The sequence below is a fragment of the Zonotrichia leucophrys genome, chromosome 3, assembly GCF_028769735.1.
Source record: "Zonotrichia leucophrys gambelii isolate GWCS_2022_RI chromosome 3, RI_Zleu_2.0, whole genome shotgun sequence".
Classification (NCBI taxonomy): domain Eukaryota; kingdom Metazoa; phylum Chordata; class Aves; order Passeriformes; family Passerellidae; genus Zonotrichia; species Zonotrichia leucophrys.
The window spans coordinates 5,522,778-5,594,866 of NC_088172.1; positions in this window are offsets into that span (position 1 = coordinate 5,522,778).

A 72,089-nucleotide genomic window follows, 5' to 3' on the forward strand; every position below is an offset into this window, starting at 1 on the left:
GGAGAATAATTTCACAGGTGTTTATAGACCAAGAAATTAATACCTTCCTTTTAGTTACATGATTTGGGAATTTTTTAAAGGACTAAATCAATCTGGAATTTGGAATTCCTAACACTTTAGATGTCTAGCCCAGATATTACCCAAATGACACTGTAGAGGCTCACATCTAGAAAGGAGAAGGTCACTAACTAAAGAAATCAAAAAGAACCATCTGCAATCTTAGTAAGCAGAAGAAAGCAGATATATAAAATCTGAAGAGAAAAATACTGTTTAAATTCCCTCTTTTGCTTCAATGGCCTTGGAAGACAATCCAGCTGTGATAATTTATTCTAGATAAGTTCTCTAATTATTCTGCTTCAAATGCATGCTCTTTTTTTTCGGTTGTTTTGTTTTTGTGTTTTTTGGTTTTTTGGTGCGTTTTTTTTGTTTGTTTTGTTTTGTTTTGGTTTGGTTTTTTTTTGCTTACCTTAATAGAACAGGAAACAATCTGAAGGAGAAAAAAAGGCCACTATGTTCTTTTAGGTTTATACCTCTCTCCAAGCTAAGGATAATCTTGAAGTCAGGTTGTCTACCTCCTGAATTAATGGTTTAAGGTTTGACTGTGGTAAACTCCACAAGATATATTGGATTTAGTTTAGGTCCTGGGTAGATTTAATTTTTGAGTTTTCTTCAGAGCTTGTCATCTCAAATTGAATCACAATTACAATCAAGAAAGATTAATAGTACTGTGGATGTACTTCTATCCTCTACAGGTGATTAAATGTTGGGAATGTTAAAAGATGAATAAGGAATGGCTGAAAGGACACATTTAATTACCCAACAGATTAAGGAGAAAAATTCTGTAAAGAAGGTAAAGTGGATCAATGGATGGGACAGCAGTTTTTTAGCAGTCTGAATCAGATAGGAAAAGCTACAGGAAATAAAAAAAGGTTCATTTCTTCCAAGCATTACTCCACCCTGATGCTCTCAACATATTTTGCCAGTTGGTTGCATGGGTATTTCTGACAAAGCAGCTGTTTTTATTTAATCTTGTTGAGTTTTTCATATTGTGTAGATCACAGCTGAATTCAGCTGCCTGCACGAAGCAGAACAAAATAACACAGGCAAGTAGATGCTCAAGCTAAGTTCCATCTGGGAAGGTTTGAATGGAAAGGTTGGAGGCTAAGGTGCAGGGAAGGAGGGGGAGTTCCCCTGGCATTGCAAGTAAGAATTTTGAGAGGAAAAACCTGGCAATTTTCGAATATCATGTGGATTAGTAGTAGTTATGCAGGGACCATTGTATCTCTTTATAGCCATCAGTGAATGGAGTGTGTTAAGGTGGTGTTTCTATAGCAACTTCTTCCCGCTGCAGCCTACCAAAAGCTCCTAATGCATGTACACAAGGCAATTTTTAAAAACTTGTAACTGATCATTTAGGCACATTATTAGTGCCTCAAAGATTAAATGGTCAGAGACTTCAGACACTGAAGCAATTAAAGGGTGGGTGGTAGCTGAAATCAGATTTGCTCCAGTATTGCTTCTTGGTTCCCCTTAGTACATTTTATTGAGTTACTGTGGAATCCATTCAAGAAAGTGTTAGGTAATTTGGGTTCCATGTGAGAAAATTGTGGAAATTTAGAGAAGGGACCCCTGGACACTTTAACCTGGTGTCAGAAGTATTCCTGTGGCCTATTATAGGATGTTCAGCCAGAAAAAAGAGTTTAATTCAAGAGGATATTGAAACATGTATATGCTTTTCCAATGTTCATTTCTTTAACTTTTCGGATTTGTGGATGCATATTTACTATGAACTTTCTAGTGAATCCATTTTGATCCCCTTATGATGCTGGAGTAAATGAAATGGGAGTTTGGTGAATACACTGGTCCATATGTGAGGATATGGAAACTCATTTTACCTCAATCCATTTTCATTGTGAGTGAGAGATGAAGAGAAAAACTCTCTCTATATAGGATATGTTTAAAAGGATCCATTTTTTTCCATATTGGTTTCATTGTGTGCTCCTCTCCCATGCTTTGCATTGGCTGTCTGTCAAGGTCATATGAACTGAATTTCAAATATTACTCATATCCTTTCCTCAATGGCTCATTAGAGGATTTTAAATAAAAGCTTTTATTGCCACAAAGGCTGCAACAATGTCTCCAACTGTATGTGAGCAGGTGATCACTATTTCACAGAATTTAAGACAAGATATCACTATCATCTTTGTCAAGAGACCAAAACCCCTGGAAAATCAGATGAATACATTTAGAAATTTTCCTATGGGAAAGATTACAAATATATGTTAAATATTTCACTAGTAATACAAATGATGTAGCAAAAAATTATAATTTCCTTTATTCACAGGATAACTGTTAAAGTGGCACTGGGAGGCAAGTGAATACTTGCTTGAGATGAACAAGTTATTATTTGGAATTCTTCAGTTGATCTCGATGAAAATTGTTTATTATTCTGACTGTAAAATTGTCATGAGAATCCCAAGCTGGTGTTCTAAGTCACAGAACTTTATAAATCAAACAAGTTTTTTTACATCTTTATTTCCCCTCTGGGTCCTCTTCTGTAAACAGATATCCTACTTTTATTTAATAGAAGTAAGATCATGGCTATTATCTCAAGACTATCTTAAAGAGAACAAATAATTATTATTTTTTTCTGGGTGAATCTGCAGTAGTTTCATGTAGTCTCACATTTCAGTATTTCTCTGCTTAAAATATTAGCTGTATGCAGATCATATGAACAGTGAGAGACAGTGTGATTTATCCCTCACTTTCTGAGTAATAACTAGGACAGATAGAAATGAATTTTGCTTTTGTGTTTTGCATTCATTTTTAACATAGTTTTTTTTTTTGGTGGAGATTACCTAAATGGAAGATATACACAGCCCTATAGAGGAACAACTGAAAAATGGCTGTTCCCAGTGATTTTCAGCAGGTGTATGTAAAAGGAGACACAACTATTATTAATAAGTGACTATACTTTATAATCAGAATTTCATCCAAGGCCCTGTATAAAAATGCTGCAGTGCAGAATCCATTTGTCAATCCATTCTGATTTTCTGTTGCGATTTCTTTTTAAAAGGATGAGTACACTTTTCTGCATCTCACTTTCTTTGCTCTAGCATTCATAAAATGGAAACTCTGAAAGGTTCAAATTCTGTTTCAGTTTTTCTTCACATATAGGATCCAGAAATAGAATCTCAATGGGGACAGGACATAGGCATTTATGGAAATGAATTTTGTAATAATAAACCTGTGCATGCAAACATTTACATGTATGATTATATGCTTGATTAACCTTATAACTGGCTCCACTGAAACTATTGTTACCAATGCTCAATCAGTCAAATCTTCAATTCTGGTCTTGTACATGTCTGCAATATTAGGATCAGTACAGTTTATACCATGTAATAATTCCTGAAATATGCAATGTCCTTTTCTAAACTGAAATACTTCTTCAAGTGTTGGAAGTATATTTAAGGATCTAGATTCTAGGTCTAGCACTATTATATTTTGGTTTCATTTGAAATAAAGAGGTTGGAATCTAAACCTTCAGTGCTCAGAAGCCTATAGTTTATTTTTTCAAGAAATCCAATGAAGCAGAGATTAAATTACTGGAATGTGTTTCCATGGAATTAATCTAGCAGAGATTAGATGCTCCAGCAAACAGTGGAGCTGATTCTTTTAAAGTCAAAAAAGGGTTGGCAGCTGTGTCAGAAATGTGATTGTTTAGATGATCTTGAAGCTTTTGGAAACTTCCTGCACATTATATTCAATGGGAGATAATTTACTCTCTTTACAGGAAATAGAATGTTGATTTTTTTTCCATTTCACTGAAAACATTTCCTCTTATCTAGCATAAACATACATGATAAAAGTGCAGATGATATTTTAAATAATTTTTATAAATATTTAACTTTGCATCGATTATTGCTAAGCTTAAGGCCACATGCATTTACTAAGATGAAGGGAAATAAATGAAAAGTGGGAAGCTCAACTGGTGTTTTCTTCATGATTACAACTCTCCTAGATCTCATCTTTGCATGTAGGAAAAAATATGGAAACATGTACTCTCTGCCCCGGTGATTACAGAGATAAAACTTCCTTAGTTCAATGATTGATATGTTCATCTAAAAGTTATTTCTTTGTATGAAAGAATTGCTATCCTCTACACAAAAAAGTGTGAGAGACCCCTTGGCGCTCTTAAACCGTGGCATGTTCATGCAACAGCCCTCCTCCCCCTTGTGCAGATGTCTTACTAAGGATTTAGTCTTCATCTTTCCACTCAAGAAACACAGACCACCATCCAAATAGTGACTGTATTACAGCAGTGGATGATAACCACATCAGCATGGCTGCTGGCTCTCCTCCCAAGGAACATAAGTTTTCAAGAGAAGGACACACAAATTTAGTATAACAAGCTCTGCTCTTCCAGAGGTGAAGTCATGCCAGAGGCTAGATATCTGAGAAAACAAACAAATAAACAAGGTAGTGAACATCTTATCCAAGTAATCCTATACCCCAGTGGTATGCTTAGACTTTACCTTCACATTTTACTGCTTGCTTTCAATGCTGAGAAAACTATCTCTATGAGAAAACAATCAAGGTTCTTTTCCCTTGACAAACTCAAACTATGTCCAGCTGCACAGACAGAATTTAATTTCCCTGCCAAGATGCCCAAGAAAGTGTGTTTAATATTTCCAACAGAATTAAGAAGTGATCATAAGGGATAAGTAAGAAGACATTTGTTCTCTTTTGTGTTTCATCATTCCCAATGATGTATGCAAAATTAAATTTAGTAAATACTCCTTTCATAAATTTAGCTTCAGGTTTTTTCTCTGTACAAGTAAGCATTGCTAAGCTTGAAGTTTAGAGACTCAGTATCAATTCACCTTAGTCTGCAAAAGCTATTTGAATTTATTCCGACAAAAAGTGAATAAGTAAAAAACAATGTGATAGTCTTAAAATAAAGCAAAAATACAAAAATCTTCCTGAAATCAAACTAAAAAACAAAACCAGAAGAATATGACAGAAGTTCAAGACATTAATCAGGCTATGAGAAGCTCTTCATTCACTCCTCAGCTTCCCAACACATCTTCTTGAATATTGTCAATAATCTCCCTTCTGCAGTCCTGAACTATACAAAACAGATAACACTCGCATTTGCTCCATTACTTAAACCCTAATCTTCATGGTGCATGTACCACTCATACTGTGTGGTTGTACAATGCATAGCAAGCTGATCTGAGTGTGACATTCTAATCACATTTGTATCGTTTCATGTACTATAACATTTCTTTAGCTATGTTGCTGAGCTGCAAACAGCTACGTTTGCTTAAAAGCCAATGTTGTACACACCAATGAGCAAAGTTTCAGAAGCTGTTATCCAACTTAGGCATTTTAGTCTAGCATGCTGTTATTTAAGATTGTGTCAGCACTTCTCTTATCTTATTTTTCACCAATCCATAATTAGCTTGTACAAAATTCACTGGGGACTACATTTTAGAGTAGAAGATCTTTTATGCAAAATTGCTTACCAGCATGGAAATAAATAGCTTAGTTGAAGGTTTACTATAATGTAACACAAAATTCATTTGTGTTCTTATTTGTCCTTGTAAAATAGAGATCTTTTATTTAGCCCATCTCAGCGAAGAATGAGCAGATGACAAAGGGTACTGTCAGTCTCCGAATCCATCTCCTGTATTTTCTTCCCTTTCAAAATTCATTCCTTTTGTCTTGCATGCTGATTACCCTTTTGCCTTCTCTGGATAACGTTACAACTCTACAAAAGGATAATCAAAACCAGTTTACATTTTTTAGTCCTTACTGGTCTTCCAGTCTTACTTTCTTCAAGTTCTCTTCCTTAATTTTATGTCTTCTTGTAATTGCAATCTTTATCAAGGTCCTCACCTTGGTAAGGTTAAATTTTTCAAATGGCTTATCTTCCCACAAGGATGGAGTTCATGTTTCATAGATTAGGCACCTTCACACTCAATGAGCTTTTATTTTTCTCAGTAACCATTAGAAATAAATAGGTACCTCCAGAGGGTGACAGATTCCACTCATGGGCAATATTTTTCACTATTACTCCTTTCAAAAATATAATGGGTATTTTTACTTACTTGCATCCGTCTGTAAGAAGTATTAATAGACATCCTGCATTTCTTTCATGATGGGTACCACATGTTAAAGAAGCTATATAAATAATGGAGCAAGTATTATGTTATAGTTTGTTTGTTATCAAAGGACCATGACTTCCATGGATCACTCTGAAAATAATCTGGTTTGTACAGATCAGCTATTTAAGATTTTTACAAGCCCTTCAAGCCTTTCATATACTGGTTTGCCAGTGCCTGAACTGGCTTTTCATCCCACTTGGGAAATTGATCAAAACATTGCTACATACTAAAAACATACTTGTGGCATACATTCCCTAATTCTAGTAAATATGTGACAATGGGCTGTGATTGTAAAAGAAAAATGTTAACTTAACATAACAGTGAAATGTTCACATCACATTTTACTAATGGCCTGTCTCACCTGACATGATAATTCTGGTCAGTTAGTTTAGGGTCTAATCTGTTAAGCAATATTAGAAACTGTAAATGCATAGTTGCAGACTTAAATATTTGCTTATTATTCTGATCTAATACATACAACTAATACATAGAAATAGAGTGATGTCTCAATATGTCAACTTCATTAAAATAACACATTTGGAGAAAAACTAAGCAGTAAATTGCAAATGGAAATTTCCTTTAGGAAATGCTGTGAAAATGTGAAATAGTTTCTTCAGCACAGAGTTGATCGATGAGTCTTCATTTTCCCCCCTTTCCCTTAAAGTAAAATCTGCTTGTAGGAATTGTTTTGCCTTTATACTCAAGAATTAATGGACAAAATACAGGAATTTTGTCCAAAGGAAAACAAAAGTGAAGTTTTCAAATGTAAGAATCATAATGCTTTCCCAGTAATTCATTAATTCATGCTTTCATATTGGCCCAAGACATCTTCAAAATACCCAGTGTCAGAAAAAGCTGAATGCATTTTTCTTCCTAATTTCTCAAATTGCATGAATAGAACATCGTCTTGAGACAGAAAAAAAGAGAGTTTGAACTAAAAATTCCCTTTTTGAATTAGTAGTTTAAGTACACAGCTGACAGAAGGTGAGAAGAAGCAGCTCTATCAACATATCTGACTTTTAAAAAGACATTTGAAGATGTCAGTATTACCTAACACTTCTTCCTTCATCTTACACTTCGGTTCTGGAAAAAAGGCATTTTTAATATTTCTCCTGCCAGTAATCTGCACTGGGTATTATGTGGTGCTGTGTGCTGCTATATGGTTCTTGTAGCTCAGAGTGTCTTTCTGAGGTATTTCTTCTGCCATGAAGCACAAACAATTTGAACATTGACTCAGTCATAAGACTCCAGATGTAGCATAGCTGAAAAGTGAATCCTCATTCTATAATTTTTTTTTAGACTAGGGTAATCCATTCTCTGGAGATCTGGACAGTTGTGGTGGTGTTGCTTATAAAACTTGTAAGGACTTACAAGTGCTTACAGGTAAATTAAAAGTGAATTTCAAATTATTGATTGTAGTTAATGTAGCCAGCATGATAATCTCTGTAGTTTTTTTTATTTTTTTTCCAGTAGCAAAACAAACAAAACAACTTGCTAGTTTTACACTACATCTGTTTGTCTCAAATTAAGGTTTCAGTTGTAAAACAGCCTCCTCGCTCTCAGAGAGATTCCTGCTGTGGGCAGGAAGGAAAGAAAGCCTCAATGAGTTGAAGCCAAGTTGTTGTTAATTTGCTCAAAGATGCAGATAAACTGTGATTCAAACACTCAGGTTCTTTTCAAGTGAATATTTCATCACAAAATATATGACCTTTAAAAATACTATTGAAATATTGTCCCTTTATAAATAGAAATAATTATATGCTATGTTTATGTGATCATTAGTGCCTTTACCACACATTTCAAATGATTCAAGATGCTCTCATGCTGTTTACTTCATCTGTTCTGACAGTGGATGATATATGAGATTCCTAAAACCATAACTGGTGTAATTCTCTGATGTTTTTCCCCTGAAAGAAATGTGGTTTTATGGAACTATTATCCAAATTGATTCAACAAACATTAAATTTTATTTAAATTCCTTAACCAAATATAAGTTACAAGACTAAATCATGAGACTGTGTTTGTTTTCAGCATTAATACACCAAGGCAGGATTATAACCATGTCAGAAAAGGAGGAAAATTTCCAACTATGATAGATTTCACTGGTGCTTTGTGTCCCAGTCTTAATCATGTATACCACTAATATGGAAGTTCTAAATTTTTCCATCTTAGTACCTTAGGAGGGTTATTTCCCCAGGTTTCTCATGTCCAGATCTTTCTCAAAAACCCAAAATGTCCCAGGCATTATTCTTGAATTCTTGCTTCACGTCTTCCAGCACTTCAGACTTGCTGGATGTGCACAGGGCTGCTTTCTCGGAGGCACAGAGCTGGCTTGAAACACTCTGTGCCAGATCAGCTGTGTGGTGATAGTGCCTTGTGGAGTTAAAAATCAGAATGGACACTGGTGCACTTGCCTGCTCCATTGCACATGGTCCATGTATGGCTGTCTGAGCCCGTGCCTCAGGTGACACTGTCCCTGCCAATCCGTTGCTGTGACCGGATTGCATCACTTGTGGATTTGCTCATGGTCCTGGAGATACTTTAGTGTCTTGAATGGTTCTTCAGATAAATAAAATCATGCCCTGTATTTTAATTTCATAACATTTTGATAAAATTCTTCCTTTTTGTTTTTTTTTTTTTTAATGCTGACTTAGTGAAAAGAAACTGTGAAAATAAAAAGATAGTTATACAAGTACATGATCAGCTGTACTCAGTTTAACACAAGATGCCAATTTTGGTTTACCGATTAGTTAGATAAGTAAAATCAATAAGCTTTTTTCATTTAATTTTCAATGCTACATAAGTGGAATATTCTAGGCAGACTTACAGACTCTCAATTTATGTTTCAATTACTGATGAAAAGGATCTTACAAAGGTAAAGATCCCATAAACACATATATACTACATGAAAATAATTTTTAGATGTGAAAAATGATCATCTATTGTATAAATGCCAATTCTTTTCCAGAGTTTACCTGTAAACTGAGACCAAATCCAGCCAAAAAAAAAGGATGCAGAAAAATAATAGTATGGAGCAAAATAATCAAAAGCTGTATAGTACTTATACATCAAGGAAGCAAATTAGAGGTCCAACATTTAAAAATTATTGCATGTGTCAGATCTCTTATATGGTGATACATATTTATTTTGGCCATATACTATCTTGCATTATATTTGCATTGCTAGATTATTTCTGTGATTAGTATTTAGGGATAAAACTGGGGATCTTTAATTGACAGGATAAGTGAAGTATATATCTGCTTTAATATGAGACAAAATTCCTTTAGTGTTCATTATTTCTGGGGAAGAACCTGTGATTCTAAATAGTATTTGCTCACTATGATTATAAGTGTAAGCACAAACAGACTGAAAGCTTCAAAATGCTACAATAACAGAAGAAAAATATATTATCCACCATGAGAAAAGATCAATTAAACATATATTAGCTAATGTCTAAACAAGGTATGAAAAAAATTTTATAGTTAAGGACAGGAAAGGAGAAGGCCATATATCCTTTGAATCTTGCATACCCTGTTCCTATTTTTATACTAACCCTGACTAGCATTTTGTCCTGAGCTACAATTTATAAAATTACCATTTATTTCTGCCAATGTTCTTGACAAAGTAAAGAAATTCAAAATTTCCCCCTTTCAGGTTATCAGGGACAGTATGGCACTAAATCCTTCTGGCAGCAGTCCAGCAGGTCTTCCCACAAGACCTTCCCTTCTGGCTGACTCTATACTGCCACTGATTTGTGCAAAGAAAAAACCATGTCCTACTTTAATTTCTTGAATGTCATGCAATGAAAACATCTTTATACTGCTAGATATGGCAACTTTCCTGACTGACAAGAAGGGACCTACAACAAGGGACCTAAAATTACAGAGATGTTCAGTTTCAAAATGTGGAACAGTTTGGGTAGTTGAAATATAATTGCTCACCCTAATCTTCCATTAGCTAACTCATTCTTCCATGGAAGTGAATAAAGTAACTGTCTTGACATGGTATCTTATAATCAATTCATCAATTTTACAGCTGTGTGGTTCATGTGGGTGAGGCTTCACTTCAAGTACCTTTATATTAAATGTCTACTAACTCCATGTATGCATATAAGGAAGAATTTGGCTATATGATAAATTTCAACACCTGCTGTTTTGAAGGACAGCACCTCAGACAATAAGGAAGATCAAAATGAGCCTTGTGATAGGTAATAAGTGAGTCAAAGATAAGAAAATATTTCTTCTGAAAGAATTTCCTGAAATTTCCTTTGCTTTAAGTTTTTGTTGGCAGTGCAAACAGCTGGGTGAACCTTTCTAAGATTTTGTCAGTTTAAATGATATAGGGTGCTGCTCTGCAAACAAAGGAAATTTTAAGAATCCTTCTCTCTGCTCATGAGAAATCCAGTTGTCTTTCAGGAAGCATAAATTAGCAGAGACACAAAAGTTACTTAAAAATAATCTTCATTTCACTTGTATAACATAGTCAAAATCTTAGAGAAATTTTCCACCTTAGCACTCATAAAGCAAATCTACATTTGACTTGTACTTCACTATTTGCTGTAATTTTACAAGGTAGAATGTGATGTTTAAATATCCAAAGGCAATAAATGCATAATTATCATTATTTTCCTAGAGGATTACAGAAAAGAAGAGAGAGAAATAAGTCCTTTGTGATAACAAATGCACCTAATTGAAGGTAAGACAGAGCAAATTAAGCAAAGACTAATACAAGTGAAGAGTAAAACAGTTAGATGAAAGTAGTGATTGGTAAGTGCTTAGGCACCTAATAATACTAGAGAATGTATCTCCTGTAATTCAGCAACCTGATGTAATATCTACTTTTTCAAAATCTCAAGGAAAACTGGAGTATAAAATCATTCATCACTTTAATAACAATAAAGAAGAGCCAGAATACCTAGACTGATAATAAAAAGTTGTTCTTGAAAGTTTTATCTCAGAACCAGGAGGAGAGTATGACATAATGGCAAAATATGTGCATAACTAAGTTATTAAAAATGAGGAAAGAAAAGGAAAAAACTCAACACAATAAGATAAGAGAATGCACTTGGAAATCTGAACCACAATATCTCATCAGGAATGTATTATCATGAGCCCCCATGGAAAATATATAAACTAATAAAAGTGTAAAGACATCTGCTATAAGGTTTGTTAAAAATCTGATAGTGAAAAAGCAATTTTCTACAGAAGTACTGGGTTTGTGATTTTTTAATAAAAATATTTTTTAAAAAATATTCTTAGCATCACTAAAATAACACTGCTTTAATTTACTTTTTGTATTCAGGTCTAGTTTTTGGGTTTTTTTGTGTACTCTGTCTCCAAAAATACAATAGATATTGAGTTTACTTCTTGAAGAGCAGTTTTAAGTCTATTTCCCCACCAGTTTTCAGGATATTTTTAATGTTTCTAAACATTAAAAACCATAGGTCTGTTGAAAAAGCAAGTTTTCATCTGAGTCTTTACAGTGTACGGTTTACTCATTACCAAAATCTCATGCTTGTATAAAAACCCCAGTATCATTTTCTGACAGAACTAATCTGAGTTGTCTGAGACCAAGACCTCATCTAGTCCAGGATCCCAGATCAGGAGCTCCTTGTTGGAGTATCAGCCATGACATTTCCCTCCATTGCCAAGTACAGCTGACACAATGACAGACCAGGAGTTTGATAAAAAGCTTAATAAAGTGGGAGCCATAACACCTATATTTTTCTTTTTGAGGTAGGGTGAATATCCATTTGCTTGGTGTTGGATTCTCAAATACAGACACAAATTCAGGAAAGCTGTATTTGATCAAGATCCCTGTAAAATCATAAATGATAGTGAAAATCATACTCTTGGAAACAGCATCACATTGTGGGATTTATGTAATCTTCTTTAGAATAAACTTCATAAAAAACCATGTACTTAACAGGTGGACCAAACAAGTTATTTTCCTTACAAGCTTTTCCCAAGCATTTATTTTTGTTTGGGCAACCTGTGTTCCACTCTTTTTCATACTATAACTAAACTCCTGACAAAAATCTACTAAAGTAACTGGATCCAGCAGACAACTAGTACAGAACCAAAAATGTACTAAATCTCTGAGGCTTTACATGTTTTGTTTTTTTTCACCTGATACTGCAGGGAAGAGTCCAGATGCAGAAGCATTAAAGAGTTTTCATGGATTTTTGTGTCATTGAAAAGCTGCCTAAAGTTGCGATGAAATAAAATCCCCAAAAAAACCCCAAACCAAATTAATCTTCAAAAAACTGAAACCAAAACCAAACCAAACAAATCAAAACTACAACTACTTTCTAAGTACAGTTAAACTGTTACATCAGGTCAGTGAGGTTTTCTTGCTGTGGTTACATATCTTTATTATGTCTGGCAAAGCACATTTTCTCACAGAGAGCTGACAAAAATATGGTTCTGCCATTGTAGTCTACACTATAGGTTTTTTGCTCCTACAGATAAATCAGTCTCAAATGACACCACATCCATCCCAACTGACATGGATGTTCTGGCAAAAGTCTGCAGCATAAGTATACCATCAAACAGTGGAATATAATTTTCCCTTTTATTGCCAAATAGGTAAGTAAGTACATAAAGAAATTATATGGAAAAAAAAGTTAACAGACGAATGAGCAGTTCTATACACTATTAGTCATTACCTTAAACATGTTAAGGCCTTAAGGTGGAAAATAATGTGATCTGAGAGACAAAGTGAGAAAAACAGGTCAACCAATCATTTTTCAAAATGTAGGTGAAGTTCTGTGCAATATCCACATGCATAATTTGGTCTTTTTCTTAATAGCAATTAATTGCTATTATAAAATCACTGCATTTATGTGTGGTGAAAGAGTATGAAACTATAAGAAGGAAATTTTCATAAAGCAAGTATCATTTTAAACTAGAAATCAACTAATACATCACAGAAGAAAATTAGACAGAAAAATATAAGTGTATCCTTCTGGGAGGACATAATGTAGCAGCAAGGGAATATATTCAGATCCATAACACCAAAGACGTCATTTCTGCAAAGCAAATTTTATGAGTGAAGGGGAAGTTGAAAGCATATATCCAATCCCTTTGTCTGATATATGCAGTCAGATTCAGCAGTCCAAAATCAACAGACTGCATTTAACCAAAAGAAAAAAAAAACAGTCATGAGAACAAAAGTATAATCTCTGGAGTTAAACCTAACACAAAATTTTGAGAGTAGTAATCTAGATCAAATGAAAAAAAAAAAAAAAGGTCTTGGATTTTTGTGTGGGAAGAGAAGTCAGAACTTTATATAATTTCTGCTTTGTTTCGGTCCTAAACCTGTATATAGAATAGCATTCCATTACAAGGGTTCTCATGCAGGAGTTGTGCACTGATGCGCTGTTTCTATATTGCCAAGTATTATATTGTTTTAGCATCTGTAACAATGCAATAAAGTCCAAATGTTTTTAACTGTCCATGCTCTTACATGCCAAATGCTCGATGTGAAGATAGAAGTCAGAATTACATGTGCACAAATTCCTGAGCTGTGTGGGTCTGCTTACATTTCATGCACGTGTATTGGGAAAATGTATTCTGCATGAGTTTCTTAAAACACTTGCTATATATGTTTTGGGGTTTTTTCCTGTGTTTTTTTGTTCCTTTCTCTTTTATAACTCTTGAAGAATTAGTATTGAATTATTGTGGCAAGATTAAGTTTAATACTCATCTACCTTTGAGAGAAGGGAAAAATGCTTTGCCAACTCTCCTAGGAAGCAGGGACGCAATAGAGCCACAATTCCTTTCTTTTGCCGGTGGCAGCTCCCTCCCCATATTAACTTCTCACACCCTGGGACTGCTCTAGCTCAGTCACCCCCTCTCAGGTAATACAGTCTATCCCACAGGATATGCTCATTCCTACAGGAATGAGCTGAAACCCACTTGTCTGCCCAATGTTGACCACACCCCACAGCTGGTATCAGGCTGGTAGACTTTGGCTGAGAAGCCACAATAGATACCTGCAACCATGCTGTACTCATTGCCAGCTGAGATGAAATGACTGGACAATTAGAAAGAATTTGTTTTACCAGATTTATATAAGTGTATCCTTCTGGGAGGACATAATGTAGCAGCAAGGGAATATATTCAGATCCATAACACCAAAGATGTCATTTCTGCAAAGCAAATTTTGTGAGTGAAGGGGATGTTGAAGGCACATATCCAATCCCTTTGTCTGATATGTGTAGTCAGACTTAGTAGTCCAAAATCAACAGACTGCATTAAACCCAAAAAATAAACAGTGATGAGAACAAAAGTATAATCTCTGGAGTTAAATCTAACACATAATTTTGAGAGCAGTAATTCTTATCAAATGAAAAAAAAAGGCCTTGTATTTTTGTGTAGGAAGAGAAGTCAGAACATTTTTTCATAGAATCCTCTATTTGAACTTCTATTTTTTTTTGGGGGAGGGGGTTGTGGAGGTAAGGGGTGGGACATTGATAATTTAGAAACACAATTCTCCTTCATCATGCAAATGGCTACCTCTTATCCTTGATAAGAAAAAATCATATGGGGAAGCTTGAATCCTGAACATAAGCTCTGATCATTTATATTCTTGTTAACTGGATCCCTGGCTTTGATTTGTATTTAAAAAATATTTGTATACCTAATTTTTTGTAAAGATGGTGGTAGCTCCAAGTCTTTCAGATACATACTAGCTGCTATTTCGGGGCCTTGCAGACACAGTGGTCAGTCTCGGGATCTCTTCTAGATGACAGGAGAAGCAGATCCATTGATTTTACATAACTTTCTTTATTGCACAGGAAATGTGTCTAGTTTTATATTTTAATCTGCTTGCATCATAATTCATTATTACGTCCTTTCTTCTACTCAAAAACTTACTAATGCACAAAAATCTGAAGCTTTTCTCATGGAAGTTCTATATGAATATCTGATTTTACTAAATCCAGAAGAATTTCACATTTACTGTAGTATATGCTTAGTAATATGCTTATGTAGAGTTCCTAAGGCTATTTCAGGTAGACTTTGCATCAGCTAAAAGTATGTCAATTGAGAAATCCCTCCGTTAAGGTCATAGGTCTCAAATTAGTTCATTTAAGGCCAGCACAGTGTAAAGTATTTGAATTAAGATGACCTCAGTCACAGTTTTCTGTGTTAAAGCTTTTTTAGTTAATGCTCCCTAGGTCTTTTTCTTCCCTGCAGGACACAAACTGCCTCTATTTAAAGTCAGTAGAAATTGCTGATATTCTGCGGGGAGGAATAAGGTCTCGAGATTAAGAAACCTGCATTAACAACACCTCAGTTAAGATGCTTTTCTTTCAGAAATACCAGCTAAAAACAGCTTCCAAAGTGATTTAGGAGCACCAAGTGTCAGACCCTGTATTTGTAGTAACTCTTAAGATGCAGGTAAAGCAGTCCAACAGCTGAGATTTAACAGTGGGGAGACTTGTTTTGCTTTCACTTTCTTACTTGTTTTTAGCTTAACATTGGTACTGATAGGACAAAGGACAAGATATGGAACTAAAATAGATATGAGTTTATAGCATTCAGCTACAAATTGAGCATACCTCCTATTAACTGAGGTTACCAGATGCAATGTCCCAAAATGATGTCCAAGGAATCACTTTCCCAAGATACATGTCTTGACTACTCCTTCCTTCTCCTTTTTCTGATGCTCCCAGCTGTAATCAGCTGGTGGTTTGTTTCAGTAGTACTGTTGAGCCCAGTTGTTCTGACAGGAGAATGGAGGCATAAATGGTGCTCAAGTTACCTTCAGCATAAGTTGTGTGTAGTCATTTGGCTTTCAATTACTATGACCTACAAAAAGCTAAATGCAAGTAAAGGAAGGACTACTCATAGTTCATTAGACTGGCGTTCAAACTCAGTGAGTTTGTTCTCACTTAAGTTAGACGTTACTGTGAGTTAGCAACCACAGTGTACATTAATATTGTGTGTGAAAGAACCATTATGTAAAAATTCTGATGAGGTTTTGTTATTCTTCAGCTTGGTAGGTTGTAGAAGTGATATTAAGTGCTCTAAAGAGAAGAAAAAGCACATGTGTAAATGCTTTTACTTCATTGCTCAGTTAGGCCATTACTACACAAGAAAGATAGGTCATGCCTTAAATGTCTTAGAGAATATCTATTTATTTTTAATCACTTTGCATTATGTATGAAGACAATTTGAATCTGTTAAAAGCATAAAAATATTATTAGAAAAAAGGCTTGTTTAAAATAATTTCTGGTAAAAAATGTTAGAGTCTTATTCCTCAGGAAATGCTACAATTACTGAGATACTGAGTTTCTGGTTGCCTGGCTTTTAATTGCAGCAAGAGGTATAGAACTTAAGTATAAAAATAAGTATGAAATTCAAGTTTGTCCTATAGTTATAAGTGGGGTGTAGCTGAGAAACAGGGCTGTGCCTGTGTGTACACCTGATGCACTCAAGTCATTAACTCCTTGTGTGATCCAGAAACTCCCCGTGTATACATCTGCATAGAGGAGATAATGGAGTAATTTAGACAATAGACTGACTTGAGACTGTGATTGACCGAACTTCCAGCCACCCTTTCAATTAAGGATTTGACTAATTGGTGCAGAAGCTCTCCTAGTGGAAATTTGAGACTGCCCTGAAGATTTCCCCCAGGAAACCCTGCAGTGCCTAGACCAATTTCTGTGCTTAAATATGTTGATTAACAACCTGGGTGGAAAAATGTGCTATCTCTGAGACTCTCAGGAGGTTCCTGCCACAAAATTGATCAAATTGTATGTAGAAAAGTCCAATGGGGCAGTCTTTTGTAGACAGTTAAGAGAATTAGGAGATGTTTTGTCTGCAGCTTGAAATAATCTGTTGCAGTGGAGCTTGCTTATGGTGGGGTTGTCACACAGAAGCAGTGCCAGATGAGCTGCAAGAGCTGAGCAGAGCAGTGGGTTGAGGAGCCTCAGGCAATCCAGCTGAAGACATTGCTGCAAGGATCTTTGCAATGTGGGCCCCCGTCTCTGTCTGGAGAGCCACCTTTTGTCCAAGAGATCTGATTCCCCACATAAGACTTACCCTGTGCTGAGATCCTAGTGAATAAGATTTTAGGAAATGGTCCATTTGTGAGTGTCTTTGCAGCATAATCATCAAAAAGCTGTTGGCCTAGTCTAAACTCAGGGGAAGCAGTGTCACCTCCACAGCATGATATACACCAGCTACATTTTAGGCAGTTAAAAACATGTAATTCTTCTCTAAAACCGAGTGCTGTGCTAATCACACTGAGATGCAGGTGTGCTTAGGGCACTCAGGTTCACCATTCACACTCAATAGCTGTGCTGTCTCCTGCATCCTGTGATGCAGCTGTGATTACACAGCTGCAAAGGCTCTTTCCCCCACCACCACCCTTTTCCTCTTCCCTCACCTCCATCTATGTCAGGGTTGGAATCATGTCCTTGAGATTCAAGAATAATACCTCACCCAATAGCTTTTCATTCAAATATGATTACTTTAAAGCAAATACAAAACATTAAGAGAAATTTAGAGTGGAAAACCAAGGAAACTCACTGCACCATGTTAGCTAATTAATCCTGCAAAATAAAGCAGAAAATGAATGGAGAAAATGAAAGCCACTCAGTAAAAAAGAAAACACTCATTTGAAGCTCGACCTGTGTAAACTATTAGCAGCACCCTGAGTTACCAAGTCCTGTCAGTGCCAGATCCTCCCTTGAGCAGGCATGACTTCACAGTGGCAGAACCAAGAGCCCTTCAAATGAAAACTTCCACAGCAGAAGGAAACAGTTATTTTTCAGCTCCATCAGTTCTCCAGTGGGGTTCATTGCACAGAGCTGAAGTGAGAGCAGATGTGAAAGGTAAGAATTGTTTTTGGCAGTGATAGCATATGATAGATTAAAGAATTTATAAATACCAGCTTCTCATACCCAATGTGTTTCTTTATAGACAAACCAAGGAATCATTCCAGAGTGTTTATCTGTCTATTTAATATCATATAACACAGCAAGAGAGGTTTATTTAGCAGTTGAGAACTATATCTGTAAAACTGAGTGATTTAACAGGTTCTTAACCAAAATATGAATATTCTTTAAAATAGAAAAGCAAATTATTTTGATGCAATCCAAAAAAAGGCTGTATTTATTACTTTCATACCCACAGTTTTTCACAGAATCAGAATATCCTGTGTTGGAAGGCATCTAGAAGGATCATTAAGTCCAGCTCCTAGCCCCATACAAGACCAGCCCTAAGTGTCACACCATCTCCCAAATGTTTCTTGAATTCTGTCTGGCTTGGTGCTCTTACCACTTCCCTGAGAAGCTTGTTCCAGGACCCTCTGGATGAAGAATCCAAATAAAAGCCAGCAAATCTATGTACCAAATGATCCAGAGTAGATTTCTCTAAGGTCATAAAAAGTATCTCAGCATAAACCTACACTAATTTTGTAAAGCTTAGGAAAAAAAAATATCATCCATAGAACTTTGTGCTTTAGAATGAGATAAAAAAAAAATTCAGATAAAATGCTTACCAAAATACTCAGATATAGAGAAAGCATCTTTAAGTTTTGATGTATGCAATGTGTCTCTCATAAAAATAATCAACAGCTGTCATCTTCACAAGCAGCACAGAGATGTTTAAAACCCCTGTCCAACAATGATCATCATCAGCCATGACTGCATTATCTGAGATTCAGACTGATGACAAACGATTTATTATCCATAAAGCTCAACAAGGGCAAGTGCAAGGTTCTGCACATGGGTTGGGGCAATCCCAAGCACAAATACAGGCTGAGTAGAGAATGGATTGAGAGCAGCTCTGCTGGGAAGGATTTGTGAGTGCTGGGGGATGAGAGGCTGGACATGACCCAGCAATGTGCACTTGCAGCACAGAAAGACAAATGTATCCTGTGCTGCATCCAGAGCAGCGTGGGCAGCAGGGACAGGGAGGGGATTCTGCCCTGCTCTGGTGAGACCCCACCTGGAACCCAGCTCTCAAATCCTCAGCAGAGGAAAGACATCCACCTGTTTGACAGAGTCCAGAGGAGGGCCATCATGATTATTAGAGGGATGGAGCACCTCCCTATTGAGGAAAGACTAAGAGAATTGGGATTCCTACAAGAAACATGGAGACAGATATATTAAAGGAGTATGTAGTGGCAGGACTAGGGGGAATGGCATCAAACAGAAAGAGACCAGATTTAGATTAGACATTAGGAAGAAATTCTTTACTGTGAGGCTGGTGAGGTGCTGGAACAGGTCACCTTGGGAAGCTGTGGGTGTTCCATCCCTCTAAGTGTTCAAGGCCAGGCTGGATGGGGCTCTGAGCATCCTGGCCTAGTGGAAGAGTCTGTTGTAGTGTGCTTTTAAGTTTTTCAGTTTACTCCCCCATTTTATGTATTGTATCCCCCTGTTCTTCTAAATGGTTCCTCCCTCCCCAGTTTTCCCGCCACTGCTCCTCTGGCAGTTAGTTTCCGTAGCAACCCCTGCTTTCAATCAGTTATGTTATATAATTCCTCCTCCCCTATTCTCCCTTATAAGTAAATGTTTTCTCCTCCCTGCGCCCAGTCAATCACCCCCCTCTCCTCCCAGCATTCAAGAACCTTCTTCTCTCTGGGGATGGTGATTGGCTGTGGTCCTGGGGCCCCTCCCTTACTTTGTATTTATTGGTTACCTATGTATGTCAGTTATGTTCAGCACCTCCCTTTGAGTTTCCCTATTGGTTAGCTGGGCTCCCCTCCCTTCTCCTCCCCTTCCCTTTAAAACCCTGTTTCTCCCCCCTATTCGGGGCCATTTGGCTGTGGGTGCCTCCACCATCCATTGGTCATCTCCATCAATAAACCGACGTTTTCACCCCCAGCGAGTGGTCGCCTCCTATCTCGTCCACAGTGCGCAATTCTGAGCTTGCATCCAGCCCAGCCTGAGGCCGAGACGCCGAGGGGGGCTGGCTTCCTATGCGTAGGGGCGTTGGCCTTCTCACCCCTCGAGCTAGCTGGACATAGGGCCGTGTATGCCCTCGCGCAAGAGTCCCTGCCCATGGTGGGGGATCAAAGTTACAAAATCTTTAAAGTCTCTTCCAAGAAAAAACATTTTTGATTCTTTGATCAGTTTCAGTGATTCATCCTCACTTATTAACTCATAATCTTCATTGCAAAAGCAAGTCAGTGTTTTGTTGTGTACCATTCAAGTTGAAAGACAGTCCTGTAAAAATCCTCAGAGCTAGGACTTAAAATGTAATTGTAACAATATCCATAGTTAAGAATCACCAACATTAAGAAAATGTCAGAAAATTTATTACCATTATAGATTCTGGGTGATTTATTACTAAATTATAGTAATAAAGATCTCAAGATTAAGGTATGGTTTCAACAGTGAAAAGCAAGGACAGAAATAAAAAACATCATTATGCTCTGTATTACAATTTTGTTCACTCATTTTTTGCCTACTTACATTTGTCAATGCAACACTTTGTTCCTTCTACATCCAGTGACTGAATTTAAATTTGAAGATATATCACCTTGCACTGAAATCTCATGATATCTAGCATGGTAAACAAGGTCAGAAACCGCTTTTGTTACATGGCTAGGAAGCTTCTATGAGCAATTTAGAGGTGAAATCCAATTAAAGTCAATAAAAAATTCTATTTACTTCATCATGAAGTGATATAAAAAGGATGATATTATTGATTCAGTAAAAAATGCTTTTACCTCTAAATCAGAATTCATCCAATATCATATCTGGGACTCTGAATTTAGTATTTTGGGCAGGTATGGAGTTGCATTACCTTTTAAAATCTGAAATGGTATAATCAGATAACATTTCAGGAACACAAATTTGTCCTATGTTTAAATAAAGTTTAAATCTAGTAACTTGAACATTTGCACCTGTAATCCAAAGTATTTCTTAAGTATTTCTTATAGAAGGGTTTCTATAAAGCCTATAATTATAAGTAGGTTAATTATATTATATAACTAAATTCTGTGGGATTTTTTTTCTTTTTTCCATATGCGCAATACTCTCTGCTTTCCATTCAAAATTAGTCTATTTTTTAGTATATTTTGATCAGTTTTACTCTGCAAGAGGGAGACCAGGGAAAGTTACTATACAAATGAGGAACTGTTTAAAAGGCAGTAAAAAAATAAGAAAAATTAAATATCAGATGTTAAAGTATATGATATTTTTGAGTGGAATCTTTGTGAAATCTTTGTTTGGACCAAAGAAAATTTAACCAAAGACCCAGAAAGAAAGATTGATAGTGAGTAGTCAATATCTGCAATCTGGTGCAAATGAAAACCAGCTGTGAGGACTGAAGAAGTCTCACACAATCAAATATTTGAGACACCAATGACAAACAGAAGTCAGTGAATATAAATGTAAATCAAAGTACAATATCAAAACCAATCCAATTTTCATAGATGGAATCAGAGCAGCCTGTTAAAGTAGCAGAATGCATCCTTGGGACTGCACAGATAGTTATATGAATACTTTAAGGCAGTAACAGTCAAGAAAAGTAAATAGAGTGTTAGGAAAAGAATCAAGAGCAAGCCAGAATTTTTCTGTGCCAACAAGAAATTTTTTATGCCCCTGTATCAACTCAACTTTTCCCCAGATCCCAGATCTGAATAATGTGTTGATTTTTCACAGATTGCTTTGATTTTTTGATTTCAAAAATAATATAATAGGACTGGAGAAAGGCAAATGTTGAAGTCACTTTTGAAAATGCAAAAAAGTATCTACAGGTCAGTCAGTCTCTCTCATCCCCAGGGGAGCTCTCCAAGGAGCAGGTTCCCTTAAAAATATTTTTAGTGACTTGGAATAACCAGTATGCATTTGTCAAAGGTAACCTATTCTTTATAAACCCAATTTACTTCTATGATGAGTTTCCTGGATCTGCTGATGTAATGGAAAATGCTTCTTTTGAATTTAGCAGGGCTTTGAATCTCATCTGCCACAGTGCCTTTGTTGGGGAATTATGGTCCAGATGAATGGACTACCAGGAAAAATTGGATGAATGATCGTGCTCAAAAGGTAGTGGTTCATAATCTACATGGAGACTGGTTACAGGTAGAGTTCCTCAGAGACTAAACTGGGAATTTGTCAGGCTTACTATCTTTATCAATGACCTGTAGGACTAGATGAAATGCCATGTCATGGTTTAGGCCTGGCACAAAGCCAGTGCCCCCATGAGAATACCCTCTCCTTCGGGACATCTGTCCCCCCCAATTTTTCACTGCCTGGGGCTGAGGGGTACCCACACTGAACCCTCCTGGTTCTGAGGCACTGCCTCCCCCTAAATGCAGTCTCTGTGTCACAGGAATAAAACTGGTTCAGTCTATGGCCACACAAGAAAAGCCCAGCTAAAAGGCCACTCCGTCATCTCTCCCCCCACTCAAGGGTCTTCTGCACTTCCCTCGTGGCCCATTCCCTCTTATCTTTCTTCTCATTCAGCTACAGGAGGATCAGCATTTGCAAGGTCTCAATCATGCACGAAAAGGGTTAAAAATTTCAGTCTCTGCCTGTCCCAGAGCTCCGGCACTCCCAGCTGCCCTTGCACTCCCCCCCTTCTCCTCCTGGGCCAGCGCTGCTATCGAATTCAGACGCCAGCTCTCCCTCTCTCTCTGTCTTCCCTGGGGAGGCTGCCTGATGTCTCTTGGTCTCTTCCACCCTTCCATCCTTGGGCTGGGCCTACTTTATGGCCACGTGGCTTTTCCCTCCCCTCGCCCAGCCAGCAGCTGGGACAGGGGGAGATATCCAAAGCCTTTCCCAACGGAAGTCCCAAAGAGAGTCTCTGTGGGCTGCAGGTCTGGTTTTCAACCCCTGTGTGTTCTCAGAGGTGTGTCCAAACCCCACTGGCCGCATCAAGTGCCAATATCAAAATCTGAGCACCCATTGGTTTGACCACAGCATCCCAGAATTCCCACTTCTTCCTGGTCCAGTGCACTTCATCAAGTCTGTAGATCACTTTGAGACAGGGCATGCAGTTGATATGCAGTGGAGAGGCATCTAGAAAGTCTAGAGAGGTGGGATAACAAGATCCTTATGAAATCCAGCTATGAAAGCTGCAAAGTCCTGTGCTTGAGGCACACTCACCTCCTGCTGCCAGGCTTTGGCCAGGGACTGACTGCCAGAACACTGTTCTGCTGAAAGGACACGGTGGGCAGTAGGCCAAATATGAGTCATCTCTGTGCCCTGGCAGAAAACCTCATTGCATACTGAGCTGAAGCAAAAAGAGCATAGCCAGTAGATCGAGGGAAGAGATTATTGCCCTTTATTCAGCAATTAAAAGAGTCCATCGGGAAATCTGCAATTGTTTTTCAGGACCTTGGTACAAGAAATGTTTATAAAGAAGATGGTAAAGGGTCCATGAGATGTGGCTGAGGCCACTTGGTTTGTGCAGCATGGAGAAGAGGAGACAGAGGGGAGACCTTGTCATAGTTTACATCCTCCTCACAAGGGAAAGCAAAGGAGCAGGCACTGATCTCTTCTCTCCAGTTTCCAGTTATAGGACCAATGACAGCATGGCATGAAATTGTGTCAAGGGAGGCTTAGGTTGAATATTAGAGAAAGATTCTTCATGCAGAAGGTGGCTGAGCACTGGAACAGGCTCCCCAGGGAAGTGGTCAGAGGACCAAGCCAGACAGAATCCAAAAGCATTTGGACAACACTTTCAGGTGCTTGTGATTGTTGGAATGGTCCTGTGCAGGGCCAGGGCTGGATTTCTATGGTCCTTGTGGGTCCTTTCTAATGCTGAATATTTTATGACTCTATGATCCTATAGTAAAGTAGAAAGAGTACAGCAGAGTCCAAAGTCCAGCAGAAGGTGACCAAGATGGTTGAGGGTGGGGCGCTTAATCTGAGAGGAGGTGAGGCTTGTTCAGCATGGAGAGAGAAAGTAGCAGCTTTCTATTACATAAGAAGAGGCTACCAATAAGATAGATCCAAGTTCCTTGACAGCATGAACAGAGGGAGAAAAATACACAATCATAATAAATTGAAACAAGACAAGTTTGAGAGGATATAAGGAAAGGGATCTACTCTATGAGGGTAATTAAGCACTGGAACAGAATTCCCAGAGAGGCTGTGGGATTCCTGTGTTTGGAAGTTTTCCAGACTCAAATGGACAGTGGAAACCAAGCAACCAGGTCTGAATTCACTGTCCTCCCCTCTTTGATCAGAGGCTGGGCTAAATGACCTCCTGATGTCCCTTTCAGCCTCAATAATGTGGTGATCTTGTGTTCACATGTTTCTAGGACCCAAGTGATCTGTCAGAAATAAATTGTTCATAGCAGAATTTATAGCAGATGGTGGTATTTGAATAAGCCTGGTATAGATTATGATAGTAAATCTTATATAGAAAGCAGAGACAGTTAAGAGTGTAAAATGGAAGGATATGCTTCAGCAGAGATCTAGTACTTTCCAATGCACAGCAAATTAGACAATGGAAGCAGAAATGAGATTTATTAAATTGACTTAACATATAATTTTCAAAGTTGTAAACATAAATTGCAGGACAGATTCCAAAATCAAAACAATTTTGTCAAATTGAATAATTATTTGGGAAGGAGGAAAAAAATCAATAAACATAAATGCAAGACTCTGCCTTTTGATTAGAATATTTCTTAATCCAGCTGACTAACTAACTGTAAAAATGGAGCTGGGGAACATTAGCAGAACATACATCAAACATGTTTTGTAGTTTTAATAGTTTAGAACAGCACAGTGAAATGCATTAACCAAACATGAAATATAGGTAGCAATATTTTCCTTCTTCTACTGCTAGTACAGCTTCTGCTGGGTGTTCCAGAGTCATCAAACTACATGACCCCATGTAATAAATTATCAGAAATAATATCAAACCCTACTCCCATGACCTGTGAAGAAGGTTTGAAAGAACTATGTTTTTTTAGTCTAGACAGGGAGACAGAAAAGAAACATTATACCACTTCTGAAATATGTAAAAGGCTCCTGCAAAGTGAAAAAAACCAATCTGCTTTCTATCTGTGTGGAGGACAGGTCAAGAAGACATGAACTGAAATTGCAGCTCAAGAGCCTTGTGTGACATAAGGAAAACTTTCTGACTTTAAAAATAGCAAATCACTGAATAGACTGATAATGAAAGTGGTAAGAGTCTGCATAAACTGTGGACTAGGGAACAGGCTAGACAGACCCCTGTCAGTGCTAAAGATATAATTGTTTCAGCCTAGGGATGGAGAGTTGGAACAAATGACCTCCAGAGAACATTTCTAACCAGAGGCATAAAATCATGGTAAGAGTTGAACATTAAATTTCTCTTCCTAAAGGAACGCATAATTTCACAGAAATGGAAAATTTCGGCCCTTATGAAAAAAAATTTCTCATACAGTTGTGCTTTCCAGTGGTGATAAGCAGCTCCACTCTTCTTAAGGTGAGGAGCCCTAAGGATAAGACTGGTCTCAAGCATTTCACTATTTTGAAAAGCTGCTCCTGCCAAGCGCAGATTAAAATAGAATACATTGAAAGATAGAAGTTTAAAGGGAATGTATTTAACAAATGAATGAGTGACCAAATATATTCAAAATATGTGATCTCCAAAAGCCTATGAGTCCTGTTTGTTGAATAAGCAACTATTTATTTCACAGAATCATTTAGGTTGGAAAAGACTTCTGAGATTAAGATCGTAATTTCCATCTAGAGAGGAACACGAGGCGCTAGCACAAAGGATATGGCCCCCCAGTAAAATTTCTGGTGTTTGGAAGCTTTCGAAGTTCTCACTTGAAGGGATGAAGAGGGGATTCTTCATTGCATTCTTCACTATGCAATCTGACCCTTCAGAACAAACACACCAGCATTCAAATATCCTTGGAAATGGATGGGTCTGTCAGGACACAGGAATGTTATAACATACATGATAAGTTACTTAGAGTTTGCACTCTATTTCACACAAAGCCTCTGTAAACACAAGAAAAGTCTTAGTAACTCCTTTTTCTTTCTGATAAAATTGGAGGGTTGTGTTGGTTCTCTGTACAAGTGTTGCTAGAGTAATTACTATAGAGTAGCTAAGATGTAAATGTTAGACCCACTGCTGATGATAATCAACAATTACACTCACTTCTGTGTAAAAAAAAATTTTTTATTATATCTCACTATCAGGTCTACAATGCCATGTGTCCAAAGAAATGAATCAATTTTTAAAATTGAAAGGCAAAATGTCAGTAGGCTTTTAGTTTTCTAATTTGTTTAGAAAACTTATTTTAAAAAATCAGTTTATTTCTTTATCTCTCTAATCAATAGTCTTATTAATATTCTTTTCAATATAGCCTTTTAAAAATATTTCTTTTCTTAATAGGGTTTCTTTTTAGGCAAATTTATACAAAAAATGTGATGACAGAATAATTTCAAAGTGGAAATGGCAGGTATTGTTTTAGCCAGTGTGGTGATCCAGAAAATTTTAAGCATCAGGAGTTCTGTATAGGAAACAATTATTCTGCCTTTGAGAGGAAGGGCTAGAATTAGTTGCTCTTTCCATTGTAAAGTGAAAAGTGGAAGGAGATTTCTGGGGCACTAAATATATTCACCAGTGCTGAAAATGAGAAGCATTCCCTGTTGCTGAGGGATGGGAGGAATAGCAGCTGTAACTCTCCCTTAAGGTAATGACTGCTTTCCCACAGTCTTTGATTATTCTTTCAATAAGAATAACAAGAGTGGTTTGGCTGAAGTTGTGGCATAGGCAAAAGAAGTTGCAGGGACCACGGTGATTTTATCAGGCTGCAATCAGGTATTGGACTCCCTGTAGGCATAGGCACCTTTTGGATCCAAAACCCTGCACATTTCCCTCTTTGCCGAAGGATTGTAACCAGGGCATTTTAATTATTATTGTTTTAAGCCTCAATCTATAAAAGCTTAATGATTGCACAATAAACTACAAAAAAAATTTGAGGGGATTTACCTATGTGCAGTTGTGAATAACAGCTTGCAAGATGAGACCTTCAGCAAGAGTTCCAAAAACATCTGAGGAAATTAGAAGCTGTCCTTTCAAGTGTCCTTGAAAATGACAGTCTCAACCTAGACCCCTGTAGTCATGGTAGTTTGTTCAGTCTATTTCCATGTGAATATCAAACAGGCAATTTAGAAGTCTAATTTTTACCCTCCCTTTACTGTCAAAAAGGAATTAGACCATATGAAGTCATCAAGGACTATCTGAGGATTTGCTGTAACACCCATCACCATGGTATCTAAGTGCTTCCTGAAAAGACCTATTAATCACTGTGACTAAGCGTTCCCTCCTACCTGATCTGTCAGCTGAACGGCTGTTACTTGGGATTCTGATTTATGTGCTCATGATTTAGCTTAAATATGGGCACCAAGTAGGACACTGGATAAATTCTCTCTTTTCGAAATTATCACAGAAAAAGACTCAATTTAACAGATGAATTTGTTTATCCTAGGGTGGTGGGATAAGATTGGACAAAGAGTATAGATTTTCGCAACAAAACTGGGAATTTCAAAATTTGGCTGTAGTTAACAAAGGAAATGGCACTAATTGAGTTATTAGTGCATTTTCTGACAAAACAATTTTCATCAAACAGTGGTATGTTTTGTAGAAAAATTAAGGTACAGATTATGAACTTTCTCAAATGCCATTGAAAATTCTCATTGTAACTTCTATCACACTGTCTTAAAAATCAGGCTGTTGATCAGCTTCTCTAGAAACTCCAGATCAGACAGATCATGGCTTTTTTAGTAACCTCACAGTCTTTGGGAGGATCTCATGTAATATTTTTACTAGCCTTATCTACATACTTCTTCTTTCCCACATTCTCCTTTTTTAGAGCATCCCTGTTATTTGTTAGGCCTTTTTAGCTTCTCTCTAACTGATGCTTCTCTGAAGTCACATAGCTTTAAATAATTTGTTTTTAGGAATATAGTTTAAAATTACCTCTAAAAGATGCTTTATATTATTCTTTAAGCTTCAGCTAAGGGTCTTAAATGATTCCAGTGTACCTCTTGCACTGACTTTTAGACTTCACCAGCATACAATTTTAAGCCTTCATCTTCTCATTGTATACTTTCTCATAATCTTTAGTAATCCTTATTCTGCATTATATTTATGCATTAAAGAGTGTTCTCCATCTCTAAAAAATGCACATAATAAATTCTGTATTCTTCTGATAAAAGAACAGAAAAGTGCTCCCTACTGCTAAGAAGTGGATGGGGATTTCTTCATATTGCTAATTTTCAGTTTAACTATTTTTGTTTGTTATCTGTTTTTTCTATCTGTGTAAAAACAAAGCTCAAATAAAAACATGCATAATTTACTAGAGGGCCTGAAACCTTGTTTCATCTCAACACCAATGAGGGTAAATTGCAGAAAAAGGCAGAGGTGTAACTGAAACAAACAGCTGGAACTGGCTAAAATCCCCATATGTTGGGTCATCACTTCTCTTGCCTCAGTTTCCCCCTGTGAGACAAGGTTTTCTGAGTTAGAAGAGTATGTGTAACTCAAGAACTTGGTAGTGCAGTGTAAGAGCAATTATAGTTCCGTTAAAAGCACTAGCTTCCAATATCTGCTGGGAAGAAGAGATGTCTACCAACATCTCTAAAAGTTTTCTAACAACCCAATACCCTAAGCTTCCACTTTCTCTGGGGATTGATAGTAAATATGTTTCAAACAAAGTTGAGGGCAGAAATAAGGATTATGGTCTGAAAAAAGTTCATTTGTAGTGGGCAGATAAAGTTTGAATTTTACCAGAATTTTCTGCTGGGCAGCTTGGTTTCCATTTGGATCAGAAGTGAATAAGCTCAGAGCAATACGTTAGAGGGGTTATTTTGACAAGTTAAAGGAAGGAGAATGGGTTCAAACTTTCAACTCCATAAACTTTCAACCCCATACTCTGTCCATCTTCCAGTGAGTCACTTTTCAATTATTGTCTAGCTTTCCCACCTTCTTTCTGTCAGAATTTAGGGACAGAGCTGCTCTTCCAGTGCCAGTCTGCAGGCTGGCAGTATCAATGAGTACTTACAAGCCCCAGAAGAGTTCGACTCCTAGGATCATTTAACATTCCTTGGCACTGGTGTTTAATTAGAGAATGTTTGAACTCTTTCAACTGCTAGTCACTCACAGTTACTTGCATCACCTTTTCAAACTTTTCAACATTTATTTTTATTTTTAGAAATGCTTAATCCCCTTTTTAATAGAAGAGAGTGAAGAGGATTAAGCCAACAAGCAGTGAACTGAATACTAAACAATCTGAGGAAAGATGTTCTGACAGCAGCCTGCATAGAGCCTTTCAGGAAAGCAGTTTCAAAACAGGCAGAAATATAGAGGACATTTTAAATATGTGTGTTTCTTACAAATGGCTGTCAATTCCTATGCATACGAAAAGATTAGAGATTTAGGTTAAGACAGATGTTCACATGAAATATGAGGGAAATAAAAAGGAAAAGATCTTGAAAATAAAATTATTAGGGATTGATTGAAAGGCAAGAATATACCTTCCTACACATGACAAATGTATGGCTAGTCAGCATCCTGCACAGACAACCATCAATTCATTGCTATGCAGAGTGCCAACAGCAGGCTTCCACATCAGATGTGCCTTTAAAACAAGGGAGAGATATGTGAGAAACTGCTAGCAGAAAAATTTGCCATCAATTTCTTAAGAAAGGATAATTTGTGTTAAAAAGAAGCTTTGGAATTTGACATTTTCTTTCAGTAGGGCCATGCTCAAAGACTTTTCCTTCATTGGAGACTGCACCCCATTTTGTGGTGTAGACTATATTAGGTGTCATAAAGATCAGTTCTTTGGCAGACCTACATTTGCTTCAGAATATAATTCATCCAACTTTTATGTAGTGATTATTTAGAATTAATGTAGAGATATTACAAATAGATTATGTGCCACAATTTGCCAAAAATAGCCACATAGGCAAGATAACCACAAACGTAAGACAATAGACATCTCTGATAATAAATATATATTGAAGATTTTAGGAGTCTTAATCACAGATATACAGCCTCTCACAAAAACAGTCAATTTTCTGAGGGCTTATGAGAGATGCATGATATAAATAACAATTTAAGCACTTTCATAGTTAGTTTGGATTATGTTTTTTCTAATGCAGAAAATTATTAAATAGTAAATATCAGGTAGGTAAAGAAGCTTCTTAAAGTTTAGTATTTGTTTGGCAAATATTTCAGAGGTTCTATGGTTCTGTAAGTAGATATTTATCTGTATTTCTGAGCTTTTTGCAACATAAAGATTTAGTAGTGATAATATATGGTTTGCTGTGTTTGAGCCAGCTTTGTCCTTTGGGCATCAAAATTGTTTCCTTGTAGCAGATCTTCAGTTGCCAGCAGTCTGTAAAAGTGGGCCAAGTTCCTTGGCACCATATGGGATTCTTTAGTGAGATTCTCTGAATTTTGTGAGCCTGAAGAGAGCATTAAGGAGGCCACGAAGCCCAGGGCACACCTTGTGGCTGAATATGCAAAGAATGGTAATGAGTATGAAAGCTCCTTTAGCTCAATGACATTCAAAGTCCTTGCTCTCACAATGCCTGACCACTGGAGTTACTGGAATGGAAAAGACTGTTCTGTCATTTAATCAGTGCTTTCCACTCATTGGGATTCAGCCCCAGTCTCTAGTGGCAACTGTGCTAGGATTTCTGCAGCTTTAGGGCTGCAGTAACTCACTTAACCATAAAAAGGGGTGGGACAGATGAAGAAGATTAAGAAATGCACTGGTTTGTGGAGGTTTGCTCATTTGCATATGTTTTCATCTCCCCTGTGGATGGGCTGACATTCTGGCACTCATGCTTTTCCCCTCAAACAGCAACACTTGTTTGTCACAGAAAGCCCCAAGATACATCTCCTGTATTTGTCCTAGATACACACATTATACCACAGAGAACAATAAACAGTATTGATTGTTTCCTATCATACTTGGGTGACCCTGACTACATTTTAATAATTTTTAAGAGCTATGTTGCTTAGGCAGAATCCAGGAGGCTGTTGGACTTGTGGCTCAGCTTCTGAACACGCTGCGTCTCCTTAAGGATGAGATTTATATTGGCTGCATCCCAGAGGTGAATATAATGACCTCTTTCACCTTGTCAAAAGGGCAGCCTTGTCAAACTCGCAGTAGTCAATATCCTACAGCGCATCCATTTAGCACAGGAGCAGAGCCCAAACTGGGACTTGGGAGTGCAGGTACTCAAATGCATAAGTCTGACAAAGACAAATAGCACAGGGATGCACTAACCGAGCAAGGACAAAGGGACGCCTTGCCTCCACTGTTTGAGAAATTGAAGCCCACTCAGATTTCTCCCCCGTGCATCCTATGATATGAGAAGAGGTTTAATTTTTTGAAGTCCCTGACTTTAAAATGTAAGATGCAGAGGAATACTTCTGCTCAACCCCATGCATTTTCTTTTATTAATTTTTCTTTTCACTTTTTACCTTTTTTTTTTTTTTTTTAATTGTCTGGAAATTTCTCTTTTTCATTAAGGTAGATTGGCAGGGGCTCTTAAGTAAAAAAGTTTCCCTGTTGTTGCCCCCAATGCTCTCTGATGCAGGTACTTATTTAATACCTTCTGCTCATTAGAGAGGCATGGTAGCAAGCAGTGGTCATATCAAAAAGGTCAGATCTGATCTTTTTATTGACTCTCCTAACTAAATAAGTCTTGTTGAAATTCTGTTGTGTAAAATGCCTGTAACACAGAATGCATTCCACAGGATCAGATTTACTAAATCTAGGACTATATTTCAATTCAAAAAAATAAAAAGAACTTTGGGTAACACCTGTGAAAAGAACCAAGATGTTTCAAATTAATATTTTTGTGACCTTTCTGTAAGACCATAAGTAAATTTTGTAAATTATTCCATTCTTGCACAACTTAAGTTTGTGTTATACATGGCCCAATTACCCCTCTAAAATAGTTCTGCTGTCCAAAAGTCTTTTTTTAAAATGTAAATCTTTTCAGTGATCTCAAATCTATTTAGAATTAGAATTGTGTGCCCCCTTCAGATCATAATTTTCTGACTTTAATGCAAATCACAACAAGTAAACTCAGTGGAGCCAGTTAAGTAAATTCTGTATAAAATCACTACCAGTCCCCAATCCTACAAACACTCCACATGTAGCTAATATTAAGTCACATTGATTTCAACTGTACTACTAACAGTGTGAAAATTAAACACATTTATAAGCCTTTGCAGGATCAGGGCTTCAGAGAGCTCACAAACTGGTCTTTGATGTCCATTTATAAATCCCCATTATAATTAACAGGAGTTTTACAGGCACATCAATAGCAAAGTATATGTAGAGTGCATTCCTGCTAGCCAAATAGTCTGCAGATGGAGTCCCAAAATATTCATTGACTCCCTGCTGACAAGGAAATTATTTATTATTACTACCTACATGATACAGTACTAACCTTGAAAATTCATTATATTCTAATAAGGCCAAAGCCACTTAAACTAACAATCACCACCTCAAAATCTGTATAAATTTAAGGAAACATTACAGCTACCGTAGAATTAGAAATTTTCAGCATCCCTTTTTTATGTCCCCTAATGGAGGAGATAAAGCTCTCTAGAAACCAGGACAATGTCTGCCACACTGAGCTCTGTTCCATTTTCTGCAATAGAAAATCAACATCCAACTACATCATGGGACAGAAGAGCACATGGAAAAGAAAGAACAAGTTTTTTAAGCAAGGGAAGGAAGGGTCAGTGGGTGCTTCAGCAGGAAGACCAGTCCTCCTACATCTTGTCTCAATGGAAGAGCAATCAGATGTCTTAGACATTTAAGAAAAAATATATCGCAATTATAGGTATTTTTTCTATGTACTTACAAAATCTACAGGAGTATGTACTGGAAAACAAGTTACTATTTGCTTTCTCTTTTATTTACCCCATGGTCTTGATCCATTTCTGAGTTGGGGGTAAAAAAGAACGACACAGAGGTGGGAAATATTTTGGTTTGTTGATTTTAAAATGCAGCAGAAGTTTAATCCGTATAGGTGGGGTGAACTGCTGAGGAGATGTGCAGGTACAAGGATTAAAGCACAGAACAACTACTACACTTTTCTAACTAAAGACTTCAAAAAGACAATTTTTTTTTTTTAATTTAAGCAAAGGTAGTGAGTAATATTGAGGAAAGGGATCTGGGGAAAAGTAGTATGTACTTGTATCTAAGGCATTATGAAAATACTAAAGTTCAGAGTCTGATTCTTATGCTTTGAAAGGGTTACTGCATAGCATACAGAATAAATATCTGTCTTAGGTACATGGAAAAACATATATTTTATAAAATAACTAATAAAAATCTTATTTTACTGGTTCTATGCCTTGATCTTCACAGAGCTTTGCAAACATTTTATATTTCATCTCATACCAATCTCTCTTAACCCAAGAAGGTATCAAATATTAATTATTTGGCTGAAAAATGTTCCCCATATGCTAAAGGATTCTACTTTGTCTTGACACTGAATCTGGAGCAAGCTGATGTATATTTAAAAAAGCAACTTAGTTTTTAATGATAGCACTGAAAAACTTCTGTGTGTTTCATTGAAGTATGACAAATTAACCAGAGAGAATCTGACCTATTCAGCAAATGTCGGGGCTGTGGGGGTTTATATTGTGTTAATAACAATAAAGCAATACAGTCAAAAGTTCAAGTTTGGAATAAGAGTAAACAAATTCTGAATTTTGTGTCTGAGTCACAAATTCACCAGCTGGTGTTTTCATGATAAATCAAGTGGTACAGTGAGTGCTCTGAGGAGGTAGCATATATGCTTTTTGTTCGTGACATAGTACGAACAACTATTTAGAGTTCACCATAAACCTTTTTACAAAATGTTCTGGAGATTGGAATAAGTCTATCATACTGTTCACTAGCTGTAAATATGTGTTCACTTTCTTTGTCTTTTAGTATAATTACTGCTCCAGGGTTTTCCTGAAAGATCGATATGACCAGATTGTAAATAAAAACCTTCTCAAGGGAAATGTACACTCACACTCATTGTCCTTCAAAGAAGGAGTGTTATTCTCTTAAAACCTCTTTATTATCTTTAACTGAAATATAGGTAGTGGAGAAATTTGGCATTTCCCCTTTACTCCATGATTTACTCTTAGTTTAACCTTTTTTTTTTTTTTTGTAAAAAAAGCCTAGGTGAGTTCACCTTGATTTTTGACATGAGAAATTTTAGAATTACTTAACTCCTGAATAATTTCATATCTGGAAGAGCTATTGTGCTATGGCAGAAACAGGATCTTATGTGTTAACTTGGTAATGCATGTCAGAAGATCACCATATGTTATATTTTAATATACCCTAGAGTTTACAGTTTTTGCTGAGATATTAGTTGAAAAGTCAAACATCTTATGTTTGTACTTAAATTCAAGTAGGTACAATGGAAAAGGAAAAGTATGAATTATCATTGTAAAACATGTCTTGGTGCCGTGTGTAAGTCAGATTACCATATCCAGGAAACACAAATTCAGTGAGGAATGCCTAGCAAAATTGTGCTTTAGACATGTAATCAAGGCAGACAAGGCCAAAACAGTCAAAACATCTTTAGGATGATGCTGATGTTTTCAGGCCTGCACCAGGTATTGACAGTGTGATATCAGGTTGCTCAATTCATCTGTCCTGGGTTTTTCCTTGCTAGCAAGGGAAAGCACCTCACTCCATTGACCCCAGCTCCTCCTGATCGTGGCAGCAGAATTAGCATGTGTTATGGTTGGAACAACTCAGCTCTATTGTCCTCCTCCAGCTGCAGTGAAGTACAGGAGATATCCCTGGACATACCCAAACACATCATTTATGTATTTTATTGCCCTTTTTCCTATTACTTTACCATCCTGTTCACCATCATTTCTGCACTCCATCAGTATCCCAAATAATTACTGATAATCATTTTCTCCACTGAGCTTAGTCTTGCTAGATTGATAGTTAAATTTGATGTTTCTTTTTCTGCTAACTGAGTAATCTCAGCATTACATGCTCAACTAACAAGGCAGTCTAAGTGCTGTTTATCCTGTAAAGCTGTCCTCCCTGAAAGGTCTACAATGCTCTCCTCCAGTTGTCCATGATGTTTAGCTTCAGGTCTCACCTCCTCTTTAACCACCTCTGAAACCCAGGGGTCCCTGACAGTCCTCACAGTGCTAACTGTAACCTTTGGCATTCTCCCACATTGTTATCTTTGTGTCCAGTGATTTCTTGTGTCATAGTTTCTCATGTCCTTTTCAGTTTGCTTAGCCCTGGACCAGAGCTTATTCAGATTCCTTGACACTTGCCTGTAGCTCTAACATAAAAAGGAAATGAGACTTGGCCTCTTTATCTTTGCAATATGAAGACTGTGGTCAGATATGAAGTAAAATCTTGCAGATATCAGTTTTAAAAGTACAGCATGTAGGGCTGAAACCACTGAAAAGAATAAGTTTAATAAACAAACTGATATAGCAGCAACTGAGTATATGTACAAGGATGTATCAGACACCTAAATATCTCTGTGATGTTTATAACACTGATAAGCCTGGTCAGTTTGAACTCCAAAGAAAAACTTAACTAGATTAACATTCATTGATGCCCTTCATACTATTGCTTACTCCTTAGTCATTTTAGAAGTAGACATTGTAAGTAGTGAGTGTTTAGCAGCCACATTCAACCCTGGGTGTGAGCCCTCGGTCCTGCAGGGCTCGTTCCCTCAGCAGTCAGCTTCACCCCAGCGTAGGGAGCGGGCTCCAGAGCCCTTCCATGGCATACACTGATGTGGGCAAAAGGGATCTTTCCCTTTTGCAAAATGTCTGATTTTCTTGACATGTGTAAGTCTGGCAGTGGCAGAGGTTCTATGGAGTGCTCAAGGAGGTTGGTATGGCAAGTTCCCTGTCCTGCTGCCTGGCTCTTTCTTCCCTGCCCAGTGGCTCCTCATTTCCTTGAAGGTTGCATATTTTCAGTGAGCAGTAATTGTCCATGTGCAGTTGCTTGTAATTCTGGAGCCTTTTCTTTGAAGATATGTCCATATTTCAAACATTTAAGTACTCTGTATGTTCAAAACTGTACATCCTGGCAAGAAATGCCACATGACAAATTCCAGTTCATATTGCAAGGTCTCACAGAGGATTGGTAATGCTCCTAACAGAAAATAACTGGAGCCATGCAGAGTTTGCCTGGGCACATTTAGCTGAAGGTCTGAAGCTTATTCCCTAAAGCATTGCAATTTTTACAGGGCTACAGGGTGCAAAATTTTTTTGCACATTGTAGTTTACTGTTCTTATGTCTAAGTTTAAAAGAAACCTAATATTTCTTAAATCCTTCTTAGTGGACTTCTGGTGTTGAGGGTGCAATAGACCTTTGCTTTGGCTGCAGTATAAGCTCTTCATCTACTAGGAAAGTCTTTCGTAATACTGGGTAGTGAAATTAAAAGGCAGTCATCCAGGGGGGATAGGAGGTATAAAGAGAAGGTACAATGCCAAGGCAAAAATACTGTTTTCTAAACCAAAATTTAACAATTACGTAGGGAAGGACTCTGATGTGTTTCTTCAGAGTGATCAAGGATTAGACTTCTCAGTTCAGGAACTCACTTCCCACTCCACCATCCAACAGCAGACTCTCTCTTGGCTTCTAGCCTCTCGCTGACATCACTGAGCTCTGACTCTGGTTCAAGACAGATTTACTCTCTACTGTAAAGTTCAGTCCTGAGGAAAAAAAAGACACAAGGACATTCACTATCCCATCAAAAGTCAATGTAGAAATCAATAGATGAAGTACCTGTTGTCTAGTTAAGGGCAGACAGGAACAAAAATAATCTCATACAAACCCTGTATTACAGCTGATGCTCCAATTCAAAGAGTATTTTCACTGAAAGTACAGTATCTCAAGGTAAATGCATGCTATCCTCCACTTCTATGCATGCATTCATTAGCTTTGAAAGACAACTCTTAAAATGAGATATGGCCACTTATATATGAAAATACAGAACTGAACTGAAACAGAATTAATTGATCAAGGAACAATGCCAGAAACAAAATTTGCAGCTTCTTCCTTGAAAATAAGAATTAAATCCTGTGGGTACTAGCAACCGACTTCTTATTAATTTTGTCTAATAGCTGTTATCATAAATGCATGAATACATAGATTAAATTTTTCAGACACTAGCAATCTACATGTAGTAGTAGAACAATTATGCCAGAATTGCTATTTAAGGATGAGTGGAAGAAAAGGTGGGCAAATTTTCAAGTATTGAATAGAAATGTGATAGCTGTCTCACTTGTATTTAACATACTGTATTACTATTTCTTTGTTCTCCATATAATAGCTCATCATCTTACTGTTCTGGCAGGAAAAATATCCTTTTAAATTAGGACACACTGTCTTTTCTTTATTTATAACTGAAGTATAAATAGGCAAGAGATATTATGGAGTGAAGAGAAACTTTTGTAAATACATTTTAGTTCTTCTACTATAAGAAATGAGTAGAAGGAGAAATGAGGTTCTCTTTTTCTCTTTCCTCAGAGTGTGAGACAATGGGAGTTCTACATTCTACTACTGCTCTGAACATGAGATTCACTTCTGCTGTTGTCTCTGTTTTCAAGTTTTCAGATATAATAGTGCTATTATAGTATCTTACATTTTTGAAGATTTTTCAGTCAAACGTTCCCACAGCATTCAGACTTTGAATCAGTTTGTCATCTCCCTACAGTGAGTTTTCAGACAAATTTTTGTACTGCACTTTTCCATTTTTCTGTCCTGCTCCTAATATCCCAGTCTTCCTTGCCAGGTATCATGCCAGATCTACCTTATTTGTACTGTGTTTTAAAATGCAACATAGCTTGTAGTGTTCCACATATGAGGCAAAAAAAGAGGGCTTCTATTTCTAGTTCTTCAAGTGATGATTATCTCTTCATTACTCTCTCTTTTTCGTGTGTTGTTCAATGCTGGGAGATATTTGGGATCAAATGGACATTGCACAGGAGGTCACATTGGCTAAGTACCCAAAATGTCTCTTTCCTTGGTATCCAGCTGTCTATCCTACTGCATCACAGCTACATCCCTGCCTCCAAGCTCAGTTTCCCTTCCAGAAACAGGACCAAAACTCAGCATTTTTCTTCTCCCTACTTACAGATACAGCACTATCAAGGTTAAAGCAAATGTCTGTCTAGGCTGCTTTTAAGTATTTTGCATATTTTGCATCTTATTCTACCCCAAGCCCTTTCATTCATCACATGGTCTCTGCGTACACCAGAGCACAGCACTACCTGCAGAAGTGCTCCAGATTGCAAATGTCTTCCAGAACTGACCTCCAGCCTGTAGGTTCTAAGAATTGAAGAAGCATAACAGTTGTCCCCCATGTTTCCTTAATGAAGGAGATTGCTAATGAGGGCTGTTTCTTTGTGGAGTGGGACAGTTCAATGAGAACAAAACACTGTCTTGGCAACCTTGTGGTTAAATATAGGTTTAGAAGATATCTTAAAAATGCATTAGATAAAATATACTCTATCATCAAGCATCCATAATGCAGTTTCAAAAACTAAAGTGAGGGTGAGAGAGGATTGATTTAAGTAATATTTTTATAAAATTACTCCAGAAATTAAAATCCCCAATAATCCCCAAACACAAAGATTCTGCAGTCAAACACCAGAGGACATAACTTCTATTTAGTTTTATGAAGCATAATTACCCTGCTATGCCCATGATGTGCAGGGTGAAGCAAGCATATTAAAGATAGATTCATAATTAGATCTGAGGTACTTTGCTAATTAACAAAATGGATAGACAAAATCTGTATTTCATTAGGGTGAGATGTATCAGTTTCCTCCTGTGCTTCTACATTTTTGATGTATTATACTGCAGTGAGTTATTTCCAGTGGATCGTGTTGGGATGTTGTGATAAGTCACATGCCAAGCAGCATAATAAAATAATTTATGATCAACCAGAGTAGAAATAATCACTTGGGGGATTCTCTGTATTTAATGTTTTGCCATATGAGTTCATCATATTGCTCTCAGATCTTCAAGCTGGTGTTGCTTCTGATATTATATGGACAATCTTCCTTCTCTCTCTCTCAGAAAATGAAAGAATTAAAGTTCCTAAGTGCATGTATACATCTAGCAGAGTCCTATCTTCTCACTCTGAATGTCTTATATATTTTAGATCTTACAAACCTTGTTAGGACTTATCTTTTAGGACTTAAAAGCTTGTTCATCAGCTAAGACATTGTTGCATATACGTCCCAATGAAAACTGATCAGGTGTATAGAGGTAAATAGAGAGTTAATTCTCACTCTCTGTTTATACTGTAAAGTGTAAAGAAGAAAAATGCACCTGAAGAATCACAAAAGCATTAATCAATTTTAAAAAGCAATATTACTTTTTTCCCATCATTTTCTTACTGTTTGCTAAAAAGATTTTAAAAAACAAACCCAGTGCTTTCCTATAGCCAACCCTGCACATAGAAGAAAATTTTCCCTGTTACTAAGACCAGGATTATATATATCAAAAGATTTTCTATGTGTCTGTATGCACCTCTGTATTTTTAATGTTTATTTTCATATATGTATGATGCTGTACTCTTTGAAGATGTTCTCTCTGCTTCTTGCTATAAGGTAATTCTGTTTGTATTCTATCTTCCAATAATAACACCACTGCATCTTTTTGTCTCATCCATGTACTTCATCTATTTTCTATACAGGTCTTACCTGAAACTTGCTGTAAGTAATGTTAGTGAAACAGAAAACAAATCTGTTTAACTACAGTAAAAGACAAACGAACATCTTAGACATGTTGGTATGACTTTTTCTTGCCCCACTTCCCCACACCAGCTCAGGAGAGCTCTAACACTGGCACCATAAATATTGCTATTATTATTAGCATCACTGAAAATAGAGTGATATTGAATGCTTGCTTTCTTCACAGGTAGTTTATATGTTAGTTTGTTGTATTGACACACTAAAGAATACGCAGAATTTCTCAACTGTGGGTATATTTTGTTTATGCAGTTTTTCCAATGAATACATTTTAGACGTCCCTGTTCCATCTGTAGCAAATGACATAAATAATAATCCTAGGGGTAAGGATTACATAAAGCAAGACCTAATTATGAAGTGAAGATAAAAATAACTGCAGGGGTTAAACTCCTGATAAAACCTTTACTGTTTGGGTATAGCAGTAATATAAAATGAGGTAGTGAAATCACTTACTTCCATCTATACAAAGCTTACTTGAGAAATTCAATAGAAACATAAAGACAGTCTTTTTTCTTAACATGAATAGTTATGGTTTAGGGTATTTTTATGTTAATTAAGCTGAAGAAGATCTCTAAGATCAAATCCCACCTATGACCGAACACCACCTTGTCAACTAGACTACTGCACCAAGTGCCACATCCTGTCTTTCCTTAAACACCTCCAGGGATGGTGGCTCCATGACCTCCCTAGTAACATTTACAATACATAATCACCTTTTCTGAGTAGAATTTCTTTCCAATATCTAACCTAAACCTCCCCTCATGCAGTTTAAAACAATGTTCTTTCATTCGATTGCTGGTTGCCTGGCAGGAGGGGCCAATCCCCACCTGGCTGCAATCTCCTTTCAGGCAGTTGTAGAGAGTGATAAGGTCCCCCTTGAGCCTCCTCTTCTCCAGGCTAAACACCCCCATCTCCCTAAGTTGCTCCTCACAGGGCTTATGCTTCATCCCCTTCACCAGCTTTGTGGCTCTTCTTTGAACAAGTTATACTATCCTTCTGCAGTCCCAAAACACTTAGTGTCATCAAGGTTACAGCTGTTTCCAGTCATTAAATACTTTATTTTAAATGAATTTTGCATGAGTCATACTGCTGTATCTTGCAAGTATTAAATCTTGTCTTAGTAGTCTGCTGCATCCTCCAAGACTTCCCCCTTTGAAATATTATAGATTTCTTCATAGACAATCTATGCCTCGCATTTTCTTCACAAGTTTTACAGACTAATGTTTGAATGGCAGCTTCACAGGTTTGGAAAAAATGTGATTTCAAGCCCCAGTGCATCTGATGTTTGACAACTTTTAGTAGTATGGCATATTGACATGGTAATTTTGGCTTAATCACTAAAAAAGGAGACTAGGGTTCAGCTATTTAAAAGCAGTTAGAAGTCTTACTTCCCTTGAAACCATTTATTTTCTCCAATGTAATATTTTTTATTATTGTAAGCTTTTATAAGGATATTATAATTGCTCAAATAATACAATCAATGAATATTGGACTGTTGTGGATGGTCTTATGAAGTGAACTCATGTTACAGTAATTGATAACAGTGCTCTTGTCTGCCCAACAGACAGAAGTATTGCCATCCTCCAACAAGTCTGAAAAATTACATTCTGACTTATAGAACATGCTTCATTATTATATTTTATCTTCCACACAAGTACTCAAGCTCAGAGAGTATCTGAAATGCTTGAAAATCTGCAGCTGAAGAATTACAGTATTAGCTTGTAGGAGGTAGATGTAACACTGATGTTAGTAATTAAAATGACATCTGCCAAGAAAAACATGCAAAAGCAGCTGTCATTTGATTTGGGCCCTTCTAGATGACTAAGATCCATCAGACTGCTTGAAAAACTAATAAAAACCAGTTGATTCACTTACCATATTAATTGCTAAAATGCATGTGGGGATTTGGATTTACAGGCAGCATATCCCTTCCAGACTAGAGAAGAGATGCCACAGAGGCAAATTAACCTAGGAATAGCTGTTAATCCCTTTTAGGTCATCTAAAGGAACAAGTACAGATGAATACATGGGACAAAAGTTCTCTTGATTCCACTAAGCATCTCTTTAAAACAGTTCTTAGGCAGTTCTTGTTGCACTTCACATCTTCTCTGTTCTATACAAACAACTCATTAGGTCTCAGAGTCAGTCATTGTTCTCCAGACCTTACAGGCAGAAAAACTGAGACACAGAGCTGGGAGGTATCCAAGGCCAAGCACTGTGCCAGGAACCAAGTCAGGATTACAGTTCTGGAACAGCTACAATCAAGACTCCTGCTTGATTCACCCTATGCAAAACAACATTTCCATTCACAAGAAGGGCTGCGTTCAGAGAACAAATTTTCAAGATCATGCACTTTTGAAAGCTCAAAGTTTCTGAGTATTGACACTGACGGGCTCACCCTAGGTGATAAACATCCAGGCCCTGACCTAAGGCATTACTTAAGCACCTACACTAAAGAAACAAATGAACAAACAAACAATATCTTTTAAGTGTTTTAAATCAGCCTCAAACAAATAAACCTGAGATTTTTTTTTTGTTGTTGTAGTTCTCATCCCAGTAGGATGAGTAGCCTTGGCTGACATCTTTTACCATAAGTAGCTCTTTGCAGTTATTATGGTCATTTATATCTATTGTCCAACATATAGAGAATGAATAAAATCAAGTAACTGCCTTTTATCTCACTATGGCTTTTTGGGTTATTTTTTTCACAGGCTAGAAAATCTGGTCTTGCCTTGCAGCCAGGCAGGTCATGATAAAAGCCGTGTTATACTAGGATAATCTCTCTGAAAAAAAAAAAGTCAGAAGAGAGAAATTTGGCATAGCAGGTAAAACATGCAACAGAATATTCTTGGTTGCTTCTGTTTAGATTCAAATATCTATGATGCATGCTTATTCTACTGTATTTAAAACAAAGAAATCCAACCAAAACTAAAACAAAAACAAACCTCATATAATGTGCCAGTTAATATTTCCTCCCATACCTGGATTCAAAATTATGCCCACAAGATTATTTTGACATACAGAGTGAAAGAATATTATATTTTTATTTATTTTATTTGGTGTGTTGATTACCCCGAAGTTGTGATGATCAAGGATCAGCAACTCCATAGGCAGGGTCCATCTTTTACAGTTATAGAACTCCTGTAAGTCTCTTGCAACAGAGCTTTCTAAATAGAAACAGTTTTTTTTTCATTTTTGCACACAAAAAATTCTTGTTACAATTTTTTTTCCTCATCTATAGCAGTCTAATGGAGAAGGAATACTAAATCTCATTTGAAAACATTGGGCCCTGGATAACACATCAAGTCTGCAGTCAACAACAAGAATAGGAGATCCAAAGTACATGCCTCTGACTGGTGTACACCAATGCCCAGAATAAACCAATGACTCTTTTTAATCCCAATGTACACAATATATTTAATTTTAGATATTGGCATTAATTTTAGATATTGGCATTTAATTTTAGATATTGGCATATTTATGGAAGTCTATTGATACACATATGATACAATGACCAGTATTTTCCTGCTGGTTCCCTCCTTCTCTCCCAGTTCAAGCTCCAATTTTATAATTTTAAATTGGTTCCTGTTATTTTCAAAAAGCCAGGGATCAGTTTATAGAAGTCCACATTTTACCATAAGTTTTATTGAAAATCAAATATCCTGGGTTTTTCCTTCTGTGCAACACCATTTCAAATAGACATGCTGATTCCTTCAATCCATTTGGTATTCCCAGGGTTGAATTGAAGTTTTTTGAAAATCTGGTGTCAAATAAAATGCACTATATTAAATCAACTTTCATAAAAACAGAGCAAAATTATTTTGGTATTTTAAGTTTAGCCAAGGAAAATATAGGCACAGAATTCCTAAACACAATTGAATAATGAGGTACAGTAGAACCATTTCATCATTGTCCTAGCAAATAGAAATTATAAGCTAATATCTAATTTCTTTCCTCAACTGTAACCACTCTAACCTCATTGACTTCAGTTTATAATTGCCATAGAATTTACATTTGGATAAAGATGTATTCCCAAGGACCAGCTATGCTGTTCTTACATGTTGACCTCACTCCTTCTTCAGACTGAAAAAGCCACTTATGGAATCAGATGTCTCACCTCCTCCCATGTTGGGGATGCAAGCTCTCCATGATTCCAGACACACTTGTGTTGTCTGTTGTATCTTGTAAACATTGTAGTTAGAACTGGTGGTGTTTGTTCAGAGGTTTGTTTCGGTTTGCAGCAAGCTGTATCTGCAGCCAAAAAGAATTCACATCTGATATTTTATTATTGTGCTTTTTACTCTATTTCTGTGAGAAATATCTGTCTTTATTCATGATCTAATATACTGATAAGATTGCCATCTTGTGTTCCTCTTATTGAAAACTCAAATTAATTTATATCTACACATGCTTAGATCCTATGTGATTGAGGTAGTGAAGCAAAAAGAAAGATGCCTATCTATACCAACAAATATTTGTTCTCAGGAATCTTCTCCACATCTTTGTCTCTTCTATAGAAAGCAAACTCTTTCTCTTTTCTTGCACATTACAGCAGGATAATGATCAAAGAGAATAATATAATATAGAATATGGGGGTAAGTGCCCATTGGATTAAGCTTATTCCCATGGACTGCTCACCTCATATATGAGTGCATATCTACAACCACAACTTTTTCTGTGTCCTGTCGGAAGATGCTAATAATTTTTTTATGGGGACCAGTTCTGTCAAATGTATTTTTCCTTACCTTCTCAACCACTAAAATTTCAATATTTCTGACATCAGGTCTTATTTAGAAACTTTTCCTCTTTGCTAAGCAATTTATTTCTTCTGCACTTTCATAAACAGTCTACAAGTTGCAGTTCAGGTTTACTTCTTTTTAAGTTCCTATGTGGACAGTTTATTATTTTTTTGTCTCAGGATGTAAAGTTACTATTAATTTGTCTAGAAATCTTGCTTCTAGAGAATTTTGAATTCTTCAGAAAAAGAAAGATTGATAGACAAGCTCTACTGACAAAAGTTTCCGACACTTAAATTTTCCTCTCCTTTGAATGAGGAGGCAATGTCTGCAGAGATCCTAAATAGAAATTTCCTTGCTACTCCAAAGCTTTCTTTAGATTATTCTAAAATACTTAAGAGAAGGAAAGGGAGAAGGAATGAAATACCTCTAGTACCGTGTAAGACAGTGTCTCCTACATAAATTTTGACAAATTGTCCATTTATTTACTTCAAAGTCTGATCTAACACATCTTATCTATCATGTTTTCAGGCAATAATGTGTGTTTTCAGGCAGATCACAGAAATCATCAAGCTGGTTGCCAAATCTAGGGTAATCTTTCAGCTGGAAATTGCCTGGTGGCTATGACTAAGTATTCTCACCAGGAAAAAAAATTACTGAACTGAAAAACTCACTATTCCCATAGCACTCTGACACTTTTCCTAACCTGAAATCTTGCAGCTCTACCAGGCTCTGAGCTGTAAGTTACCACCAGAGCACTTAGAAGATGTTTTCCATCAAATCCCAGATCTGCCTTGTCATTGTCTCATCTTTATTATTTCGGAAGAAAGAAATTGCAGGGGTCCAGGAAGGAGTAGATAATCAAAATAGAATTGGAATATGTTCATCCAGTTGTGCTTTAGGAAAAGTATTGCTGAATTTGGGTGGCTGAAATGCTGAGGCGTGACATCTGATTGATGTTGTTATCCCAGTGTAGATCTGCACATCCTGTGAAGCCCTGTTAGTGCTGGCATGAAGAGAGGAGATGAACACAGGGGCTAAAAAAATCACACAAGCAAGAAGTAAACCATGATGTTTAAATTATCACTTACAGAGGCTATTTAGCAGCTCCAGAATAATCAGACTGAAATACTTCTTTAAAGGAAATCTTGCATCAAAAAATCAATTTCAAATGATGCTGAGTTCAACATTACTTTAAGTTGCTTTAATATCTCTGTTTCAAATTCATGTACAAAGAGATCACCTTAAGTTGCTTAAATACTGATGGCTATTAAATATGTGAATGAAAAGCAGATTACTTAGAGAATAATTAACCAGTAATTAAAGACTAATTAAACTGAGAGGCTTGGAAAAAAAATGACACAGTTAACTCACAGTACAAAATGTCATCTTTCTGTTTCAAACAGAATGAAGAAGAGAGAGTTTTTACATAAAATTTCAATATCTGTAAAGTGTACAGTTACACAAGAATCAATCATTACTGAAGAATGATTATTACTGCAAGTCTCAGTATTCAGGGAATGGATAAAAAGCAAAATTTAGAGAGGTCAGAAGTACAAATAAGCTGAGAAGGCCATGTATTTAAGAAATCCTGAAAGCTGAACTTAAAGTATTGCAAGCTAGTTGTCCTTTAGAGCAGTGAACAAGAGAAGAATACTTGTGGCTTCTCAGAAATATTTCCGAGGGGTAGTGATTTCTTAACAGGAAGCCAAATGAAATAGTAGAGCCCAATCCCTAAGTGTGTGTACTGTACTGCATTAACCTAAAAGGAGAACAAACACATAAATAGTTCAGAAGGAAGACTGGATTGTTGTTTTACAGAACCACAGGCTGGCTGAGGTTGGAAGGGACCTCTGCTTCTCAACTGCTCTGACCTCCATGCTCAGTGTATGCTCTGGACCACGTCGAGATAGCTTTTGGATATCACCAAAGTGGAAGATTCATCTCCTTTTCTGAACAACCTCTGCCAGTTCTTGGTCACTGTTAGAAAGTGCTTCCTGGTGGTCATGAGGGATCTGCTCTATTCCATTTTGGGGGTCTCAGCAGTGCTAGGTGGAGGGAAAGGTTCACCTCTGTCATTCATCCCATAAGTTGGGACACATCTTTATTGATCATTTGGAACATAATAGTAAGTTTTAAACATCTTTAGCTGAACATAGGTGTTTATTTTTCTGAATCTGTAATATGAAATGTTTACTTAATGCCATTCAATGAATTAGTGATTTTTGTAAATCTGTTTTTTAAAATCAATATTTGGTTTAAACTGAGTTTATAGCCTATGGTTTTTCTACTTGTTATAGTTTAAAAATTGTTTTCTTCTTTTGAGGGACCTGGGTTTATTTGTATTGTTTTGCTTTGTTTTAATTAGAAATACATGTGGAAAAAAGGCATAGTAGTATTGCAGAATGGTTTGAAAAGGATGACTCATTCTCAGCTAGTTACATGCAAAACCAGCTCTTTCAAGAAAATTATTCTGGTTCCACACATAGCTCAATGTCCCAAAGTAAATTGATAGCTAATGCAAGAGTTCATGGCAGTGAATCCCTGGATCCGACACTTAAAATTCGAGGTTAGGGACTGCAGTTCTTTACATGAAAAAAAAAGATGAAAACCCCAAACTAAGCAAACCAAAACCAACCAACCATAACCAGTTTAAGTACCCTGGCTTACCCAGTGATTTTTTATCACTGACTCTTAAAGAAACTTATAAAAAAACAGTACCAGATGATTCATAGTTCCTGTTTGTCTGATTGCCTCTTTGTTTTTTTTCTCTGTCTGCATTGTGTTTTTGGGGTTTTTTTGGGTTTGATTTGGGTTTTTCATTTATTTGGTGGCTGTTTATTGTTCTTTTTGCTGTCCTCCTCAGCTGATTTATTTCAGTCAAATTTAGGAGAAGTAGGTCTGATTCTTCTGTTGCATGTGGACTGTATATATGTTCCTATGATACCAGAACCCAGTGGGGAGAGGAAGCCAAATTATGGGCCTCATCAGAGTAAAGGCATAGCTTAATGTACGTAGTCATTTGATCTGCTTGGCTTGGTGAATATTCCATCAGAATATGTGTGCAAGTTATCCAGTCAGCTTTGATTTAACAATAGTAAAGGTTGAGTATTGCAGTGTCAGTTCCCAGAAAAAACAGAAGTGAGCTAACTGAACTTTGCAGGTGTAAAAACTAGAAAAGTGAAGATACTTCGGCAGAGTAGTCATAAGGCAAAGGAAGAGGCATTTAGAGACAGATCCATACAAACTCAAGGGTGACTACTGTTTCATCTTACTTTCTTTTAAATTCTATATATTTTAAATTCCACATACTGTGTATGCCTGTGGTAGTAAAACTCATTCCTATTCAATTGGCATAGGAGATATTACAGAAAATATCTTGTTTTGTTTATATTCACAAAGCAGCTAATTTTTTCTGTGGAAAATTATGGATGAACTTGTTTGCCATGCAAAGTATGTTAAGATTGTGAACTGTGAATCAGCTAACTATCATTCTATAACCACCAGTAAGTTTTAATGGGAATCAATACTACGTTGAGGCAATGAAAAAGATTCATCAAGTTCCAGTTCTGTACCTCATTATGAGTTATTGACATCAAATTTTAAAGGTAAAATTAAAAAAAGTATATTTTTATGTATACAAAATGGAACTATTTAATTTAAATAATTTCTGTCATTTATTACCTATGTGTTTCTCCTGTCTGTAAGAAGCTGTCTTTGGTATTCCACTAGTGCTTTTTCTGAATATAGTTAAAGGCATGGATATGTTCATAGAAGTATTGAAAGTGCTCCCCATCAACAGCTCAGGGTTTTTCTCTTAATATTTCTGGATCACTCTCATTAAGAGCAGTTGCAGTTACAAGGGAATGATAAATCCCAAAGTATTATCCAAATGCAGTCCAGCTGACAGTAGAAAATTCCATTCTATTATTTAGTTTTTAATGTACCTGTTGAGTGTTTTAAATAGTGACATTTTAAACTTGAGGGGAAAAAAAAGAAAAAAAACAGAAAGCCAAGGAAGGAAGAAATTAAATTCCTTTTACACTTTGGTTATTAATAATATTTTGCACCTAAAACACAGGTAATCAGTTGTAGCATGGGTGTTCAATGGTCTTACATATGTCTTTAACAAAAACTGCAGAATATGGTTGTCTATCACAGCAGGTTCCCACAATGTAACGTTACTGAAAAACATTTATTTCACAGACATAAGCCAAGTGGGTGGAAGGATACAAATATCTTGCCATCTTTCCATGTTAATACTAGATGAAATTATCTATATTTAACATGGAGGATTTTGTCAGTGTTTTTGAGATTACATATGAACAGCCTAATTTTTTAAAGCTAAAACAATCAACTACATATGTTTTCCTATTCTTTGTGTCATGTATGTTGCTGTGCTTCATAGTATTCCCATTACAAATTCCATGAGAAGTCCTGAGCTCATTCAGAGCAGATAATGTAGTCCTGAACTGACAGGAAGATTGCTGTCTCATTAGTCTGCAGTCCCACATGAACTCACACATGTTGACCCTAAGACTCAGCAGGCAATTCTGGAAAAACACCAAAGTTGTTCTCAGAGCATAAAGATAAACAGATGAATGAATATTTGTAAAATATGGTTCTTAGAAATTATTCCATTTTTGGATGGCACGACAAAGTGATATCCTTTCTGTGCAGTCCCACAGAGAAAGTGTCTGAAACCTTCTGTGAAATTCACTGATTCTGATTTTAGAGCATGTCTCTGTAACTCTTTAAGAACATAAGGGCAGTGCAGAGATGAATCAAAGCTGAATTTGAATGATATAAAGAAAAGGATCTGCTCTCATCAGCAAGAGTACTGCTGATGTTCCCTTTCAATTCACATGTCCCTACAGGGAGTTACCAATATGTATTTAACACCTTAGGAAGCTTTTAGAAGATATGAGTTCTGGGTTTTTTTTTTAGTTGATAACAGCAGAGATAACTGTAGATGAGGCTGAATTATTGGTGGGACTATTTAGGAACAAACAGAACTAAAAAAAAATTTTGTGACCAGTGTTTTCAGGTAAGAGAAAGTGGAAGGAATTGGTCCCTATCAGACAGCATGCTGGAAGAATTATATTGTCTGGACAGATTATGTTGGCAAATGAAAAAACATAAAACTATATACATATAAAACCATATCCTATATAAAACTATATTATACGTGTGCATGTGTCCTTGTGCAATCCCTGACAAACCTCTACAAAACATAAGGGAATAGTTGTCCTTATTCTTCAGAACTCAAAGTAGTCATTGAATTCTGCTTGCTGTTAAGCTTTTCTCTTGACCAAGATAAAACTACACATTAGCTTCTAGAAAGAGGAAAGACAGATTTGGTGACATTGGAATGTCACCAATGTTATCTAATATAGTGATACTATTGACATCAGTATATGACAATATCTTGTGCCAGGAAGTTAATAGCACATTGTGGGGAAAAAAAAAAAAAAAACAACAAGCTGGGTTGTATTGTCTCTACCAGGAGAAAAGATTAAGAAAAAGAGGAATCTTTAAATCATTTGATTTTCAGTGTGAATTTTCATTTGACCAAACTTTTCCATAGATTTTGAAACATTAAATGAAATGAAAGTTACTTTTCCCCCTTCCCTGCACATTGCTGCTAGTCACTCATACTGGTGGTACTCGGGAACCAGTGCAAAATAAACAAATTTTAATTGAAAAGATTGAGATGTCAAGATAAAAGAATTCAGGAAGGAAACAGTGGATTACATTATGTTGCCTCAAATTGTTTGGAAAATTAACAAAATATTCTAAGTTGCTGATTAGAAATGCTTTTTTAATTTCATTATCAGAACAATTTCTTTTAATGTTGAAATCCAAAGGCATTCTGAAAAAAACCCAAACTTGACTTAATCTCAACAAAGATTTGTTTGTGTTCAATTTGCTTTCATTGCTCCTTTTTTCTACTTTTAGATTTGGTTAAGGAAGGGAAATAATGCAAACCTCCAGATAATTCATAAAATCAAAAGCATTAATTCTTGTCCCATTCTTCTTATTCCAGCCTATGCTTTCTTTAGATCTGTGGTACAAACATCAGCACTAACTTGTTCCAAAAATTCCTGGGGGAAACATATTTCAGACAAAAGAGCAAAAAACCACAAATATTTACTCTCCAGTGGTGTAAACCAACTTATCTCCTTGTATTTGCAAGGAACTACAGTTTTACAACTGAAGATACACACAAATGTATTTCATTGGATTGGCATTTAAAATCTTCCCTGAGCTGCAGTTATGTTGCTGAATTCAGAATTTGCCCCCAAAGTACGCAGTATTCCCTGTGTGGATTTCTCTAATGTTTATTATTCACAACTTGTACAATAGCATAGTATGTGTCATATTATCCAATGTTTGGGATCTAACCCACATCACACATGAAAGTGAATCTTGCAGCTAGGAAATACTCCAGCTCTCAGAGGTGCATGTCATCTTTCTTCTTCACTTCAAAAGTAAATAATGAGGCAGGCAAAAAGGCTGAGTGTTTCAGAGGCCATGCAGTCATCTACATATTGAGGGGAGATCAGCTTAGGATCCATTTCCTTAGGTTGTTCACTACAAAGTGAAAGCCTGACACGGCAACTGAATTCTGACTCAGAAAAGCATGTATTATTAGGTAAGCTCTGAAACCAGTGAATTCTATTTCTTTTTTTTTTATTTTTTTTTTTTTATTTTAGGGGCTGAGGAAGCAAGTTACTGTCCAATTTTAGGTGCAATTTAGCACTAGGAATATTTTATCTTCATTACATGGGGAACCTCTCATATGAGAACAGCAACAAAAAGCAAAATAACAATCGGAAACTCTGAAAATGCACCATGCTGTTGTAAGTCATCAGGTAAGCCCCCCTCATGTGGTGATCTGAAGAGTTCAAGTGAACTCAAACTAACCTACAGAAACAGCTCCACGAGCCCCAGCTCACAGGAAAGAAACGTTGTGTGGGGAAGCCTCCTGTAATACCTCCATTATCCAAAACATATGTGACTCTTGTTTAACACCTTTTTAAAACAATGCCTTCTTTTGGTGTCATGCTCAATAAAACACTTGTTCTCCAAAACTCAGAATGAATTGGAGAAAGAACGAGAAATAAAAGCCACACTTTTTATCATTACATTTTTATTGAAATTTAAACACCCAAGTGAAGGAGATTTACATAAAATAATTTGACCTACACAATATAACATACATGATTGAAAATTACTTTGCCATTCTTTATAAAGTCTCAGTGTGACTGGCAGATAGAATGTAAAAGCAATATATGAGCTCTGCTTTTGTTTAAATTTGCACTCCTTCGTGTCAAATACTGTTATATATTCTTGCTTAATATTTTACAAGAGCAAGGACATTGGTTCAGCATCCTTCTAAAGAATAATTCAGCATGTGCCAAAACAGGCAAATTTTGGATTCTTTACTTAACCTTTTGTGTAGTATTGCTTTTAGGACTTAAAAAATAAACGGAAGTCAATGGTGATACTTTTACTAAAAATCAAGGAGACTTGGATCATAATTTTAAATAGAGTTTTATTTATTTAACGAAACTTTTGAAGTCACATATTTATCTCTGTATTGCTTTCATTGCAAAAAAAAATTAAAAAATTCAAATTGGCCTTGGATTTAATGCGTAATGACTGATGTTTTAAGTAAAACAGATTCATTTCCTTCAAAACACGACAGGCTCGATTAGTTTAGCATTTTTGTACAAGTGATAAAACTGGAAAGAAGTTCAGTTTCCAAAGTTTGCCTTCAAAATATCCAGGCTAGCAACAGTTTCAGTGTAATTTCTACATGTAGTAAAGACGATTACCAGGGTAAAGCTGAACTTCACTGTTCTGAGATCTCCAAGTAACTCGCAACAGCATAAAAATATAGGAAGGATGACCCAAAGCCTTGTTGGAACTTCATGTGGATCTGGATATATCCAGAAGCTGGATTGAAAGATAAACTGGTAAAACCAGAATAAAATAAGAAGTATACTGAAAGTGGTTGCAATGAATGAAGTACAGCATAAAGCTTCACTTGTTATAGACAATTACAAGAGTCCAAAGTCTTTGCATCTTTGGCAATTTAGTCAACTGTCAACAACTCTTTTATCCATTTCTGGGTTTATAAGCTGGCTACTGAAACCAGTGAAGAGGTAGTAGAAGAAGTTGTAAGAAATTATCCCAGGGGGAAAAATGAGTACTTGTGTAAGAAACTCAGTGATGAGCCACAAAAGCACCAATTACCATTTCTAGGGACAGAGCTGGAGAATGTGAGGATAGGGCTGGACAAAGGGTACAAATGTGAGCACACAGGACAGAAACCTACTTGTACATTGTCAAGTTTCATGAGTAATGAGGTTGGTTGGAGGTGAAACAGGGACAGAGGGCAGCAGAAGTACTGCAAAGAGCCTTTAAGAGTCGACCACCTCAAGCACAATCTCAGGACTAAAGCTAAATACAGACATTTTGTAAAAGAGCAGAGAAAAGCTAAAGGCACTGATGGACAATAATGAAAAAGAAATATAGCAAAATATTTTGTATTTTCTGAAATATCAATGCTGAACTACTATGTTTTGATTGGTGCTTTCCTATTGAAAGCATGAATATTTTAAATTTTACAGTTTTGCACTGTTAATTTGATAAAATAATATATATATGAAGTTCACCAGTACACTATAAAAATGATAACACAGAAAGAAATTAAGTTTAAATATTTAAAAAACCTAGCATCAGAATAAAAATATCTTCATATCTTCATAAACATGAAATAATAATCCTAAATACTTGAAATTACTAAAAAGAAAGAATTCTAATTATTTTTACATTTTCCTATCCATTTTAATGTAAAATTGCCTAATTTGACTAAATATTCTAGTGAGAGTAAGACTGCATTTTTTTTGTATTTTTTTCACTGTATGTTTTCAATCCCATTAGTAATGTCTTTTCTTAAAGTGGTGTGCACTTAGGAGGTCAAATAGGGATTTGAATATATAATCATGCATTATGTAGTTCAGCATATAAAGTCAAGGTTGCAGGAAATCTCTGCTAAAAGAGTGGAGTAGCTGAATCCAGTGAACCCTGAAATATCTCATTTTCCCATTATTTAAAAGTTCCAGATTTACAGCTCATAAATGGCCCCTTTGAATTCCTGTGGGTTTAGTTTTTGTAAGCAGAGGTAACAACAAGTCTACTGAAAAACAAATTCCTCCATTCAACACTGAAAAAAGCAGTCAAGAGATGTTTCCTTGAGTGCATCCACAAAATTATATTGTTCTTTTTCTGTGGAGCTCACAGCTACCATGCTAAAGTGATGTACACAAAGGTTAGAGTCAGCCTTCACAAGGTCCTTGCTAACTAAGCCTGAGACAGGAAAGTTTGACTGGATTCTGTTTCTTTCCTGGGTATTTTATCAGAATCTTCCCTTTCAAATTTCCACATATTTTTCTGTTTGTTCCCTTACTCTTTAAAGTCATTGTCTGGAGTGCTTGTGTGGGTCTTTCTGAGTGAAATATTGAAGGATATTGGGAAAGCTTGTGTTTAGGAAAAAAAAAAAGTATTATGCCTAGTGTTATCTTTTCAACAGTGAGTGCCTGTGTCTGTCCATCATAGACAAGCCCCTATAATCCCTAACTCTTTATATGTGTTTCTTTTCTCCTAGCCCTTTATTTTTTTTTTTATTGTTTTGTTAGTTGCTGTGCTCCAAAGGATCAAAGCTGTCTTGATGGATCACATATACAAAGCCATATCTAGGTAAAAAAAGCTATAAAAAAGCTACATGATGCAGGTCTAACCCACTTGTTTGTATGCCTCACAGGTTCTCCTGTGAGCCACATCCCTGGAGGATATCCGCTTCTCATGGTCTCAGCTGAAAAGCTGGGGATCAAATTGCTGAGATTTAGGCATTTAGCTTCTTAGATTCCCTGGTTTGTTTCCCAACCTGTCAGCAAATATTGTAGCTTTCACATAAAAAGAATGGATCTGCATTTGAATTACTGTGCCACTCACATGCTTGGATCTGGCTTCTTTTGATTTTAGGAAATAATTAAGTCATTGTTTAATGCACTATAATCAGAGAGCATATTTTATACACTGCTTGTATTTTCACATGCACGTTCATGAAACTCAGTGTGTGCTTTATAACACTGTTTCCACAATCTCTAGCACATTTTCCAAAAAGATGTCTAACATTACAGAAGATCAATAGCTCAGTGAGAATGAGTTTTGCATATTCCAGTGGGGTAGTTGGTAAGGTTTGACCTTGATGCACTGCTACAAGAGCCACTGCCAGTGCATCTCTGCTATTCCCATACTCTCCTTACCCTTTCTATAGTTCTGTATCATTACTATAACTTCTCTACCATTTTTTCAGTACAGAAAAATAGAAAATACTAGGAATCAAACATTACATTTTCCCTGAAGTTTAGTTGTTAGTAATTTCTCAGCCATTTTTGAAGAGGCACATAATGAGAAAATACCTGGTGACATCTGCTGCAATAGGTGTTTTCCTTCTGAGATTTTATCAGACCTTTGCATCATTTGATACCTGTACAGATGGTGGGATAGAAGATTTACCAGAGGGAATCAGAGGGTTAATTTTTCTTCTCTCTCCTTGTCCTCTCCTAATAACACCTGCATGTTCCTTTCCCATGTCACTTCTGCTGCCTGCAACCACATCACTGTGCAACTACCTCCTTTTAGGTCAAGGACTTGTCTGCCATGACATAAATATTAATAATTTCATTTTCTTACAAGGAATGATGTATATGTTGGTTTTTTAAAAGCCCTTCTTCTCAAAAACTGCTGATCCTAAGTGACAGAGTGTTGTCCAGTAAAAGGAGTGGAAACTGGAATACATGAATTCTAAGCTCTGCCATTGAATACTTCTTTGACAGAGAAGCAATGTAATTCCTGTGATTCAGGCTACACACTTGTAGAATTAGCCTAATAATAATTACCTGGCTCACAGCTTGTTCCAAGGCTTCATTAATGTTTATAGAGCACTTTTTTTGCCAGGTTTGAGTTCTTTGCCTCAAAATTCTACATAGTAGAAAAGCAACCAGTGAAACTGTTAATAATTACCAAGTAACTGATCAAGTAAAGCAGAGTTCTTCATTCAGGGTAATAGCTTTCCTCTGTTTATCTTTTCATGTATGCATGTGCTGCATTATATCAGATCCAGAATTAAAAAAAAAAATCAAAACCTTCATCACAAGGAAGTGGAACTGAAATTATCTTGGAGACCCCAATTTTGGGATGTAAGGAAGAGAGAGAGGGGATTGACAGAAGGAAGTTTTCCTGATAAAGAAGGAATTTACTCACTAAATTTGGTCACCAAAATTACTCTTATTCTTTTGATCAGAACACCAGGATGATAATGTAACACAATGTTTTGACATCATCTAAACCTTCTCTGGAGCTTTCCTGGCACTGCTTAATTTCCTTGGGACACTTACTTGATATCTCATTACAGAATCTAATCTGAAGTACTCTAAGTATTCGCAGCACCACAGGTCCTCCAGCCTTTTTTTCCACAGTTGAAATCTCTGTTTCAAGGAGAAAATAAGCCAGGGGTTTTCCATACATATATTCTCAGCTGACACTTACATTGGAAAAAAAAAAAAAAAAAGCCCTTTAAAAGCTACAAAGCTACATACCATGGTCTCATGTGCCTCATTGCTCTCTTATTATATAAATTTATTTAAGAATCTTCTCATTTGTTTCACTTCTAGAATCAAACTGCAATTCTGGAGGTGATATGGTATATAGAGACAGTAAAAACCAAACAATTCACAAAATAAATGCAATGAACAAGGACAAAAAAGGAAGAGAGGCAATTTAAAAGACACAGTTGTTCTCAGTTTGTAGGAACAAATTTTGCAAAGGGACTTTGGACCAGCATATATCCTGTAAAAGTACATCAAAAAATATCCACTGGGATATCTTTAGCAAGGCAAGGATTTTCTCTGCTCATGTTAGTGGGAAACCTACAGTGATATGTTTTATTACTGTAACTTTAATTCTTGGGAGTCCAATTCTACTCCCATGTTATTTGAACTGTGAAAGTTATAAGTATTTTGGGTGAGTATTTTGATTTTGATTCACATTGTTCAGGGAAATAAGTGGGAAAAGATAGACAGTTAAATATTAATATTCTAGGAACAGGTAGAATTAAAACAACTTTCAAAATAGCTTATGCATAAAAAGAGATGAGATAGTGTTCAGAGCCATCCACATGTTAAAATGGCATGAATCTTGCAAGACTTTCTGGAAACATATCAATGCTGGTGTGCACAACAAGTAGAATGACAATGGTCTGAAAGGATTTTTGTGGTGGTTCCTCTTAAGCATAGACAGTTTGTCAGCTGTTCAGGTTTTACAAAATACGTATGTAATCTCAGATGGGGACAAGATTTTGAATTAGGTAATGTCTTTGCAGGGGTAAAAAAAACCCAAACAACTGTCTTGAAAATGTGGTGGTAATATAAACATAATTCAAAGAGATGTATAATACGTGCATATGTAGGTAGCTGTGTAGATGAAAGGCAACTAAATCCATTTGGATCTAATACTTTTGTATCTGATTTTGGCAGGAGGTTACTGGATTTTTCCAGTGTCTCATCTACTGCAATTTCCAGCTGTCTCTCAGTTTTGATATGTTTCCTGTAAGTAACATAACCATTTTTCAAGTCCCAAACTCACAGCTTCCTATTATACTTGCAAATAGTCAGTTACAGTACATCTGTTCCTTAAAGAGAAATGTGGATTTACCTCTTTTTTTCTCCACAGCATTGACTGTGGCATACCAAAATATATATCAAATAGTCTGAAAATAAAATATTATTTTACTTTAAATACTGTACATTCTACTAAGAAACACATAAACATAGATATCTGCATCAGTCACTAAAATATTCTGCTAAATAGAAAAAAAAATTGGGAAATAAGTGTATGATGCTTTTATATTACATTAGGCTGCTTGTTTTAAACTGTGTTGGTATGCAACTGACATTGATGGAAAACCTTGGAGGATGTTTCTTGCTCACTAAGCAGAGATTTGCATGATGGCAAACAGTTTCTCCATTACTGCTGGTATTAAGGGGCGGTATTCATCTACTTGACAATTTTTGTTGCCTCCCTGCCCCCTTCCTTGTTTTTCAATGTAGCTTGCTGGACTGGAGAGTAAAGATCCTTCATTTAACTGTCATCCAGGCCCAGTGTTTTAGCCCAACACTCCAAGTTAATTTAAAAGGATAAGATTATTGCAATGCAAAATAATTCTTAGTATCTGCACTTAAGGTATGCAAAATGTACTGCAATTTTAATGGCTCAGTTGCTCACATTTTTCTTCAGCTGCTGCCGAGCACACTTCAAAACACATGTTTTAAATTACCTAAAAATATATTTTATTATAGTGCACTGAAAGCAAGGCAATCTGGGGGACAAAATTTCCCAAAGCAAAAAATCTATCGTGGTGTAATTATTCTTATGTTCTGAATTTTGGGTTTTTGCTTTGTTTTGCTTTTGTATATTTGTTTTTGCAGTGGAAAAAGAAAAAAAGGGAAATTTTTTTATTAAAATAATGTGTCAGACAAAATTAGGAGTATATCAAATTTAAAATGAAGCATTCTTTATTTCTGCCATTAAAAAAAGCGGGGAAATGTTGATGCAGAAAATGTTAATTTCATAATATACACTAGATTTAGTAGCTTTTTCTATTCATACAACTCTGGCACTGTTAAAGGCTTTACCAATCAGTATATATGGAATTATGAATGAATGCACTGATAATACTCTGATATTTGATATGTCTATGCATTCATGCAATAGAAATTTACCTGTAGCTCTCCAGGACTGTTTATTATGTCACTAGAAGCCAAAAGGGTTTCAGAGCTAACCATCCTAACCTTTAGTTTCACGTGTTTGTGCTGAATGTAACAACCTAGGAGCTACTCATTTCCTGGAAAGAAGACACCCAAAAGGAGATTGGAAACCATTCCAGAAGATGGGAGACGAGTTATGTTCCTTTGTTATTTTGAGAGGAAAGCCTACTGCCACCCACAGATGTTTTATTTGCCATCAGCATCCAGCAAGATGTTCAGTGGTAAGAAATGCTCAATGGCAAAAGCAACTGAATCCAAGGACCCCAGCAAGCAGCATTCTGCAGTCAGAAAGGGCCCAGCAGAGCCCTGCTGTGCTTGGAGGAATTTGCCTCTATTCCAGTTTAACAATGAGCCAGAAAGGACATATTTGAAGCAATAAAGCGAGGAACAGATGGGTGAGCCAAAGGTTAGTGTCAATATGATCCTCTGAAAATTAGCTGGATGGTCATCATTACCACAGACAGACACAACAAGAAATGTCATTGGAAGAAAAGAGGAAAGTAGCAGGAGCACAGAGGCATAAATCCCCACACACCCCCACAGCCTCCGAGAGCATGTACATATTAATTCACTAAAAGAATTTTATGCACCTCAAAATCTACTAATTGGTGATGTAGGTGTCTCCAAAGTTACAGATAACAGAGACATCTTTAGTGAGGACACCCTAATTGGAATTCCCATTGAGTTAGACTTGCTGAAACAGACTCATAGGTTTCAGAGGATATTAGTTGCCTTAGGTAGAAATGCATTTTGTTAGACAGCTCTCCCTGAGAATGCTTTCCCCAGCTCTCATGTGCTTTGCCTCAGGGTTGTGATATGCATTATCATAGACAAGCACAGTTGTCTCACCGATTCATAGATTGTAGTGGGGGCACGATCCATTATCCTAATTACCATGTTGAAAGAAATATGCAGGAAAAATATAAAAAGGTGTCTTTTTAAGCTTCATCCAGAGAAATCTATGTCTAGTCAAGTGAATTATTGCACTGATATTTTCTGGAAACCACATATTATACTCATTGGCACAGATTATAATTCCAGAGAAGTCTGTGGAAAGATGCCAAATTATAATAGGTGCAAAAAAACTAGATCTAGTGGCACATTTTATATTCTTTCTTTCTGCCACTTGAACTAACATATCATTAAATACATACACAAACCCTATAATAGAAATAGCAGTCCTCTTTTATTTTTCTTTTGTAATAAATGATTAAAAAATTGGTTCTTGGCAAATATTATGAATGATGAAATATAAATCCACACAAATCTCCAGAATGCAACATATTTTCACAATTAAAGAATCAAGTATTTACTATTAGATGGCTTCAGAGATCACTAAACTTTGATAGTCAAAAGATTATAGAAATAGACCCTGTTAATGGCATATTAGGAGTTCAAATAAAAAGCACTGGTGCAGCGCTGGAACCACAGTCTAGGAAGTGAGAAAATTATATAGTCTCATTTAAGAAAAGGAAAAAACAAACAAACAAACAAAAAAACAACCAACCAACCCCCTCCCCCCCAAAAAAAATAAAACAACAGGAAGAGCAAAATTACAAAGTCCACCTTAAAAAAAAAGGGGACACAGAAGTGTAACTAGCCATGATCAGAAACAAACCTTTGAAACTATATCTTCCCTGAATTTTTACTCAGTGCACTTTAAAAATACATTGGCTTGAAACCTTCTGTAATTCTAAACTCAGCCTTGCTCTAATCTTGCTTGTAATCTTTGAACAATCATAAAAATGCTTGCTGGTTTACAGCATTTACAAACATTATCCAAAAATGCAATGCCAGTTGGCCACCCAGTATCTTATTTGAAAAGTAATGCATATTTCTCAGTGGAGTATCTGATATAATAAAGACCATTTTTTCACTGTCTAAAAGAGCAGAGAAGGCAGGAATGTTTCCATTTTCCAATGCAGTTTCTATATTCTATGAACAATTATTATCTTAATTGCCACCCACACCACGACTCACAATCTGCTCAGTCGTTTATAATACACAGAGACAAAGAGAAGGAACTATATAAAATGTTACTACAGCTTTCAGAGAGAGAAAGAAAAAGCATTTTTCTAACTTTCCTGCTAATTTATGAAACAATCCAAATCTAGATGGCAGTGAAATTATTTTCCTCAGAGCATCATTTAGAGATATTAAAAGAACCGTATCTAGGGGAAAAAGAGACAAAACTTTCTAAGTGTTAAATGACTGCATTACTTTCTAATCACGTTCTTATTTGTTTTAGCTTTATGATATAAACTTGTATTCTTAAATAAGTCAGAAGCAATTCTTTCCTATAATTCTTCAAGAGTAAGAGTCTCTATGAGCTGACACAAGATACCCTGAACAGACTGTAGCACAGTCGAGTGCTGAGAAGGACTCTTCCTTTACATTTAGGATTCAGGATCCAGAAGAATTTGGGGCAAATAGAGGACCTCTTCTATTGGGTTCTTTTCCATGGGAAAGACACAGCTACCTCTTCTGTTAGTTTATATGGGTTTTTTTACTCCAGAAAGGGAAGGTGCCTAAAGGATCTAAACCATAAATGCACATAAAAACATGCCTTTCAGAACACATTTGTTCCCAAGGGGTCTCTCTTTTGGAGCTTATATCTATATACAGGATACAATTTCTTCAATGTGCCTGTTCTTTTGAATGACTTCAACACTCATACATATATATGAAATACAGCCCACTGAGCATTTTTCAGCTGAGATGAATACTTTGTGTCCCCTTTCACCTCCTGCCACTGAGATCTAAGATATTTCACCAAAATATTAAAAAAATTGTTAAATGGGTTTTGGAGAGTGAAAAAGGCTCCACTCAAAACTTTAAAAACATAAGAGCAGTGTTCTGTGTTCACTCTGAAATTCTTCAAAGTCCTCTTGAACGTCTATAGAAATTTTTTAAATAAATAACTTAATTAATTAATCAAACAAAAAAACAAACAAGTATCAAAATTTGAGTTGTGTAGGTTTTAAGGTTCCTTACAAAACCATTTTGCCTTTTTAGGAAGGTAATTTTTCACAAATGCACATCTTAAATATACAGTCAAACCATTTAAAATTTCTGAGAGCAATTTGTCTAAGAACAGCCAAGCCTGGTTATTTTTTACTTTAATCTAGAATGGTTCATATAGCATACATAATGGAGTTTCTCTCTCCACAGGTGAGAAATCTGGGGAATAGGAAGGAAATGGTTAATCTCCTTTCAGAGCAATGAGGCCTGGAACCGAGGATGACCTTGCTTGTAGTCTATACATTGACCTGAATGTTCATGAAGTTAAGCCTGCATTCTGAAGTCTCATATATATCCTCAAATCAAATATTTTCTTTAGTCAAATAGCACTGACTTTTGGGAAAGCTCCTGGGGCATTTAATAAACTAGAAAATTCATGTCACTCTATGTAAACCATGCTTTCCAGTGCTTGAGTCCTATTTACAGAGTAGCATAGATGCAGTGAGGCTTGATGAAAGGGATAAAGCCAGACAGTGGCTTCAGCCAAGACCCAGAACTCTTTTCCCCCTTGCCATTTCCAGCTTGGCTTTTCCAGTCTCTGGGCTTCAGTGCAGTTATACTTGTGGTATCCATGACAGCTTTACTGCTAAGTCTGTCTCTGGAAGCAGCCAACACAACTTACTGTGAATCAAATCTCACATGCTTGCACTTCATTATTTTACTTTATTCCTTCACTTTTATTCCTCTGCCCTCATTTCTCTACAGCTCTGGTAATTTCTGAACAAGAAGCATGTGGAAAACAAATTGTGTATGCATGCATGTGTGTTTTATAGACCTGGATAAGTAAATACAATCATGTATTCCTCTTTAAAGTAGGTGATATGTTACAGTAAAAATGCATCACTGCTTTATAACATTTTCAGTGAGAGAGAAATATATAAGAAATCTGCCAAAATTATGGCATCTGTTTTCTGGAGATATTAGCATGTTCAGTTTAACTGCATTGGTTTAAAAACAGTTTTAACTCTGGACTGTGACCATAGAGAATGATACACACATTTAAACCACAGAACAGAGAGGGAAGATAAACAGTGCCTTTCCATCCCACTAGGAGCTAAAAGGAGCTCAATTTCAGACTTGTAAGGAGTTGGTCAGATGGTGTTATCAAGTGTTTTCTAGGACCATCTATAAAGAGACCATTAAGCCAAAAGGAAAAACTTTCAAAGTGAGAAAAATAAAAGCACTTAAATGTTAGAGGGTTTTTTTCTCAGAGCCCAAATTAAAGGCATGCATAATAATAATGATAACTTTTTTTAAAAATCTGGAAAAAAAGGAAAAGCCTATAAGCATGCTATTTTTTTATTTGTTGTGTTCCCCACACCTCCTCCTTTCCCCATAAATATTTCTGTGACTGGCTGAAAATACCTAAAATTACCCAGATAAAAAATGTGCTCCTAGAGGCCAGTCTAGCCATTCCTTCCTCCTTTGTGTGCAAAGCGAGGATGGAACCTTAACAATAACTCCCTACTTAGCATGCACTTTAAAAACATGAGATGAGCAACAATGCTTACAACACAACACTGGTGGTTCTGGACAGGATGGCTCAGGGCACTTCATTTTTATGTTATTGCTGCTCTGCAATATCTCTGTAGTTTATGAGGACTTGTGCATCAGGACAAAGATTAATGATGTTAATTATTTAGTAGCTACACCTTGCACTATATTGTTTTGTTTCCAGTTTTATGTGTATACTACCTGAGCAGCACAATATACCCAAAAGTTTGAATATGATACACACAGTTGCTTTTGCTCTTTGGAGATTTATAAGACAAGACAGTAAAATATCTAACAAAAGACTATCTGCCACAAGCATGAAGAGAAAATGAGACAATTCTTTCTTTAAAAGCTCCTCTGAATATAATTCTTCAACTAAGCATGCAATGAAGAAATATGACCACTTGTCTGTGTAGCAGTCAGGTGTAGTGATCCAGATTAGGTTTTGGCCTGTATGAATATGAAAAAAAATGTTACAGCAAGAATTTTAATGAGCCCTAATGAACAAAAGAAGTTTCTTCCAAACACTTTTTAGTAGTTGTAGGAAATATCCTGTTCTGAAATCCTAATTACATTGCCATTTACATCTTCTCCTCAAATCCCTTACAGTCTCTTGCAAGCTAAAGGAATAGTTTAACATTAAACTGATGGGTAATTTTGTTATGTTTCATTATTTTCAGGTTTATCTAAGCTAGATTGCCAGAGCAATGGAAGATCACTTTGACTAGGACTTTTCCTGATTTAAAGAGAAGGATGTGGCAAAACAAGGAATAACCTGTAGGAATCTGTTTCTTCTAAACTATTTTAGGATGTGCCACATTTTCCTCTGATCTATTCAAACTTTCTCCCCCTCAAATCCATTTAATTTTAATTTCTTTGAATTTCCTGGTCAAAGCAATATTTTCAGTACAAGATACACTCTTCTAAGCTCAATTTATACTTAGAGTAAGTAAAAAATTACCATTCAGAACCACTACATATCAGCTTTAATTTACACATTCCTTTGAATCAATACACATTAATTGAAACCAGCCTTTTTGCCAAAAGATAATGTACTGAAAGTAAAAGCAATCACCTTTCTTTTTAAATAAGTGTTTGTTGTTACCACTGCAGTCAAAATAGTGAGTTATTTTATGATTTGAGAAATCACTGCCCATGAAAGTTGTTATTCTGTTTGGTTGCTTTTTAAATTTATTACCCTTGAATTGTGTAGAAATAGACCATCAGCAGAAGAACATTCTTAACTGTCAGGGGATAGGTATGGTTTTAATTCAAAGCATGGTTTTATGCCCTATTTCTTCAGCCTCAGAAGATAAGCTGTAGAAGCCTCAAGGCTAGAATATAACCAGTAGCTCATTTTTATATTAGCACATTTTATGTTCAAATAGATTAAGACATCTCCTTATCATATCAGCAAGGTGCTCAGAAATGCATTTTTATGTGTCCAAGTCCTTTAAAGGAAGAAGTAGAGCAATGGTAGAGTATGACAGTGCAATGCACTGGAGGGAATAGCAGCAGCATGAGAACTGGCTGTGCAATAACTGGCTCTGCCACTGGACATGGTGTCCTCATACAGCAAAATGTGGGTGGTTTGTAGCTGACTTTGTTATGCTGAGTGCATTTCTTTGACACTCACTGGCAACTTTCAGTTCCTGTAGTGAAAGCTGATCCTTTACCATATTTTCTTCTTTGCTAGATTTTTAGACAATACATCTAGAAATAGTTAAGGCTTGCTGACACATTAATATTTACCAATTCTTAATATCATACAGCAAGTGTCTCTACTCAGTGGACTGAGTACAGTAAAGCTATAGAGGCTTAAGGAGTTGCTATGAATCCTGCCACAGAAATCTGGCATAATACAAAGGATTTGAAATCTAGGCTTTTGGTTTGGATCCTGATATTGTCCATCCAGAATAAGCAGATCTATATCTCCCCTAAGAAATGGTAGGTTCTGGTATGTTCCCTGAGCCTTGTCTTCATAGCTTAACTTTCAGAAAGTTAGTAAAAGATTTCTTGCTAAACAAGAGTGTCCTTCACTTGTGAATTCCATTGCAGACTGCACTGGAAGCTTGCAGTAATTTCAGTCTTTATAGTTCAGACACTTCTAGGTATTTTGTAATTCCAAGAATTAATAACAAGGTATCAAATCAAATGAAGGAGTAGGTACGTATGTGGTAAGCTGGACACACATGTGCCCAAAACATTTTTAATTTAAACTTGTTTTAACTGTATATATACTAATAAGTTCTAAATATATGCACTTTCACCCAAACTAATATAACTTAATACCAATGCATATTTATTGTTATTAGATTTTTATAGCATTTTTCCTGTATGGCACCTCATAGGCGTTAAGTTAGCTGGATTCTCTAAAATTCAGGCTGTTTAGAGAACAATAGTTCCATTCACAAGCAACATTAACTGCTTAGCAATTTATAGCTCTTATTTACACTTACCTTGTGCAATATAGGTAGCATAAATCTTCATTGAAACCAAAAAATTAATCTATTTGGATATAGTCAAAAAAGAAAATATCTGAGATGACTTTATTGTGTTTCATAAAAATGGTCTTTAGTGTTGGGTCAAAAATATCCACATTGAATATAAAATGCAATTTCTGAAAATAGTTTTCCATAATAATGTTTCATTTACCCTTTTGTTCTGTCTTCTCCTCCCACTCCCCTCATTTACTGCATTTAACAGTGAAAGTGTCCAATAAAGATGAGCAAAGAACAGAAGAAGAAAATCAACCTATTTTGTCAGAGTACTGATGCTGACAGCGCTATAAATGATGGCAAGGCTCCAATTTTTAAAATTGTTTCATTTAAAACCTAAACATTGAATCCCTGTACAGTGTTTAGAGGCTTTTCAGCCTTCTCTGATTCAATTTAGAGGAAACATTTATGGTGTCTAAATTGTTCCTGGCAGTTCTGAGCTCGGTTGCATTTTAAACAAATATAATTTATACAAAGCTGTGCCATATATAGTCCCAAGAAATCTAAAATATCAATCAAATTTCATTTTCAAACCAGTTTTACTAATAGTCAGTGTTTCAATTGCTCTTCCCTTTTGTAATAAAGATAGTTTAAAACTGATAACTGTGAAATACAGAGTTATCTTCCAAGAGCACTCTTTCTCATACTAAATGACTAAAAGACTTCTATGTCCAAATCAAATAAACCCTTCAAAATAGCATGTAGATTTCTTGTTCAGTTATTATACATCAATCCAGTACATTAATCAAACATCAGCTAAGTTCAGCATGGCAGTGTTGCAGTGTTTGTACACTACAACTCTCTGTTTTCTTGTTTATTAAAACTAAAAACGCGTACAGAAATTCAATAGCTGTGTCCTTCTGCCTTTGAGATGTTACAATCAAACACCAGGTAGGCTAGTCTCAGTATGTCACTAATTCATTTCTTCTAAGATTTTTCTCTTCTCTTGGCTGTTGCTGTACTATTCTTTATACACATATAGTTGAAGTGACATGCCTGTGGTGAGTCCATCTGATTTGTCCTTCTTTTTGTGAGCTTTAGAAAAGAGAATAGATCCATTCTAAATCAAGATATAAAATGTATACTTGTATACAGAGATTAAAATAACACCTACAGATTGAACACAAAGTAACATGGTCCTATTTTCGATGTTTCCTTGACAAGTCTTACACTCACATTGATTCTAATTATTCTGAAAATGTTCAATCTTCCATCTGTTTTTTTAATGTCTTTACTTACTTTACCTTTATAATGTTTTTCTTTTCCTTTCTAAAAATTCTTTCTCTTTTCTGACATTTGCCTACCAGGTTAAGTTTTCCTTTTTAGCGAACTAATTATTATAAAATCCAATTTTATTTCTATCTTGTCTTTCATGCCTAACTATTATAATTTTTTTTCCTTTCTTCCTGCTACTTTGAATTCTCAAACCTGCAAAGCAGCCTTTCTCTGTTGTTTTTTTTCCCTTTTCTCCCTTCTTTTTTTTTTTTTTTTTTATTTAGACATTATAATTGCCTATTACTTCACATTAGTCCCCTCAAGGTGCAGATGGTCACATTTGTTGGTTAGTTGCAGCTTGATTTTCAAAGCTGATAGATTCTTGCAAAATCCACCAACTTCAGCCAGATTGAATATTTCAGTGCCTTTCTGGAAATCGAATTCAGAGTTCAGTTTTCATCTAAATTTACATTTTCTGCTAAGCAAAACTTTTTAAAGTATTCACCTTCCACCTTTTTCATTGTGTGAGAACTTGGCAATTCTTTCAGCTCAAACTCTGCCACTGAAATGACTGGCAGCACCTTCAATTAGCATAGTCCCCACTACTTAGGTGAACAGTTACAATTCTTTTAACTTCATAAAACTGATTAAAGTTAAACTAGTACATCATTTCTCTTTCTAGAAACCTAAAAGATTTACACCAACTGTTTAGAGAAAGCACATTTTTGCTTGCAGCTGTCAAAACAGCCTGTCAGTTCAATTATCTGGAATGCCTATTAGTCAATTTTTAATAAAGCTTCAACTACTTCTCTCTGCTGTTTAATGAATAAGGTCCTTCTGCACACCTTTTAAATATGTGTTTCATGGCCCCTGTGGAATTCAGAAATTATAAGGAAAAGGTGATTTGATTTACTCATAAGATGCATTATAATTTCACATGTTGCATGAAACTGCCATTATTCCTGCTTATGAGACCTCCTGCACTCTTGACATTATTAGGCCTTCTGCTGGAAAAAGCATGTTGTGTTGGTAACAGCACTTTTAAAAATATGACACTGCTAAGATGTTTTGTTTCAACATTTTCCCATACTCACTCAGTGAAAGAGAGAGAGGTAAACTGACTGCTTGCTCACATAGTAATTTCATGAAAGGGTTGTGACATCTTATTTTTCTTTAAACATTATCATTATTACTAAAACTAATTATTACTAGTAGAGCAGCAGAAGGGAAAATGGGGAGGCATAGAGTACTACACATAGCTGTGGTTTCTGTTTATTGGATTTCCTTCATCTGCTCCCAAAATGTGTCATGCCTCCTGCCAGAGGACTGGGCAAGCCAGATGTTTGTTTTCTTGTGGATAAATAAAAGAAGAAGTTTCTTTACTGATACCTGTCCTGTATGTTCAGAGTGCTGTTCAAGGGAATACAGCACCCTTTCCTCCTCTAGTAAAACATTATCACAATTTCTTTGCCAGAAATCTTGTCCTTTGCTGTTTAGCTATGGTGTAAATGAGGCTTCAGAATTTGCCTGGGTGGCTGCCCTATGAAGATGGTCCTGTCACTTACCATCAGCAGCCCCCAGGTTTCCTTCTTAGCAGGGTCAAAGGGATTCAGCCACAAAGCTGTTGCAATTTTGAGGAACTGAAATTGACCATTGCTTGCTTGGCCTTATTTTTCCTGGCAGTCCCTTTCTTGACCCAGTTTTCTATGTGATGTTTTCTTTAAGGCTGTCTTCTGTTCAATTAACAGGATAACAGTTTACTCACATTTCTAATGGGAATTACTTTTGTGTCTGTTTTACTTTACACAGCTAATCCTGCATGTGAAATGATGCTAATGAGGTCACTGATGACAGTGGATATTATTGCCTGGGTTAAGCACATGACTCAGGTGTTCAGTCATTAATTTTCTATTGTCTTGTTTTTTTGGGGTTTGTTTGTTTGTTTGTTTTGCTTTGTTTTCCTTTACTTTGCTTTACTTTGCTTTCCTTGGGGGTGACGGGACAAGGTGGGAGGTGACACTGTTTTCCCCAGTGAGAAAACTCAAGTTGTTTAAGAACACCTGAAGTCTGATGTTAGACTTTCTCATCTAGTCTTCTCTGAACCTTTGAAATGCAACAAGTCAAAAACCCGCCATTTAGTGAATATCTACAAATGTTTTAAAATAATAAAGAGTTACTGAGTGAGTGATACTTGTTTAAAAATGAAAAAGACTTTGAATAAGAAACATCTGACTCTGATATGTCTGCTAGTGAATGTGAGATTTGAGATTATATTACATGAACATTTATTTAAAGTGAGCATAGGACTTATAAACTAAAAGTTAAGTTTCTTTCAGCATTATAATAAACAAAAAATCCTAAATATTTACCTTAGGCGGAAAAAAAATCTCCTCCCTCCCATGTATAATGTCCTCTAACCCTTGTCCTGATCTTTACCAGAAACTTTTAGCAGTTCCTCTGCTTCCAGCAGCCTCTCTTCCTTCCCTGTTCTGAGAAAAAAATCTTTTCCTTCTTATATCCTCTGGGAGGCCTGGCTGTGTGCCTGCTCACTTATCCTCTCTGGGGCTTCCCAGCCTCTCCCTGCTGAGGACCCTCTGCTTGCTCTGTGTCCTTCACACTCTGCTACTCCCATCACATCCTCCAGAATGTATCACACTCTCCAGAAGCTTCTCCCAGCTGAGCAAGGTCAGCTGCTGTCAGGGAAAGCAGCATCTTCCCTTTGTCCAGAGGATTTCTCCTGACCCAGGCTTGAGCTGTGTTAAAAATGCAAAGCAAATATTTTTCCTCTCTGCTGCTCATCTAGGTCTCTAAAATGGAACAGAATCTAAAACAAACAAACAAATAAATAAATAAATAATAATTGCACACGGAACAGACATGCATCCATTTTAATGCAAAGTAAAGTCTACCTCTTAAAAATAGCCTCTAATTTTCAGTGTTTGGAAGCCAAAGAACTTGAAAAGAGATGCTGGTTTTAAAATTATAGCCCACATCAGATATAAACAGGGTCATTGGAACAGGAGATTAATGTAACCTGCTAAGGGTGAAACAAATCATAAGGATTAAAATGTGTCTCTGATACTGTACAACATTTTAGGTGGTATTATATCATTTTTATCTAACTTCCTTGATGTTACTATTATCATCACATTAACTCTGTATATCAATTTCACCCTCGTAATAGCTGCATACTACTGAGAGGAATTATTGATGATGTACTTGGAGAAGTTGTAACACTGAGACACTAGGGATGAGATCTGGTACTGTGTGTAGGCCTCTAAAATAAGTTTTATTGCAGCTTTGGTCCTTAAAGTAAATCTTTGTTCAAAATTAATCCTCTGTGGTGCTCTAACCCTGGAGGTGCCTAAATTTCATAGACTTCCTAGTTTTTCAATTGTAGGATTTTATTTAGGGTTCTGAGCTACTCAAGCACAGATTGGTGCAAATTTGGGTTTCCTCTGAGAGTCCAGGTACAATGCCCAAACCCCAGCTTAGCTTATTGCAGAGTTTTATGCAACAGCAACTTGTCAGTTGAATTGCAAAGACAGTTTAGGTTTTCCTTAAAAAGGAAAGGAGACTGCTGGTACCCTTTGCTAGCATTGTTTCCACTTTCTTGTTTAGTAGGAGATTAAACATTTCCCTGGGGTGTAAAAGTGGGTTAATTCCATTCTCTGTCTCTTGGAATTTAAATACACTGTTTTCCAGATAAGTGCCCTCATCACCAAGACCATGTTTCACCTACAGCCCTCATGAGCTTTTCTCTCTCTGCACAGTGACTTTGATGGAAGGGCTAAACAGCACTTTTCCCTGGAGAGCTGAGCAACCAATCCACTTACGTAAAAATCCATTTAAAGAGAGCTTTAAATTCATGTCTTTCTAGGGATTGCTCTAACCTACAACATGCTGCAAAGAGCACATTGTGGAAACACCACAATCAATGCAATCAAAATTGCAATTTGTTAATGTTTTGATTGGTGTTAATCCATAACTAGAACATACCAATTTGACCAAACTCCTCATAACTAAATGCATGGTACCATCTAGTTTCTGAATATCAAGAGGGTCCTGTAGAGGAGCAGAATATGAAAATTATATGAGTGGTCATGAAATCCCTGGGATGAATGAGGAGACAGCTAAAGACATGTCACTGGCTGCTGAGATCATAGTTTTGAACTACATGCCTGACAACTAAATTTGATATTTTCTTTTTGATGAGGTTGTAAATTTGGAGCTTTAATTCTTTATTTTAGCAGTCCTCAAAAATCAAAATTTACTGCATTAAATTTTAACTGCTAGCCACAACTTTTCCAAAATGCATATGGCATATACTTAAAACCATAGACATTCAAAATAAATGCAGAAAAGACAAACAGTTGTATGTTGAATTTAATATTGCCATGTCTTGACCTTTGATCCCATAAATGGTGACTTTTTTTGAACGGAATACTCTTGTCCGCTCCATCTGTAACATCTCAGCCTGACATTCCTAGAACTTCAACCAGCAATAAGCCCCCTTCAAGTGAAGACAAAAATGATTGCTAAAGATATAAGACAATAACTTATTCTGGTTCACTTTTTTGCTTTACTAATGGTTTAGCATTTATTGAGAAAAACTGCACAGTGGAAACAGCATTCCTAATTCACAGTCCTCACAACCTGTGCTTTTTATTGTTTGCAAAATACTGCTGTCGTTTTCATCTATAAAAGATGTGACACTAGGGGGAAAAAAGTGATTGTTCATTTAAGTAGAATGCTCACAGGACAGAATAAGGATCTATATCCATTGGTTACCAGGTAAATTGAGATAATTCTAGTTCAAACAGAACCTGTTCCTCCTTATTCTAAATTTGCATTACAAAACTACGAAAGAATCCTTCAGGGAGAACAGGGAGAGTTGTAAGGGAACAGTTTTTGGACAGCTGAAGGAAAAGATGGGCACCTGCTGTTCAGTAAGTTGAGGGAATTGGTGCATATTGCAAATTTTCTGTGTGTTACCAGGACAAGCAGATGGCCAGAGACAGCATTTTCTCCTTATGTGTAGTTTATCTCCTTACATCTTCTAATGGCCTATATTAAGGTTTCCCAGCATTAAATTCAGTTCAATTTAACAGAGCTAATATACATTTAAGCAGTACCAGTTGCTGTCAAAATTGCCTGCTTGGAATAGATGACTCTTTCAAATACTTTAGCAAGGATGGCAGTAAAAGGGAAACAGTTTGGATGTAATTTTGGGCGCTAACTCAGACCCCTGGGAATAAAACTGCTGCCTCATTCAAAACACATTAGTCACTTGTGTTTTTCAAAAAATTGTTTTGCCTTGCTGAGCCTTCATAGGGAAAAGGATATA